The sequence below is a fragment of the Siphateles boraxobius genome, unplaced genomic scaffold (genome assembly GCF_051911475.1).
Source record: "Siphateles boraxobius isolate OS27281-9 unplaced genomic scaffold, OSU_SipBor_1 86, whole genome shotgun sequence".
Lineage (NCBI taxonomy): Eukaryota > Metazoa > Chordata > Actinopteri > Cypriniformes > Leuciscidae > Siphateles > Siphateles boraxobius.
The window spans coordinates 10,463,758-10,535,846 of NW_027509215.1; the positions used below are offsets into that span (position 1 = coordinate 10,463,758).

At 37.9% G+C, this 72,089-nt stretch overlaps 2 protein-coding genes across 5 annotated transcripts; both read right to left on the reverse strand.

The window, feature by feature from the left end:
• Nucleotides 1-3,287: 3,287 nt before the first annotated feature.
• On the reverse strand, nt 3,288-25,303 carry map2k2b (mitogen-activated protein kinase kinase 2b). 4 transcript variants are annotated; one of them, XM_077222177.1, is made up of 12 exons: nt 25,171-25,303; nt 24,531-24,740; nt 24,170-24,380; nt 21,014-21,160; nt 20,722-20,799; nt 16,207-16,258; nt 15,998-16,122; nt 13,451-13,664; nt 9,754-9,800; nt 9,401-9,462; nt 9,221-9,266; nt 3,288-5,254 (listed from the first exon to the last, which is right to left on the reverse strand). In XM_077222177.1, exons 2-12 carry the CDS (start codon nt 24,617-24,619, stop codon nt 5,144-5,146), a joined length of 1,182 nt encoding a protein of 393 aa, XP_077078292.1. In that variant the 5' UTR covers nt 24,620-24,740; nt 25,171-25,303; the 3' UTR covers nt 3,288-5,143. The 4 variants fall into 4 exon arrangements, with proteins under 4 accessions (XP_077078292.1, XP_077078291.1, XP_077078289.1 ...); XM_077222176.1 differs by having other exon boundaries at nt 25,135-25,300; XM_077222174.1 differs by having other exon boundaries at nt 24,890-25,300.
• Nucleotides 25,304-25,801: 498 nt separating this feature from the next.
• Nucleotides 25,802-39,621, reverse strand: pias4b (protein inhibitor of activated STAT, 4b). Its single transcript, XM_077222162.1, has 11 exons — nt 39,300-39,621; nt 37,279-37,600; nt 35,820-35,904; nt 33,897-33,938; nt 33,715-33,805; nt 32,524-32,649; nt 30,021-30,126; nt 29,342-29,415; nt 29,009-29,169; nt 27,882-28,009; nt 25,802-26,210 (listed from the first exon to the last, which is right to left on the reverse strand). The coding sequence occupies exons 1-11, from the start codon at nt 39,324-39,326 to the stop codon at nt 26,026-26,028; spliced, it is 1,347 nt and encodes a 448-aa protein (XP_077078277.1). The 5' UTR covers nt 39,327-39,621; the 3' UTR covers nt 25,802-26,025.
• Nucleotides 39,622-72,089: the final 32,468 nt, after the last annotated feature.

The window sequence follows — 72,089 nt, forward strand, 5'->3', positions numbered from 1 at the left end:
AATAAAAACAATTATTAGACTTAGTCTGTGCATCAGTATTTATGAAGCTTCTTTGTGCCATAGAATAAAACATTTTAAAAGATAATTGCAACTTTTCATCTCACAATTACGAGTTTACATTAGAATTGCGAGATATAAAGTCAGAATTGCGAGATATAAAGTCAGATTTGCGAGATATAAAGTCAGAATTGCGAGATATAAAGCCAGAATTGCGAGATATAAAGTCAGAATTGCAAGTTATCAAGTCAGAATTGCAAGTTATCAAGTCAGAATTGCGTGATTTAAAGTCAGAATTGCGAGATATAAAGTCAGAATTGCGTGATATAAAGTCAGAATTGCGAGATATGAAGTCAGAATTGCGAGATATAAAGTCAGAATTGCGTGATATAAAGTCAGAATTGCGTGATATAAAGTCAGAATTGCGAGATATAAAGTCAGAATTGCGAGATATAAAGTCAGAATTGCGTGATATAAAGTCAGAATTGCGATATATAAAGTCAGAATTGCGAGATATAAAGTCAAAATTGCGAGATATAAAGTCAGAATTGTGAGATATAAAGTCAGAATTGCGAGATATAAAGTCAGAATTGCGTGATATAAAGTCAGAATTGCGAGATAAAGTCAGAATTGTGAGATAAAGTCAGAATTGCGTGATATAAAGTCAGAATTGCGAGATATGAAGTCAGAATTGCGAGATATAAAGTCAGAATTGCGTGATATAAAGTCAGAATTGCGAGATATGAAGTCAGAATTGCGAGATATAAAGTCAGAATTGCGTGATATAAAGTCAGAATTGCGAGATATAAAGTCAGAATTGCGTGATATAAAGTCAGAATTGCGAGATATAAAGTCAGAATTGCGAGATATAAAGTCAGAATTGCATGATATAAAGTCAGAATTGCGTTATATAAAGTCAGAATTGCGAGATATAAAGTCCGAATTGCATGATATAAAGTCAGAATTGCGAGATATAAAGTCAGAATTGCGTGATATGAAGTCAGAATTGCGAGATATAAAGTCAGAATTGCGTGATATAAAGTCAGAATTGCGTGATATAAAGTCAGAATTGCGAGATATGAAGTCAGAATTGCGAGATATAAAGTCAGAATTGCGTGATATAAAGTCAGAATTGCGAGATATAAAGTCAGAATTGCGTGATATAAAGTCAGAATTGCGTTATATAAAGTCAGAATTGCGAGATATAAAGTCAGAATTGCGAGATATAAAGTCAGAATTGCGAGATATAAAGTCAGAATTGCATGATATGAAGTCAGAATTGCGAGATATAAAGTCAGAATTGCGTGATATAAAGTCAGAATTGCGAGATATAAAGTCAGAATTGCGAGATATAAAGTCAGAATTGCGAGATATAAAGTCAGAATTGCGTGATATAAAGTCAGAATTGCGAGATATGAAGTCAGAATTGCGAGATATAAAGTCAGAATTGCGTGATATAAAGTCAGAATTGCGTGATATAAAGTCAGAATTGCGAGATATAAAGTCAGAATTGCGTGATATAAAGTCAGAATTGCGAGATATAAAGTCAGAATTGCGTGATATAAAGTCAGAATTGCGAGATATGAAGTCAGAATTGCGAGATATAAAGTCAGAATTGCGAGATATAAAGTCAGAATTGCGTGATATAAAGTCAGAATTGCGAGATATAAAGTCAGAATTGCGTTATATAAAGTCAGAATTGCGAGATATAAAGTCAGAATTGCGTGATATAAAGTCAGAATTGCGAGATATAAAGTCAGAATTGCGTGATATTTTTTTTTTTATTTTTTTATTTTTTATTTATTTGATATGGACATAACAACAGCATTGGACGAACCAGATACCTTGTTTTCAGTGTTATAGCAAAATTGCTAATTTGCAACACTTGTCCATAGGAGACAACACATGTCACCAATCACAACACAAAAAAGTAAAGTAAAAATAAATACAGTAGTAACAAAGATTAGCAATACAAAACATCACTATACATGTTATACAGCATTAGCATGTGTGCAGCTTTGACTTGACTTTAGCCACTGTTTTAGACCTCTATCGAAGCTGGGCATGTCTGTCTGCAATTTTAAGTCAGTGGGCAGAGAGTTCCATAGTCTTGTACCGTTATAAGAGAAACTTGACTGACCGATAGATTTCATACATTTTGGAAGAACACAGTCCCCACTGACTGAGGCTCTGGTGGATGGTCTAAGTGAACCTTGACGCCTACGAATGAGAGCAGAAAACAGTGGCGACACATTGCTGTTCAGACATTTAAAAACCAATTTCAAAATACTAAAATTTATAAAATTTTCAAAAGTAAAAAAATTATGTCTATGAATTATGTCACAATGATGCGATGTCACAGGTTTTCTATCAAAAACCTTTACCGCCTGCTTGGTGAAGTCAGAATTGCGAGATATAAAGTCAGAATTGCGTGATATAAAGTCAGAATTGCGAGATATAAAGTCAGAATTGCGAGATATAAAGTCAGAATTGCGAGATATAAAGTCAGAATTGCGTGATATAAAGTCAGAATTGCGAGATATGAAGTCAGAATTGCGAGATATAAAGTCAGAATTGCGTGATATAAAGTCAGAATTGCGTGATATAAAGTCAGAATTGTGAGATATAAAGTCAGAATTGCGTGATATAAAGTCAGAATTGCGAGATATAAAGTCAGAATTGCGAGATATAAAGTCAGAACTGTGAGATATGAAGTCAGAATTGCGAGATATAAAGTCAGAACTGTGAGATATGAAGTCAGAACTGTGAGATATGAAGTCAGAATTGCGAGATATGAAGTCAGAATTGTGAGATATGAAGTCAGAATTGCGAGATATAAAGTCAGAATTGCGAGATATAAAGTCAGAATTGTGAGATATGAAGTCAGAATTGCGAGATATAAAGTCAGAACTGTGAGATATGAAGTCAGAATTGTGAGATATGAAGTCAGAATTGCGAGATATAAACTCACAATTGCAAGTTATAAAATCCAATTCTAAGGAAAAAAAAGACAGCCTTTTTCCGGTCTCATTTTGTCCCCGCATTTCTGACTTTATAACTACCGAATCTGAGATAAAAAGTCGCAATTACTTTAAGTTTTTTATTCTGTGGCAGAAACATGCTTCCATAGTATTACAATTGCACTTATCAGATAAAACAATGAAAAATCCCAGACTTGCACTGAAGCAGAAGTTTGTAAAGAGCAGAGAATAAGTCTTAACTGCTTTACACTTTTTAATTTCAATCCAATAAAACAATGTACAAACAGAAATGAACACAGAGCCAGTTGATCCCCTCTACAATCACTTTATTGAGTCTTAAAGCAACAACTGTCTGTAGTTGTGAAGTTTGTGGCAAACGTTTGAATGAACATACAGAAGTGATGAGCTGTTACACATGACGAGATCACATGAGGACACACGTGTGCCTCCATGTGACGAACCTCACAGACACATTCTCAGGTCGCATTTCACTACAAAATCAGAAGAAAAATATATCAAGTTATATGTTGCTTAAAGAAATGAAGCTTATTCTTAGGACCGTTTAAATTTTTATTGCATGAAAATTAAGCATAAAAGGTAATTTTCATTGGTGAATTAAATATTCCTGTATTTTAATATTACAATGGAAACTTACTGTATTTCAGTATTAGTATTGAAATAGTAGTTTGCATGAGAAAAAGTTTGTTTTTCATCAGATGAAACCATGTTCATCTGTGTTTAGTGTGTATTCATTAAAAAAAGCTCCAGTTCTTCTCTATATCAGTGTCAGTGTTTCTGAACTCCTGAAACGCCTCCATTGTAGTCTTGAGTTTTTTCCCGGGAACGAACACGTCACAATATTCCTCATTATAATAATTCATACGCAGAATAAAGGGGCGGGGCCTGGTTGAGTTAGTTAGTAATGTGTTAAACTGGCGGTTATGGTAAGGGGCGGGACATTTCCCAAACACACTCGAAGCTCTCGACCAATCACAACACACTGCTCCAACCGACCAATCAGAGCACAGTGTGCTTTTCAGGAGGAGGGGCTTCATAGAGACAGGAAGTAAACCGGAGTGTTTACGGTACAGCGGTGTAACTCGCTGCTTCACTACTATAGTATGATGCATCGTTGAAGAAATCAACTATAGTCACGACTGTTTTCCGAAACCACTTTATCGCAAATTAGTCGTTCAACCGCGTTGGTTAATGATGTCACAGGTTATGGAGTAATAACTACTTTTAATGAATCTGTTTGAGATCGAATTAATGCGAGATGTTTCGCTATAAATTACGAACATGGCATCGGAGGACTAATTCTCATTTTTCTCAGTTATTTTGATTTATTTCCAGATTCAATCATAGACTCGTTCTTACGCACTAGAGCTCGTTCACACACGCGCACTCTTCAAAAACTACACTTTAAATCTCGACGAACTAAAAGATGTAAATGACTATGTATTTTAAATAAAAAATATAGATTGTACAGAATGTCAGCTTGATTATTTTGCTCAAGATCAGGATTTATTCATATTTAGTCCACATGTCATGAAAACTAAACTCTGCTTTTAACCACAGGAGATCTGTCGTTACAAACACACAACTCTGCGATGCCGTTTGCGAATGTTCGTTGTAACGATGCTTTCGGGAAACACGACTCTTTGAACTGCTGATAACGACAGAACTCGTGACTGTAGTTGGCTAACGACGTTTTCGGGAAACACGTTCCAGAGTGTTACTGACAGACTGGGAAGAGAGGAGCCGCAACAATGGAGAATATGAGGAGAATAATCAACATTCAAGCAGGAAAACCTGTTCTAGTAGAGCCTGAAAACAACATCAAGGCTTTATAAAAGAATATAACAGATCTTTTAAAGGCAGTTTAACAAATACTACAATATACAGGACTTAGTTTTGCAATTTAATATTATGTTATGTTTACAGTGATGGGAAGTTTGTGGGCAAATGGACTTAATTGGTGACAAAAATCACAAAAGAATCCTAAAAACAGGCTTCATTTTCTTTCAGCAAAATCTCTTATTTCTTGGTTTTGACCGTGACGTTTCATAAGATTCGCATTGTATATGAAAGTGTAAAAGCAGCAGCTTTGCAGGTGTTCCATCAGATGTGCTGTAAACGTTTGTGTGTGTGTGTGTGTGTGTGTGTCATTCGGCAGATTGTGTGGGTGTGCTGGGTTGATTGAGCCCGATAGTTTTACACAACCATCCAGCGAAGTCGACCACCTCCACCTCTGAGCGCTTGATGAACGTGTGATTCTGTACAAGAGATACAAGTTTTACATGATGCAGAAAATAAAACATTGATGCAGTTTATGGAATAAGACCATTTATGATTCGGCTACCATAGTCATAGTGAATAATGTCAGTTGAACAGTTGATCGAATCATATGTAATTGGATTGTGAATTCCTTTTTTTCCATTTAAAGTTTTCTGGATAATTTTTTTTCTTTCGGTTACATTTTTTTTGGACTTCACTTTAATGGTTAAATTAATTTTTAGTAATTCAAAAATCTAATTAGTTCAAATCATGAAACTTGAATACAATTTAACAACAATTTATTAAAAGCTAAACAAAAAATACATGTTTAGGGTCCTATGAAATAACTGTTTTTTTTTTTTTTTATCAAATTCTATGTTTTATTTCTATTTTAATGGTTTAATTAAATTTTAATAATCAAAAACCATGTCTAATTAATTGATTTCATAAAATCAATGTTTGTTTTCCCCCCCAAAAAGTCTGTGATGTGTATTTTACTTTTTTTGTTAATCAAATGAAGGCATAAAACATTTATTTAATTTAACTTTTAATCATATGAAATTTAAACTTAAACTTTTGTCAAACAAAGTGCTGTACAGCAGAGCTTTACTGTTAAAATTAAAACATTAAATAAAAATTCATAATTTCTTCAAAAAATAAATTTAATTATTTTTTACTGTACATAGTTATATTCTACTGTACAACTAATATATTTCTGTCACAATTTCTAAAGTTAAACCAAATTTTGCCAAATCAAAAAAACTTTTATTTTTACGGGTTGCCATGATGACCTTTGAGTTTGTGTTTATATGACAATAGTAGGGATGAGTCGTGATCATCGAATAGTCGAACTGCGTTCGAAATTGGATCATAAAATTACTTTTTCGAATATCGTTATATTTTCGCGCATTTCCAATGTGTCATAATTAACGGCGCGCCACCTGTCACAGATCGCGCAGCCAGGGTATTTTCCTTTCGTGGGACACAAGGTGTGACTAACGTGAATAAAAACCCCTACTGCGCGCTAGGATACCAGTGTTTTATATAGTGTAAACAAACAACAGAAGAAGAGCACCTGTGAACGTTAAAGGGTTAGTTCACCCAAAAATGAAAATGATGTCATTAATGACTCACCCTCATGTCGCTCCAAGCCCGTAAGACCTCCGTTCATCTTCAGAACACAGTTTAAGATATTTTAGATTTAGTCCGAGAGTTTTCTGTCCCTCCATTGAAAATGTATGTACGGTATACTGTCCTTGTCCAGAAAGGCAATAAAGACATCATCAAAGTAGTCCACGTGACATCAGTGGGTTAGTTAGAATTTTTTGAAGCATCGAAAATACATTTTGTTCCAAAAATAACAAAAACGATGACTTTATTCAGCATTGTATTCTCTTCCGGTTCGGTTGTCAATCCGCGTTCACAAGGCCAGTGACGCTGCTGACGTAAGACGCCGCTGACGTGTTATCTGGTGCGTCCGTGTATTCGGGTTCAAATAAATATCTCTGGTTAAAAAAAATGCAAGTCTTCCCCTGTGTCGAAATCCTTAGACATGTTTGCAAAGATTGTTTCATGCTCCCTCAGACTGTAAAGGAAGCTCGGGCGCACCAGACAGACGTCACCTCGTCTTACGTCAGCGGACTCATGAACGCGGATTGACAACAGAACCGGAAGAGAATAAAATGCTGAATAAAGTCGTAGTTTTTGGAACAAAATGTATTTTCGATGCTTCAAAAAATTCTAACTAACCCACTGAGGTCACGTGGACTACTTTGATGATGTCTTTATTTCCTTTCTGGACAAGGACAGTATACCGTACATACATATTCAATGGAGGGACAGAAAACTCTCGGACTAAATCTAAAATATCTTAAACTGTGTTCTGAAGATGAACGGAGGTCTTACGGGCTTGGAACGACATGAGGGTGAGTCATTAATGACATCATTTTCATTTTTGGGTGAACTAACCCTTTAACTCTGCGCCCAACAGAGGTGGGTAGTAACCTTTTACTGTCTATGGTAGTAACCGTCTACAAAGTAGGCTACATTTACTTCCTTACTTTGGGGCGACGTTCCTCTCGTTACTTTATTTTAATGCAATACATGCAGTTAAATGCATAGTTTATTCCAAGCGCGCTGCATCTTTTTTATGGGCATGAGCGATGCTCAATTCACAAATGAATCACTCTTTTGAGTCGATTCTGTTCAAAGACTTCATCAAACAAGTTGGCAGATCTGTCTAAATCGGTTCGCGAATCAGTTTGAATGGTCTGTTCAGTTCCTCACGCACTGAATCGTCTGATGCGCTTTCAATCAAGCGTGCCGCACAAGCCCTGAAAAGTGAAGCCGAAACGTCTCGATCGCCCCCCCGGTGGCCGGTCCTAGTATAGCTCATAAACCCCGCCTCCCCATGGTATTCAATGGGACGTGAGACCAACTAAACAATTAATTTACACTTCACATATCATTTTTTCCAAAGATAGTTTCTGTCATTTACTGTAGTTTTCTTCACGCTGATGTAAGTTCAAGTGTTTGTTTTTAAAATAAGTTTGTTTTTAGTTAGTTATCTGATGCTATAAAAACTGAGAGCTGTGGCGTACATGATTGACAGCTGTGATTGACAGGTTCTCTGAGCAAAGTTGTCACTGAAGCAACAACGGACTTTTTTTCGGGATATTTGGAGGACTGAGGAGATTGGAGCTTTAAATGTAATATCTAAATTTCTATAATTAATTATAGATTATATGCTTACGATTGATTCAGCGAGAGTGAGGGCGGGACCAGAGCGGGACGTTGATTTCGCGGCTTTACTTCCTGCTCACTACTGCGCATGTCTGGTCCCAAAATCGCAACTGCGCAGACTCAAGACCCAAGATGTCAGCGACATATCGGGACAATGGCGGCTTCACTTCTCACCAATGGAAGAGAACGAAGGGGCGTCGTCCATCTTTTTTTACAGCCTATGCTTTCAATTCACAAATGAATCACTCTTTTGAGTCGATTCTGTTCAAAGACTTCATCGAACGGATCTGTCTAAATCGGTTCGCGAATCAGTTTGAATGGTCTGTTCAGTTTCCTGCACGCACTGAATCGTCTGAAGCGCTTTCAATTCACACTCGGAGTCGTAACGGGAAGATTTAAGAACATCAAGAGCGTTGGATGAAGTGGCCGTGGATCTACAGTTTAGTCTAGTGAAAGCAAATCTGCAAATGCATCATATTTTTGCCAGCGATGAAGATCTAGTTGAACATCTTCGTATGATTTCTGTGAATGAATGATTCCACAGGACGATACATTCGAGTTCATTTCATTCAGGTAATACATTTTAAAACCAAACAGATTATTACGCGATGATAGCACTACTACAAGTATGATGACATAATCCGTTTTTTGAACATGTTAATTTATAGGCTACATTAAATAAGCTACCATTGTCCACAGTTTATGAAATGAACACCCGCCATCCCGCGGTAATGTGTGTGTATTGCGCAGTGGCATCACACGAATAGTTTTGATTGAAACTAATTTGTTTAAAAAGTAGGCTATTGCAGTAACAAGGCAGGTCCGCATAAAATCATTATGACATATGACATTATTTTTTTATCTAACGAGCATCTGGTTTGGCGATGCAAAAACGGACTGTCGTGCTTATTGTTTTTTTCTTCTATGTTAACTATGTTAAAAATCGACGAAAACATGTTACTTGTTCAATTAATAAACAGTTTGTTTGATGACAAATCGCTAAAGATGAAACTGGCCTCCCTTTCTGTCATTGTGAGTGTGCGGTTTTCTTTTCTTTTCGATTTTCGAACGATAATCGACTTTTGCTCCTCGATTTTCGAATGCCATTTTTGGCAGAAATTCACATCCCTAGACAATAGTTTTTCTCGATTAATATTCCCAGACACTAGTCTAATCTTGATTTTGTATGGCCTTGCATGAAAACATAAGGATTGTGTTCTCACCATCAGCATCTTCAGGTCCGCTCTGTCTGCAGGGTTTTTAATGAGACTAGAAATAAAACGCAAAGTAAACCGGCTTCAACGATCATTTAGGCACTGAAGTGTTACATTAAACTCAATCTGCACACACAAGATCTCAATTACATCTGAAATCACACCAATGATTGTGTGAACAGAACTCACCATTTGGTCACAAAGTCCTGGAAATCAGGCGTGAAGACGCCGTGGGGCAGTTTAGGGGGCGGCTGACGGAAAACACACAGAAAAACACGGTTATACACTCGTATATCATTAATAACAGCATCAGATCTCATATTCAGTGTGTTAAAGGAATCAGTGCGCTACACACTCATTATGTATTACTGAATAAACCATCAAAAAGTGTAATTTGTGGCACTTTTTCATGCATTAAAAACCAGTCAACTTAATCGTCTGTTAGTTCAGACACATAAAACATTGACATAAGCATCTATACAGTATTTTGTTTATTATATTTTACCCAGGCTGAAGTGTGATTGAAAACAGAAGACTCTCACCTCATTGACTATATAATCCAGCAGCTCAAATATAGCCATTACAGGACCTGAAAGAGAACAGTCACATCAGTTCACTGGCAACAGGGTGAACATCCAGCTTTTAATGTTGTTTATATGTGTATGTGGTGTTTTTAATGTGCTTTGAGTTGTGAATTGCGAACTGTGAATTTTCACTGGAATCTAACATTTCGGTGTCATAACTTCCTGTTTTAGCAAAAATGGCCAGTAAAAAATATTTATGGCCTGTAAATTGGCATGTGTGGCAAAAATTGAGAGCTGAAGAGACCATTTCAAAAACATCAACAACAAAAAAAAGACAAACTTTTTTGACCAGTAATTCCATTTGGTGATGCTAGTAGTGCAGAAAACACACACTACAGTAACACATGTATTGCTTATGGTAACACATTAACTAATGAACCTTATTGTAAAGTGTTATCAATATTTCACAATTTTTTCTGTATTTTTGATCAAATAAAAGCAGCCTTGGTGAGCAGAAGAGACTTTCATTTAAAACATTTAAAGGGTAACTAAACCCCTGGTCAGAGCCTGACTCCACCCACTGGCAATATTTGAAAAATGCTGTGAAAGTGGGCGGAGCCCAGCGCAGGGGGGCGTGCACCTGAGACGCATCTGTCTGTATGTAACCTACCTACCTCACCAACAACCCCTTACCTCACAAACCACCCCAAACATCCAATAGGAAAATTCAACTGCAGTAGCCACCGTTCAACCTGAAGAGGGCAGCACTCAGACGTTTTTACACCATATATTGTAGAATTAAAACACTTTATACACAAATGTCAAAAAAGTTACTCGAATCAATGAACAGTACTAATAAAGTCCCATTCTTACAGATCATTAACTAAAAAAAGTTGGTTTAGGGTTTAGTTACCCTTTAAAAACAAACTTAATTATTCAAACTTTTCTTAGTAGTAGTTAGTAGCAAGGTTATTATAGTTTTGCTTTTTTAAATTAGTTTTTATTTTAATATCGTTTTCAAATTTGCTTTAAATTTCAGTTTAGTTTTAGTTCGTTTTATTAATGGTTTTGTTAGTTTTAGTTTATTTTTTATTTTTTTGCAAACACATTTCTATTTAGTTATTATTTTATTTAGTTTCAGTTTTAGTTTTCGTAATTATAGTTTAGCAGAGCAAACAGAACACTTCCAGTGTAGACCAAAGCGAGACGCTTAATTTCAGCAAAGTTGAATGTTTGCCCAGATTACAGTTAACTCTTGTGCATAAAATAATGGTTTGAGATTGAACAAAGCACCAAATAAATGGAACTTGAAAGTATACAAGAAAAAAATATGAAAAATTCAGACAAACTAATTCATATTAAAGATGAAATCTTGTTAAACGTGCCTAGTTTACTTTTTTTCAGCTGTAAATGTGGCAGAGTGACCACTGGTACATAAAAAATTTTAAAAAACCCAGCTCAATTCATCTGACTACAGCCAACAAAACCAGCTGTGAAGCCAGTGTGATTAAATAATGAAGTATCTATGCAGTGTGTGAGTGTGTATATGTTTTTCTATCCTGGTGCAGACTTAAACCTGAATAGGGGAGCGCGGGGCACAACCTAACGCGGGGTTAAATGTAACGCGGACCTTTTACATAGTTAGTCAGGATCAAGCAGATTGTGTTTCCGCTCTTTTTCTCCTGCTGCCAGAAGACGCTCTCCCGCGAATTTGTGGAAAGTTTTGATAAGATTTCGTGAAGATACTGGACAAAGAGTGTTTTGACACCATGCAAGTAAATTTTTTCATCATAGGTTTTTTTCAGTTTCTGAGTGTGGTGTGTACGTCACCAAATCTAACTTTATCTGATATTAATCACTGTCTTGTTGGCTAAAACATAGCACCGTTTTGAAACATGTCAGCAACTCCTAGCAACTGTTAGCTAAGCTTAAAATATGTTTTACACAGCGGGGTTAGTTGTAGCACAGTGTTACAACTAAGCCGCCAAGTGTACAATGATAATCAAATGAAAACGGGAGCCACACAACGTTTCAGGTTTGAGTATTTATTTATATATTTAACTTTGTTTTACTTTCACAAACAATGTTGGAATTTTTTTTTTTTTAGTTTACTATGCATTGATCACTTGTTTAGCCTGTTTTTAATGCAATAAACCATTTAAAATTTTATTTTAAGCTCATTTTTATATTTGTACTGTTATTATTAATAATAATAATTTTACATGCAGCTGCCACACAAAAATGTAATTCAATTGCAATTACAATATTTGATGATTTTATTGATTTATTTATTTATTGCAAAACTGTGCAGCCCTTTCCTATATCTCTATCCATGATATTGATCCATAACAGAATGATGATTGGATTAGGGATGGATGTATGGATATCTATCTATACAGATGCACAAACAATATCAAACTATACAAATACAATAGTACTGAATGATGTGTTTCACACAAGTGTTACAACTAACCCCTCTGTCTGTTACAACTAACCCAGCATATGGGGTAAGTTGTAACATTTGCACTTCTGTCACTTTCAGTGCAACTGTATGAAAATGGTAGGTCCTATAAAAAAACGTTTGTTTTCTAGGACCTAGTGTTCATTTGTAGCAGAGATGTGTATGTTGCTTGTGTAAAAAGAAAGATGAATCTAACTTAATTATTTTTTTAATAATTGAGCCAAAACCAAAATGTGTTAGGTTGTGCCCCGCTCTCCCCTACACACAGACTCATGGGGACTCGTGTCACTGTGGAGACCCACATTGAGGACCACAAGGCTATAAATCATACAAAATTAGTTTTTTTGTCTATGTAAAAATGCAGAATGTTGTGTGATGGGTAGGTTTAGGGGTCAGGTTAGTGTAAGAAGACAGAATAGTTTGTGCAGTATAAAAACCATTACGTCTATGAAGAGTCCCCACAAAGATAGTGCACCAGTGTGTGTGTGTGTGTGTGTGTGTGTGTGTGTGTGTGTGTGTGTGTGTGTCCTGGTATTCCATACATTGCGGGGAAATGTCTCCACGTGGATATTAATAGCAGTAAATGTTTTATAAAAACAAAGACAATAACAGCACTTTTCAGCCTGTCAACCTCCATGCAAACATGACATCTCAAACATAGTAGCCTAGAACATTAAAGGTTTTAGGTTGACGGACTTGTTTTGCTGTCGCACCCGCGTCTCGCAAATGAAACTGCATTCTAAAAATGCTGCGCTCAAGTTAAAAGAAGTCCAACTTGCGTCTTATTACCTTGTGTTATTTCCCATTCCACTGCGACAGATGCATCCTTTATGAACAGCGCTTAGCACTAGCCATGTGTTCTACGTTACGGTCCTTCATTGCAGGACAGCGGTTAATCGCCTCAGAAACTTCTTCACGCGTATGAAGCGCAATATCAGCCACAGGTCACATTTTCCGCCAAAGTAAAGAGCTTAATAACGAAAACTATTTATTTTTGCTAATTATTATTTTATTTCAGTTAGTTTTTCAGTAACGGTTGTTAGTTTCGTTTTAGTTTTTCATTTATTGTGAATTTTTTATTTTATTTCAGTTTACGAAAATGTTTTTTGACCAATAATTTTAGTCTTAGTTTCAGTTTTCGTTTACGAAAATAACCTTGTTTAGTAGTGCAGGAAATACACACTACACTTTAAATCGTAAACATGTCCACAGAACCCAGAAATGTTGTGCTGGCAGCCGTGAACCCTTGCTCACCGCTGACGGGTCTGCCCGGGGGTCTGGGTCGAGGAGAGGACCCGTGAGTCTCTGAATCCCCCACATCCATCATGGCTCTGCCGAAGACGCCCTCCAGCTCCCGGGCTTCGGGTGGAGGGATGGGATAGCGGCCGATGGCCAGCTCCACCAGAGAGAGACCCATACTCCACACATCCGACTGCACCGAGTAATGAGTGCCCTGCAACCTCTCCGGCTGAACACACACACACACACACACACATCATCATCATCAACTCATTCAAACATGCACAATCACACTCCATCTAGATTACATCAATTTAAAGGAGTAGTTCACTATAAAATGAAAATTAGCCCACGATTTACTCACCCTTTAAGCCATCCTAGATGTATATGACTTCCTTCTTTCAGACGAATACAATCAGAGTTATTAATAAATATCCTGGCATGGCCACTGCAGTGTAGTGCATCTATGATGGATAGATACACTTTTATGATGGATAGATACACTTTTATGGTGGATAGATGCACTTTTATGATGGATAGATGCACTTTTATGATGGATAGATGCACTTTTATGATGGATAGATGCACTTTTTAATGGATAGATACACTTTTATGATGGATAGATGCACTTTTATGATGGATAGATGCACTTTTATGATGGATAGATGCACTTTTATGATGGATAGATACACTTTTATGATGGATAGATGCACTTTTATGATGGATAGATGCACTTTTATGATGATGGATGCACTTTTATGATGGATGGATGCACTTTTATGATGAATAGATGCACTTTTATGATGGATAGATGCACTTTTATGATGGACAGATGCACTTTTATGATGATGGATGCACTTTTATGATGGATGGATGCACTTTTATGATGGATAGATGCACTTTTATGATGGATAGATGCACTTTTATGATGGATGGATGCACTTTTATGATGAATAGATGCACTTTTATGATGGATAGATGCACTTTTATGATGGACAGATGCACTTTTATCATGAATAGATGCACTTTTATGATGGATAGATGCACTTTTATGATGGATAGATGCACTTTTTGCCCTTTTATGATGGATTGATGCACTTTTATGATGGATGGATGCACTTTTATTATGGATAGATGCACTTTTTGCACTTTTATGATGGATAGATGCACTTTTATGATGATATTGGCACTTTTATGATGGATGGATGCACTTTTATGATGAATAGATGCACTTTTATGATGGACAGATGCACTTTTATGATGAATAGATGCACTTTTATGATGGATAGATGCACTTTTATGATGGATAGATGCACTTTTTGCACTTTTATGATGGATTGATGCACTTTTATGATGGACAGATGCACTTTTATGATGAATAGATGCACTTTTATGATGGATAGATGCACTTTTATGATGGATAGATGCACTTTTATGATGAATAGATGCACTTTTATGATGGATAGATGCACTTTTATGATGAATAGATGCACTTTTATGATGGATAGATGCACCTTTTGCACTTTTATGATGAATAGATGCACTTTTATGATGGATAGATGCACTTTTATGATGGACAGATGCACTTTTATGATGAATAGATGCACTTTTATGATGGATAGATGCACTTTTATGATGGATAGATGCACTTTTATGATGGATAGATGCACTTTTATGATGGACAGATGCACTTTTATGATGATAGATGCACGTTTTTGAGCTTCAATCTGTTGGTTGCACTGCCATTATAAAACTTGGAAGTGCCAGGATATTTGTTTTTATATAACTCTGATTGTATTCGTCTGAAAGAAGAAAGTCATATATACCTAGGATGGTTTGACGGTGAGTAAATCATGGGCTAATTTTCATTTGAAAGTGAACTACTCCTTTAACAACAGTATTTCCCGCCTCTGCTTCAGATGTAGTACAGGAGGAGGAGCATTTTTGCACTTCGCCTGGTTGTGTCTAAAGTTAAGGTATTTTGGGTGCAAGTATGTGATAGTATAATCACAGATTTATGGAATTGGTTATACAGTGGATACAGTGGTGTATATATTAGATAATTTTACCAACTCTAACCTCGGAAACAATCAAGCTATTAAACTTACTGAAATGTTGTTAATAATAGCTAAAAAATTTATTGCTTTGAAATAGAAATGTGCCAATTGGATTGTGGTTGTTGTAGATTTGCAGCTGTGAACCCTTAGAGAAGATCACATATTCAATGAGAGGAAGGGGTGAATTATTTTAAAAATCTGAAAACCCTTTTTGAATTATATAAATATAGTGCCACATGACTTAATTTGATGAAGTTGATTTTCTCCCCTTTCCTTTTTTTGTTGCTGTTGTCTCCTTTGTCTTGTGTTTTTTTATTGTTTAGCATTTAAAAAAAACACCTAAAAACCATACAAAATCACTTCAAACCCAAACATCACTCCTAAAGGCCTACATATACTCATGGCAAATGTCTGTTCTTGGCTTAGGGCTATTAAGAAGTTCAAAATTCGAAGTTCAAGCGTTATACTCACAACCTAAAATTGTGAGTATGTGAATGAAACATACCGACATGTACGAGCGTGTTCCTACAAAAGAGTTGGCCATGGAGTCGATGAGCTGCCCGCTCACACCGAAGTCACACAGCTTGATCTCCCCGCGAGAATTTACCAGAATATTTGAAGGTTTCACATCTGTGAAAAACAGGAACATGTTTCTTATTAGTGCACTCATTTTACACACATACGTTTTGACAGATTACATTTTGTTTTCTTTACCTCTGTGAATAATCTGGTGTTTTTCTCGAAGGTAAGCGAGACCTCTTAAAACCTGTTTGAAGGAAAAAAGAAAAAAGAATTTTTCAGATAAAAAAAAAATAGTGGTTGCAAACCTAAACAAGCCTTTTTCCCCCCAGAAATTAAGCAGAAAGTCTAGAATTGATCTTCTTACATAAAACAAGAGCAAGACTTTCTTTTTGTTCAAGTAAAATCTCCAATCACCTTCATTGTTTGGTAAAAGAGCAGCGTGAACATTGTGTAAAGGAGCTCCTTTTGTCTTTCACAGAAGAAAGTCATGCAAATTTGGGAGGAACTTGTAAAGTTTTCGTATATTGTGGAGTTAGCGTTTACTTTAGTCTCTATCATGCCTAATTACAGCCATTAAAGCTCCAGTAGGTAGCTTTTGTAAACAAATATTTGTTAAAACTGTCATTATGTCCTGAAAGTAGAATATGAGACAGATAATCTGTGGAAAAAATCAAGCTCCTCTGGCTCCTCCCTGTGGTCCTACTGCCATTTGCAGAAATACACCGCTCCCGGTCAGAAACAACCAATCAGAGCCAGGAGGAATGTCTTAGCAGTGTCAATCACGCTCATGTACGCGCTGATCACCCCTCTCTTGCACAGCGCGAGCGCGTACCGTCGTTCGTGACTCTCCTGTTCAAACTCGTTCATCCAAAAGAACGAATCTTTTTTCGAGTCATTTCGTTCAATCAACGAATGAAATGACTCGAAAAAAGATTCGTTCATTTTGATGAACGAGTTCGAACAGGATTACGAACGTGCATCACAGAACAGAGCAAGGCGAGCATTTGTGCTTATAAAACTTAAAGTTTTTTATTTATTTTTGAAATGACCGATCGTTTCGCTAGATAAGACACTTATTCATCGTCTGGTATCGTTTAAAGCCCTTTTTTTTATAGCTGCACTGAAACTGTCATTTGGTCCTCGAAACGTTTGTGTCTTATTGAAGTCCATTATATGGAGAAAAAGCCTGGAATGTTTTCATCAAAAACCTTAATTTCTTTTCGACTGAAGAAAGAAAGACATGGACATCTTGGATGACATGGGGGTGAGTAAATTATCAGCAAAAGTTTTTTTTAAAGGTGAACTAATCCTTTAACGTTATCTAGTATAGTAGCTTTTTATAACTTATAGAAAGAGTGCAACCTTATAAAGTTACATGTATTGCAAAATACATAATGATTTGAGGACCAAGTTTGTAGACAAAGTATGGGCAGGCCATAGTCAATGTAAAGCATATTGTTGATGTTTCGTCCCTATTAGTGAATGTTCCATAACTGTTTATAATCCGCCGTCATCGGTGGTCCTGCCTACTAGCCTGCGCGTTCACGGCAGGCTCCGCTGGGTAGGAGGAGCTGTGGGGGAGGAGCTGTGGAGGGAGGAGCTGTGGGGGAGGAGCTGTGGGGGGAGGAGCTGTGGAGGGAGGAGCTGTGGGGGGAGGAGCTGTGGGGGGAGGAGCTGTGGAGGGAGGAGCTGTGGGGGAGGAGCTGTGGAGGGAGGAGCTGTGGGGGAGGGGCTGTGGAGGGAAGAGCTGTGGAGGGAGGAGCTGTGGAGGGAGGAGCTGTGGAGGGAGGAGCTGTGGGGGAGGAGCTGTGGGGGAGGAGCTGTGGGGGAGGAGCTGTGGAGGGAGGAGCTGTGGGGGAGGAGCTGTGGAGGGAGGAGCTGTGGAGGGAGGAGCTGTGGGGGAGGAGCTGTGGAGGGAGGAGCTGTGGCGGGAGGAGCTGTGGGGGGAGGAGCTGTGGGGGAGGAGCTGTGGAGGGAGGAGCTGTGGGGGAGGAGCTGTGGGGGAGGAGCTGTGGGGGAGGAGCTGTGGAGGGAGGAGCTGTGGAGGGAGGAGCTGTGGGGGGAGGAGCTGTGGAGGGAGGAGCTGTGGGGGAGGAGCTGTGGGGGAGGAGCTGTGGAGGGAGGAGCTGTGGAGGGAGGAGCTGTGGGGGAGGAGCTGTGGGGGGAGGAGCTGTGGAGGGAGGAGCTGTGGAGGGAGGAGCTGTGGAGGGAGGAGCTGTGGAGGGAGGAGCTGTGGAGGGAGGAGCTGTGGGGGAGGAGCTGTGGAGGGAGGAGCTGTGGAGGGAGGAGCTGTGGAGGGAGGAGCTGTGAGGGAGGAGCTGTGGAGGGAGGAGCTGTGGGGGAGGAGCTGTGGAGGGAGGAGCTGTGGAGGGAGGAGCTGTGAGGGAGGAGCTGTGGGGGAGGAGCTGTGGGGGAGGAGCTGTGGAGGGAGGGCTGTAGCGCAGCAGAGAGTAAGGGGGTTGGACCTGTAAGTTGTGCTTCTTCAAATTTTCAGGCTAAGTCAACATTTTCTCAAAACTCCCTACTGCAGCTTTAACATTAGACTGTTCATTATATTAATCTGTCACATATTTAGTGCTGCTCCAGTGCAACGGTACTATAATCACATGAGGTTTTCCTGTAATGATCAAGGGAACCACTTGTTATACATAAATCATTAAACAGTTAATGTTTTTACTTGCATGTACGATTTAGGCTACGTCTACATTTGAAAATGGCGTTTGTTTCAGTGTGGACGAGAAACTTATGAAAAACGGTAAATTCACCTTATAATGCATCATAAAACCTCACTGAGATGATGCAGACTGAAAAATAAATGATGAAGTTATCACGCAATTCTTCCGACAGATTCATTTTCTTTAACGAAATATCTCAGCATTCACTGAAGCGTTCAGGTCGCTCTCACTCAGTTATATGTTTTGTGTAAAACGCTAAAACTTTGTTGTTTGGCCGCAGGACAGCAAATGTGAGTCAATTTTCTATCATCTTTGCAGGACTGTGATATGAAGAGTGTGCAAAATAACATTTTAGCGTAGCTGGTTCAAATTGAAGTATAAAATGTAATGAACTTTTGTGTTCTGGTACAATGTACATTATTAATTCTATTGGGAACCATTCATGCAGAATGTTTTATAAGGGACACATATTGGTGACGCACATGATAACTGCGATGTGCTAACAGCGCCATCTTTAGGAGCACATCTGCCATTGACGGGTTCAGATGTGCTTTCTCTCGCTCACGAAGGAGAGAGATGTGTGTATCCCAAATAATTCACTGTGCTCTGTGCACTTCTGCAGCGAATAAAGCATCCGGAGACCTCTTCCATTGACATTATCTTTATTGACAAGAAAAACAAACACAACCAGAGTAAAACTGTTACATTAGCAATTGTGTGAAAGTGAATCACACATAACAGGCGCAATACCGGTATGAACATTAAGATCTATTGGTACAATATGCGTCACATGACTAAATTTACGCCATCGGTTTCAAATACCTCCGGTTTCAAAGTCCCCACTACAATGCGAAAACAGCGTTTTCAAATTTATCAACTTTGGAAAGCATTTTCAAAAAGTTACGTTTTCATTAATAAAAACGCTGTCTCGGTGTGGACGGAAGGCCGAAACGGAGAGAAAAAGATGCGTTTTCAAATGAAAGCGTATAAGTGTGGACAAGGCCTAAGTATTGGTGCATCCCTCGAACACATCGCTCAGAAACATTTAGAAGTTGCAGTTTCGTAATCGAACTCTTTTCACATATTCATTAATTTAATATTCAACAATATTACTGATCTGCCTGCATTGACACCATTATAAAAAATAACTAAATTAATAACTTTTTGACAACAAAAATGAAACATCACTGAACTTACTTAAACTGGCCTTAAAGGAACACGCCACCGTTTTTTTAAATAGGGGTTATTCAGCGTCTCCCCTACATTAAGATACGTGGGCAAAAGCATTTTGTCTCAGAGCACGCATTGTCTTAGTTTGGCAGCGCCGACGCTAGCTTAGCATAATGAATGGAATACTATGTTGTCAGGTAGAATGTCGAGAGTAAAAGTGATAAAAAAAAAACAAAAAACTAATTACTCCTCGTGGCCTGCGTATTAACAAAGAGTACAAATAGCAATGCAGATTAAGACTAGGCGATTTCCTAGGCAGAGATTGACTTGGGACTATATTAGGGCGAATCACAGGCGAAGCACTGCTACTTGGGCGCAGAGATATCATGCATCACCTGATGCGTTTATACTTCTGCGTCGGACCTACGCCGGAGCCTCTACACTTTAGACTACGCGTTGGTTTTCATTTATACTTCTTTGGAGAGCAAAGAAGTATAAATGAACAAGTATTTCGTTGTCCGCGTTGATGCGCAATTACACATGCAGAGGGAGCATGTGAAACCCGAGGGAGGGGTTCTAGCAGACCAATCACAGCGCTTGCGTCCGCGTAGAATTGACGCGTTGTTACATTTTTGGAGAGGTCCACATCAGGGTACGCGCGCTACACACAGCCTATGACGTAGCTACGCCGTGAGTTCGACGCAGAAGTATAAATTGGGCTTTAGCACTGTGATGCTATTTTCTTCAGGAGACAAACTTTATTGCATTATTTTCCTGTTATCTCTGTAAAGCTTATTTTTTATTGTAAAAGCGATATATAAATAAATGTGACTTGACATATTATTAGACTAAGCACACTTACGGCTATGCTGACTTTTCCCAAGATCTCCTCAGGAATTCTGCGAGCATCTTTCAAAACCTGATCCAAAGATCCTCCGTCCTGTGGACAAGCAGAAACAAAGACACACACACACACACACACACACACACACACACACACACACACACACACACACACACACACACACACACACACACAAGTTACCAAACACACTCAGAGGGAACTGAGAAAATTAACATACTTTCAAAATGAAATCAACAACTGGGAACCTAGTGTACTCAAAACTGATGAGGTTATAAGCCTCTGAGCGTACCATGTTCTCCATGCAGATGCTAATCTCCCCGTCGTTGTAAAAGGCGCCGTAGAAACCCACGATGTAGGGAGAGTTACACTCATGCAGGACCTGAAGCTCCCTGATGATCTGATGTCGGATGGCAGGCTTGATCTCCAGATGAATTAACTACAGAAAGAGTGTAATAAACACATGCAGCAGTGAGTAAAGGTTAACGCTCTGGGATATTTGCATCATGTCTTTGGACAGCATGAAGACCGGCCATCGGTTATCACAAACAATTATTTTTACTTGTTCCTCAGCTTGTAAAAACAACAGGAAACATTTATGGTGCTGCAGGAATAGGGATGGGAATTGATAAAGATTTGATCAATGTCAATGCCACTGACGATTCTGCTTATCGATCCGATTCTTTAACGATTCTCTTATCGATTCCTGATAGCACTGTGTGGAAAAAGTTAGTCTCATGCTTTTTCAGCAAGAAAACAAGTGGTTTTTACTGGTGGGGGAAAAAACGATTCTGTTCAGTATCGTGATATTTTGTCCACGCAATTATATCGATACAGTAGCGCAAAGTATTGCAATATTTAATTATAAAATTATCTGTTTTACTTTTGGGTTTTCTCCATTGGTTTTCTCAGAGTTTACTCTGATCATATTACATCCACAAGGTGGCGCTTGTTGCGATGCTTTGTTGTCGTGCATTCAACAGCAAATTCAAAATTAAACGGCTTCACTATTACAACCGGTTGGACACGACACTCCGTCTTCTTTCAAATCGAAAGGGTGTGTAAATTTCGGTTTTATGATTATTCTCAGGTTTATGTTACTCTATTGTATTTAAATAATTTTAAGTTATGTGCTGGGAGCTCACCATTCATGTGAGAGGTCTCCTATTCAGAGAATAATTACGTCCTTTCCTGTAATAAGGTCCTGTGTCCTGAATGTTCAAGAACAAGTTTTTGCACTTCAGTTAATGTGTAGAAGATCATGTTCACAGAATTAAATGTGACATTTGAAGTGAGTTGAGTCTTAATTTCCTCATTTTTTGTAATGCCCTTGAATAATATGGGGGACATGAATCGCAATATATCGCAGAATCGAAATACTTGCTGTATCGCAATATAAAATAAAGAAACGCAATGATATTGAATCGTGGCCCAAATATCGCAATACTATCGAATCGTCACATTTTTACCAACTCCCACCCCTAGTGGTTTTATTTGTTTTAAAGCTTACACTTGAATAACAAATAATCTTCTGTAAACACAAGCATACAGGTCAGAAATTCTTCCTCCTAATACAGAAATAAAACTATTCTCTATATAAACAGGGATTGAATAGTTATACATAATACAGTGTTTTCGTAGAATATGCCTGTTATTTGTAAGACGCCAGTGATTTTTAACATTACATTACCCTGTTGCTAGCTTGGGCAGTTGTACACAGCGGATCAAAAACACGGCATTCCTGCAGTTTAGTACCATGGGTAGATATATGTTTAAGCATGTTGCTTGTATTTGCAGCCTTACACGAAATAACAGCCTTGCAGTGATTGCAAACGGCATCATTTTTGTCTCATTTAATAAAATAAAGCCAAGCTTTAGATCGTCTCTTCCTCTCCATGATTCCCTCCTTTGCTTAAAACGCTTTGACGTCATGATGCACAGATGCGTGGGTGCTACGGTGCCCGATAAAGGACAAAAGAGACGGTTGTGAGTTCACGGTCTGTATATTATGGCTGGGACTCGGAGCAGAGCATCGATAAGAGCACTAGTTAACGTCGAGGGAATACAATATCGGTGGCTCATAAAACTTAGAACCGGTTCTCGAGTGGAACCGGTTTTCAGTTCCCATCCCTATGCAGGAATGATGTATTTTTGGAGGCCAAAACCCAGAGACGAGTTATATTTTAGCACAAGTCAATGTGTTTTTGGTAGGGCTGTGCGATTAATCGTAATTGATTTTCGACGATTATGAAAAGATAATCGATTATTGTGCAACTGCCCAAGTCCATCCATTCGTTCCTCCCTAAAAGCCCAAACTTCACATCCAAGTCAGTCGAATAAGTGAGTGTGTATCAGTATATTGGATCCATGCATTCACTCTTAAAGTGACAGTAGCCTAATAAACCTGTCTGTCATTAATGATAATCACACATGACAAAGGAAAATCACTCACTGAATAACTTAAGTAGCTTTAACAAGGATTAATTTTTGATTTAATGTGTACTGTAAGACTATTCAGTGTTACTTTACATTTGATTGTTTATTTGTATTTTCGTTCTATTGTATTTATTTGTCGGATTTGTTTTAAATAAGTTTCTTTGTGCTTATTGTATTGCTGACTCTTTAGAATGTATAAGGCCTGGTTTCACGAACAGGGCTCAGATTAAGTCAGGATTAGGCATTAGTTAAAAAAAAACTGATATTTTAGTAGTTTTTATAAATGTGCCTTAGAAAAAAAACATTACTGGTGTGCATCTTGAGACAAAACAATGACAGTGACATATTTTAAGATATATCTGTGCAAGTTGTTTTCAGTTAAGAAATCGCAAACATGCATTCTAGTCTGAGACTATCTTAAACCTGGTCTGTGAAACGGGCCAGTAAAGTTCTTCTGACAAGTAAATCAGTCAAAAATGCCTTTTTTTTGTTTTTTGTTGCATGGATGTCTGCTAATAACCAATCAAAATGTTTATATGCATGTTTGAATATGATACAGTTTGTATTAAATATCACATTTCCAATTAATTCCCTTTCATTTCAGTTAAGTTTCCAACATGGAATATTTCCAAAATTCCCAATCTTAACTACGATGGAAAGTTTCTGGAAATTTACCAAAAATTGTCCGCCCCTTTGCAACCCTAGTAAGAATCATGCATTTTAATCAGTCACAGTCAAAGCTTATTTACTGCAACATCTCATAAGCCAATGGAAAACTCCTATTGGGTTTCTGTCGAGGGAATCACTGCAGTGATTTATACACTTGTAATGCAAGTCTAGAAGGACAATCACAGTTTAAAAGCTGTAATGGGATACTTGTATTTCAAGCCCTTGAATATTTGGGTAGTTCTTTGAAATGAAGACATCTCTCCTGTTCAATCCGACAAACAAGTCAAAATGATTCTCTGTGAAATAAAGATGACAAACCAAATGTTTGCGAGTCGCGACTCACCTTGCGGGCCATTACGAGACCAGAGGGTTTGTGGCACACTTTATTGACCACACCTCCATTTCCAGCTCCCAGTTCACAGATATGCTGGAAATCATCATCTTTCAGTTCGCCCAGATTGGCTTTCTGCGTGAGAAAAGCTTCCAGACGCTTCTTCTGTTGATCGTCTAAATCCAGCTCTTCCAACTTCTTCTGCAGGGCCTCAAGATTCGCTCTGAGGTTTTAGAAAAATAAGTCATTTAGCACGTTCAATCTGAAACCTTTCATCAAAGTTATACATGAATTTTGAACTTCGATTAACTTTTTTAATCCACTTCAAATGTTGACTACTGTATATCAGACTATATACAGCTTTATTACTTACTCTGACACTGCATCTATGGATGTAGAGGTTGTCTGTCCTTCTCCGGATCCAGTTATAACTATGGGATCTGGTCTCTTTTTAGGAGCCATGACTGACGTGTGAAAAAACCTTCAATCTCTGGGACAGTAAAAGGCGAGCTCAGACTGAGCTTTACTCAATAATGACTCTAATTTACAGCTTGTCATCGAGCTCATCAAGTTCCCAGATTACCTGGTCAGAAGAAAAAAAACCTGTTTCCTATCCAGATCTGATCATTATTATGAAAAATCACATTTATAACACTAGGTGCATGAATGTGCACAACTCACACATTCACTTATATTATGCTAATATTATGACACTGACTCTAATATACTTACTTCTAACTTAAGTAAAATCACCTGTAAACGTATAATCAGCATGAGCTACTGCCCATTAAACACACATGACATTATTTTAAACTGAGCAAAAAGCACATTAACTTCGTGAAACGAGTATAAATTATCTAGAAGTAATAAAAAAAAAAACATTGTTTTGATTTTTCAGACCGCGCGAGAGGATGCTGTTAGCTTGCTAGCATCAGTCTGTGTGTTTGCTGAGGTTTAAAGCGTCTGTCAGCGCTCACTGTCTCTCTCATATGACGGGAAAAGAGTTCCCGAACCCCGTGGTGAGTTTGGAGCCGGTCCCGGTGAATGGAATGTCCCGGTAAAGGACGATGAAGATCCAGAGGGTGCGGTGAGTTTCGGCCCCTTACGGGAAACATCAGAGACTGCAGATCCCGCGCGGTAACTATCGCGAGACGAGACTGACTTGTTAAAGAGCTTTTGTGCTTTGAAATCGAAATTACTTAATAATAAACAATAAAATACATTTCTTTTACCAATGTATTTTTACTACGCCATACTATAGTTTTTAAAATATAATTTTTCCCCGTAATATAATTTTATTTCGTTGATCGTTTTATTTGATTATTTTTTATGTACTCTATTTGCATTAATGGCATTTTATTTAACTTATCTTGCTCTTGTCAATATATGTAGTTTTTGTCATTACAAGGAAGCTCACTGAATTTAAATTGCTAAACTAAAACAGGAGAATAAAACATTTATTTTATGCTGTTTTAATAGGTTTACTGAATTTATTGTATATACTAATGTTTTATTCTCTTTATTTGCACACATTGCAGGTCAGCTGCAAATGCTTTGTTAATTCAAATGTACAATTTTGATCCAAACAATATAAAATGTGAGGTTACAATGATTTTACAAGTGCTTTGAGTCTCATTTCATAAATTCATCACATAATGAAACTTTATTGCCACCACAAATAAGATTTACAACAAAGAAAAACACACCCAACGAAATTAAATGACAAATGGTTCACGTCAGTTATCAGTTTGTCTTTCAGCCTTATATATGCTAAAAACATTTGGCAAAGTAATGAATAAATATGGAAATTTGTAAAAAAATTAAATAAAAAAAAACATGCTTCATAAAAAAAAAGTACTGTTACTCAGTTAATAGTTTTTGACCTTGGTTTTTCGTTTGGGTCCAGAAGTTTTAACTATGCCAGATTTTCTAAAATGTACACTTTTGTCTTCTAGATGTGTAGAAACGGTCTCCTCTTTCTGGAATTCTTCATCGTCAGAGGAAAACTGAGTCAGATCCACGATGACGCTTTCCACTGGCTTAGAACTTCCTTCTATCATGGAAAAATCACACATCAGACCTTTCCTCTCGATCACAAGCTCACAAAATACAGAAAGTAGACACTGAGAAACCGGACCAGAGAGTTTGAAGTAGTTTTAAAAGCTTTGAAGGGTGTGTGATTACTAGGAGGTTTGTTAGAGTGTAGCTATGCAGTTGCTAGGGTACTCGGGATGGTTACTAGGGTGTTATGCAGTTGCTAGGGTACTTGCTACGGTGTTTTGGATGTTGATGGATTGAAGGATGGACGGAAGGATGGATGGATGGAAGAAATTATGGATGGACGGATGGAAGGAAGGAAGGATAGATGGATGGATGGACGGAAGGAAGAATGGATGGACAGTAGGGTGGAAGGATGGACAGAATGATAGATGGAAGGAATTATGGATGGACGGACGGAAGGAAGGATGGAAGGAAGGATGGACGATAGGATGGAAGGAAGGACGGAAGGATGGATGGAAGGAAGGATGAATGGACAGAATGATGGATGGAAGGAATTATGGATGGACGGATGGAAGGAAGGAAGGATAGATGGATGGATGGACGGAAGGATGAATGGATGGACAGTAGGATGGAAGGATGGACAGAATGATAGATGGAAGGAATTATGGATGGACGGACGGAAGGAAGGATGGAAGGAAGGATGGAAAGAAGGATGGACGGTAGGATGGAAGGAAGGACGGAAGGATGGATGGATGGAAGGAAGGATGAATGGACAGAATGATGGATGGAAGGAATTATGGACGGACGGACGGAAGGATGTAAGGATGGATGGAAGGACGGAAGGATGGACAGAATGATGGATGGAAGGAATTATGGATGGACGGACGGAAGGATGGAAGGAAGGATGGATGGACGGTAGGATGGACAGAATGATGGATGGAAGGAATTATGGACGGACGGACGGACGGAAGGATGGAAGGATGGATGGAAGGACGGAAGGATGGATGGATGGTAGGATGGACAGAATGATGGATGGAAGGAATTATGGATGGATGGAAGGAATTATGGATGGATGGAAGGAAGGATGGAAGGACGGTAGGATGGAAGGAAGAACGGAAGGAAGGAAGGTTGGAAGGATGGATGGAAGGAAGGACGGATGGATGGATGGATGGAAGGAAGGATAGATGGAAGGATGGATGGAAGGACGGAAGGAATTATGGATGGACGGATGGAAGGAAGGACGGAAGGATGGATGGAATTATGGATGGATGGATGGATGGAAGGAAGGATGGATTGATGGAAGGATGATTGAATGATGGATGGATGAAAGGAAGGAAGGATGGACGGATGGATAGATGGAAGGAAGGACGGACGGATGGAAGGAAGGACGGACGGATGGAAGGACGGACGGAAGGAAGGATGGAAGGAATTATGGACAGAATGACAGATGGATGGATATAGTCCATCTATCTATCTGTTTGTCATCTATCCATCCATCCATCAACATCCAAAATTACCTAGCAACCACATAACAACACCCTAGCAACCATCCTGAGTACCATAGATAGATAGATAGATAGATAGATAGATAGATAGATAGATAGATAGCATCTATAAAATATAGTTTCATAATAATAATATTGATATCCTATTGCATGTTTCTCTATTAGTAGATCAGAATGTCTTTCTCAAGTCGATATAATGAATCTCTATATGATCTCACTGTGTTTGAGAGGAAGTGGATCAGACTCGTTGTGTTTGTCATGTCTCACGGCTCTCCAGGTGCTGTCAGACAGAAACTCGATCTCCTCCACGTCCTCGCCACAACTCTCAAGAACTTCACACAGCACACTACAGACAAGAGCAAAGATAAAAACACTACATAAAAGCCCTGTGTCCACCAAAGCGTTTTGTCACGCGGCTGCCGTATTTTTCCAATTCTTTTACCGGTCGCCGACAGTTAAAAAATGTTCAACCTTGGCGCTCATTTCTTTGGCAGGAAAGAAAGACATGGATATCTTGGATGGCATTGGGATGAGTAAATTATTAGGACATTTTCATTTTTGAGGCGAACAACTAATCCTTTAAATACATTATTTCGCCTCTAGATGGCAGCAAACATGCAAGAAAATCAGTAGCAGCCAAGAGTGTAATCCATCAGCCGGAAACTGAAGCCTCGCGGGAGCCGCCATTGTAGCAGAACTTCACCTGCTGTTAGCATTCCATTCACTCCCATTCATTTTGGCGTCACTTTGACAGCGAATAACTTTACATCTGAGGCGTCCAAAGACTTCATTTGTCCATTATTTATTTCTAAATAAACACGACAATGTATAAAAGGCTCCATTACTTTGTATCTTACGTTATGGCCCAGTAGAAGCCATTTTTGTTAAAAACAGGCTAACGATTGCGTCATAACCACGCGACTATTATGTCGCACAGTAGAGACATTACCGTATAGACAGGAGGAGAAGCTCGCAGGCAATCGGGGGGGACGTCCCGTCAAGGGAGAAGCCCATAGATAATGAGTCCATAAAAGCAACGGGACAAAATATTTCAACAACGTTTTTGGGGAATTGGAAATAATTCGTTATGTGGCAAGTATATACATATGAAGTGATTAACGTTGGCAATTTTCACGCACAGCTACCAGAAGATTTACGTCTGTCAGACAGGCTGCTCACGTCATCAAGCTTAGTTTGAGTCTGTTTGAGTCTGCGCGTCAGGAACGGAAGTGCTCAAAAATCGCTAAAAAATGGGCTTCAACTGAGTTCCAATGAGATGCTCTGTCCACTTCTTATACTGTCTATGGTAGCAGCGCAGGGAATGTGTGGTTGCACGGATGATTACCTGTCGATTCGCAGCGCATCATACGGGGCGTGTCTGTGGCACACGGGGCAGATCCAGCGGGGCTTCCTCTCGTTCATTTGAAGATAGAAAGAAGCGTCGAAGCACTGCAGGTGAGAACATCCTCGGGCCCGACAGGGAACGCTCATGCGCATCTTTACTAGCTTAGAAACACATGCAGATTCCTGTTCATCATGTGAAGCTGCTCAAGTGCTACATTAAAGGTCACCTCACTTGACTTATATATGCAGGTCTTTACTATCAAACATACATCATGTCATTCATAAGTAGTGGAAATAACATTTTGCTTCTGAAATATTTATTATTCCTACTTACTGGACAAATCAGTGATATTTGTAGACGTGTTGTAGTGATCTCACTTTCTGGATCGGAGCACAATTTTTCAGAAACTATCAACGAAAAATAAATTAATCAATTGGAAGAAGTCACTCACACACACTCACACAGACACACTCACACAGACACACTCACACAGACACACTCACACATAGACACACACACACACACACACACACACACACACACACACACACACACACACACACACACACACACACACACACACACACACACACACACTCCTCAGCGTCTGCAGAGCTCCTGCTCTCACACACACACACTTTTTCACCTCGGCATCTGCAGAGCTCCTGCGCTCTCTCTCTCTCTCTCTCTCTCTCTCTCGCACACACACACACTTTCCCCTTTCCGTCTGCAGAGCTCCTGCTCTCTCTCTCTCTCACACACACACACCTCTCCGTCTGCAGAGCTCCTGCTCTCTCACACACACACACACACACACACACACACACACACACACACACACACACACACACACACACCTCTCTATCTGCAGAGCTCCTGCTCTCTCTCACACTCACACACACACACACCTCTCCGTCTGCAGAGCTCCTGCTCTCTCTCACACACACACACACACACACACACACACCTCTCCGTCTGCAGAGCTCCTGCTCTCTCTCACACACACACACACCTCTCCGTCTGCAGAGCTCCTGCTGCTCCACCGAGGTCCTGCGCAGATCATCCAGCAACTCCTGAGACGACACCAGCCTCACCAGATACACAGCCACACAGTAATTCTACACACACACACACACACACACACACAAACACTCTAATTCTACACAGACACAAACACAATAATTCTACACACACACAAACACAGACACCAGTAAATAAGTAAATAACCTGACAAATGTCTTGAAATATATCGTCTGAACAATGTTTTGAGGTGTGACTGTAGTATAAGCGTAATAATTGAATTATTCAACGCCGCGGTTGCATTACCAGCTCAGCTGTGCATAAATATACCAGGATAACCCAGCTTCTCGAGACTCCCCTGCTTCAGAGAACAGGTAAAGTGCTGTATGTAACTTTTTCACTCTACTAAAGCATAAAAATACTATATGTTTTCAGATATTTAGGACACATGCTAAGTTCACATACTCGCTTCTCTGAAAAACACTTTAAAATGTGTATTCCAGGTGGGAATGTGTGTTTTTGTTTTGGTCTGTGTGACTCCGCCCACTGTCGGTTCCCGGGATGCCAGTTGGCGGGAAACACAGCGTATTACAGCCAGCAAACAAACTGGGTCAGAGATTGCAGATTCCACTCAACCTAAAAAGCCTCGGTATCCATCTAAAAATCTCTATGAACGAAAGCATATTAAAATGCGGATAAATCAACTCATCAGTTTAAAGTGTGTGAGTCTCCTCTTTAAAGTGTGTAAACCCCTGTTGCGAGGCCTCAATCTGGCAACCCACGACGATCTCTGATATTTAGAATTTGGACTGCAATACCTATTTCGACCACTAGCTGTCATTCTTACAGACTGCACATTTAAAGCAACACCAAGTGACTTTTCCTCTGCGGTCGCCCTACAGGTTGGAAGCGGAATTGTCCATTACCGCTGTCGTAAATAATTTATCCTACCACAGCCGACTGTCGCACGCGCACGCACACGCTCTCTGTTTATCAGCACCGGCTTTCGAATCAACAATGGCCACAGACAAGGTAGAGTATGATGCATGATTTTATGAAAGTATGATGTATTGCGACATCACAAACGAGCAATTGTAGCAATTGTAACGCTTGCCGTAAAGCAAGTCAAATTTGTAGTTTTCTTATGTCTCATTAGAACTACAGAAACGCGACCCGATCTGGCAATCTTACATAGCGTGGATATATCAGATAAAGGACCGCAAAGCTGTGGCATAAGTGCATTTCACCAGGTCACGACTTGATGAACCACTGAAACCATTTTGGAAACATTATTTTAAGGTAAAAAAATCTCTGTGCTGCTTTAATGATATGCTGAAGCCTGCCCACACGTTGATCTGATTGGTTACAACTTACAAGCAGAGGTGTGGTGGTAAAATAAGAGGTGGGTAAACTATAAATTCTGGTGGACCACGATGTGGTCACCCTGTAAGGTGGGCCACTGCCTACCGGTGTATGTGTATCCTGTTGACATCGCTATAGGCTATCATGTGATGGTACCACTAAGGGTATCACTGGTTGTTCCCTCATCATAGGTCACACAATCACTATTCAATTCATACATTAATCTAAGGTCTTGTTAAAGAGACTCAAGAAGGAATAATATATGGTTGAAATCTATAAAGTTTACTAAATGACAAAACAGAGAGGACAAAAATATTTAAGAGAGATGTGTTACCCATATGTGTCTGTCATTAATTTGGTTGTCAAAACAACAAAACATAGCTTTCATTTTAAGGAATCAGGATTAATAGCCTGTGTATTTAATTTAGTCAGGACTAAAATACTACCCAGTGTTATTTTACATTTGATTACTTTATTCAGTCTCTGTAGTATTTCTGAATACTAGTGTTAGACCTAAGCAGAACTTTTCTCTTTATTGGTATCTTTATTCTATTGTATTTATTTGAGCTACTTTTTCAATTTAATTCAAAGATTGAAACCAAGCTTCCTTGTGTTGTGTAAATTCTTAAGAACAAAATTACCCCATTGTAAAAATGCAATGAGTGAGCATACATTTAGGCGAAATAAGTGTAATTAAAAAAAAAAAGTCTGAAACTCCCTCTTCAAATTAAAAATTCGGTAAACGCTATTTCCGAATTTTGGGAGGTGCGCCTACGGCGTTTAGGTGCGTTTAGCCTCCACTACATCCCTGGTTACAAGATAGTTTGTGACGTCAGAAACACCAGCGATTTCAAAGCGTGTTTTTGAGACTGTCTTTGGTTCACTGCAGTTTTAAGGAGAAAATACTCAGCAATGCTGTCGACTTATGAATTTACACATGGATTGTCTTAAAGCATATTAAAAACACCACATAGACATATAAACAACATTAAAAGCTGGATTTTCACCACAGGGGGACTTTGAGTGCGTCGATTTTTAAACATGTTTCCCAAACACTCCCCATCACTCAAATGAATAGACACGCCTCCTCATGAATATTATAATGTGGGATTCATTCTGTAAGACAGACGTACCTTGCCGAAGTTTCCCCACATCACTGAGAAACGGTTTGTGAATGAAACGTACAGCTCGGGTGTGATGTCGATCGGACAACACGGACGAGAAGGTTCAGTCCCCATTTTATCGGATGAATAGGAACACTGCAAACAACATAAAAATTTGACTAAATTAAACTACACTGTAAAAAATCCTACAGTAAAAGAGTGTAAAAATGCTTACCTTACTACACAGTGAAAAACTGGACAGGACATTTAAAATAGCCTACAGTTAAATTTACAGTGTTTGGAAGTTAAAAAGCACCATAATAATAATAACTAGAATGTACATTTCCTGAAGAAAATGTGACTGGTGCTTGAAGGGGCAACTCGCCACTCGGTTGCTAGGGTGTGGTACACGATTTGCATACGAGCCAACAAACATGTCTGTACGATGTTCTGGTGCTGAGATATAACTTATTCATGTTGTTCATGTGGTGGCTAGGGCATTGCTAGGGTGTTCTGGGTGGTTGCTAGGTGATTTCTAGGGTGTTCTGGGTGGTTGCAAGGGTGTTGCTAAGGCGTTGCTGGGTGTTCAGGGTGGTTGCTATGGTCTTGCTAGGGTGGTTGCTATGGTGTTGCTAGGGTGTTCGCTATGGTGTTGCTAGGGTGTTGCTAGGGTGTTCTGGGTGATTGGAAGGAGGTTGCTAAGGTATTCTGGCTGGTTGCTAGGGTATTCTGGGTGGTTGCTAGGGTATTCTGGGTTGTTTTCTTATCAATTATGCACAGTAGTGTTTTTATGTTACATCTAATGTTGTTTTCTTGCATAATTTTATGTTATCATGATGGTGTGTTGTATTTATTTTTATGAAACTGAATGCACTTTATACATTTACGGAAAAGCTACTCAAGATGAACTTTGAACTGAGCTTTCTCTTTATCACCTGTGTTAAAAACATTTTAAACAGTATAAATGAATGAGGACATTAAATGAATGAGGACATTAAATTAATGTCTTGGCAACTGTGATAACTAACAAGTGAGGAAAACTACTAAAAACCAACAATGGTTCAAAACTTCAATGCCTTTTAACACTGTCCAGACAACTGGAATCACAGGATATGATTATTTATATGTAAACTTGGCCTGGCAACATGTGATGCAGAAGATTTGAAGTTAACAGCACCTTTTTGTTGTCAAGCATCTAATACTTTATCTGCCATACGTCACCTGTACAGGACAGTTCACGTGATTAACTAAAACACTGATGTTCGGTGGATACTGATCTTCTTCAACACCGACACTCTCGCTGTAACAAATCCTGAAAGACACATTTAACAACATTTTCAGAATAAATGCGGTTGAACAGCAATACATGTCATTTATTTTATTCTTCTGCAGTAAAGATTCACCTGAGCACCACCCGAACAGACTTCGAGCCAGACTGAGACGTCCTAAAGGAAAGAAGAAAAAAGCTTTAAAATATCTCAAGAACACAAGTTATAATAAAACAATTATACTGAGGACACTGTGATCAAATACAATACGAGGCGCAGAAGCTGTAAACATGGTCAGACTAAGAGGAGAATCAATCACGAGAGTCATCTGAATCAACGTGAATCAATCACGAGAGTCATCTGAATCAACGTGAATCAATCACGAGAGTCATCTGAATCAACGTGAATCAATCACGAGAGTCATCTGAATCAACGTGAATCAATCCCGAGAGTCACCTGAATCAATGTGAATCAATCACGAGTCATCCGAATAAATGTGAATCAATCTCGAGTCATCTAAATCAACGTGAATCAATCACGAGAGTCATCTAAATCAACGTGAATCAATCACGAGAGTCATTTGAATCAAACACGAGTCATCCGAATCAACATGAATCAAACACGAAAGTCATCCGAATCAATGTGAATCAATCACCAGAGTCATCTGAATCAACATAATCAAACACGAGTCATCCGAATCTATGTGAATCAAACACGAGAGACATCTGAATCAACATGAATCAAACACGAAAGTCATCTGAATTAATGTGAATCAATCACGAATCATCTAAATCAACGTGAATCAATCACAAGAGTCATCTGAATCAAACACGAGAGTCATCCAAATCAACATGAATCAAACACGAGTCATCCGAATCAATGTGAAACAAACACGAGAGACATCTGAATCAACATGAATCAAACACGAAAGTCATCCAAATCAACGTGAATCAATCACGAGAGTCATCTGAATCAACATAATCAAACACGAGTCATCCGAATCTATGTGAATCAATCACGAGAGACATCTGAATTAACATAATCAAACACGAGTCATCCGAATCTATGTGAATCAAACACGAAAGTCATCCGAATCAATGCTAATCAATTACGAGTCATCCGAATCAACATAATCAAACACGAGTCATCCGAATCTATGTGAATCAAACACGAAAGTCATCCGATCGATGGGAATCAACCATGAGAGTCATCTGAATCAAACATAAGAGAAATCCGAATCTATGTGACAAGAGTCATCAGTCTGAATCATGGACTCAATTGGTCATTCAACTCACTTCCTCGCGAATCGACTCACTCTGGTTTATCTTTTCAGAACCATTAACCATTTTTAAAATGCACATTTGGTTCAGTTTTCTTTTCATTTGAATTCTGCATTGCATGCATCACTCTTTTAGGAAAATAATAAACAGATGTGCCCAAAAGTGATCTTTTGTAAAGTTACTGAAATTTGAAAATGCATTTAAATTTTATAACCCCAAATACTGCAAAAATGATGTTCGTCCTCAGTATTTTTGTCTAGTTTTCAGGACAAATATCTGAACGCTCTTAAATCAAAATACATTTGTTTGAGAAGTAAAATAACTTAAACTTTCTGAAAAATGTATAAAAAAAATTGCATAAAACAAGAAACAATATCTGTCAGTGGGGTCAGAAAAATCGATTTATTTTAGAGAGAAAAACAGATTATTTTCTGACCCCATGTTTTTTTGCATAAAAGCATAAACACTTTATTTGGATACATTTTTCAGGAAACAATTAATATCTTACTTTATTTTGCTTCTCCAGTAAATGTTTCTTGATTTAAGAATGTTTATATATTTGTAATGAAAACCAAGAGACAAATACTAAGAGAGAAAACCAATTTTGCAGTCAAGATATGCTGCAAAAAATGTTAAAAAAGAACAAAAAACTTGCAGATCTATTTCTGCAATGAACGTATACAGTTTATCACACAATATCGACATCCCTCACTACAAACATCAGCACAACACTGTCCATTAATGTTCAGATGAATGAATGAAGACGAGAGAAACTCACCGGCTCTTCTTGATCTGAGTCTGTTGATTCGCATTGAGATGAATCAAGAAATCTGAGATTTGCATGATTCCTCCACACGTGGGCACTGAAAACATGAGAAAATACACACTAATGTATGTTTTCAACATCAAGAATTTAGGTTAAAATTTATCTGAATTAAGGAATAGGTTTGATTACTTAATTTATAGTAAATCTGCAAATCAATGTGAATGTCAATGTGAATCAAACACGAGAGTCATCCGAATCAATGTGAATCAAACACGAGAGTCATCCGAATCAATGTGAATCAAACACAAGAGTTATCCGAATCAACGTGAATCAAACATGAGTCATCCGAGTCAATTATGAATCAAATACGAGAGTCATCCGAGTCAATTATGAATCAAACACGAGAGTCATCCTAGTCAATTATGAATCAAACACGAGAGTCATTTGAATCAATGTGAATCAAACACAAGAGTCATCCGAATCAATGTGAATCAAACACAAGAGTCATCCGAATCAATATGAATCAAACACGAGAGTCATCCGAATCAATATGAATCAAACAGAAGAGTCATCCGAATCAATGTGAATTTAACACAAGAATCATCTGAATCAATGTGAATCAAACACGAGAGTCATTCGAATCAATGTGAATCAAACACGAGTCATCCGAATCAACGTGAATCAAACACGAGAGTCATTCGAATCAATGTGAATCAAACATGAGATTCATCCGAATCAATGTGAATCAAACATGAGAGTCGTCCGAATCAACGTGAATCAAACACGAGTCATTCGAATCAATGTGAATCAAACACGAGAGTCATTCGAATCAATGTGAATCAAACATGAGAGTCATCTGAAAATTATTGCGATACTACAAGACATATGATAAAAGGTTAACAAAAAATGAACTGTTGATTAAAATGCTAAATTTGATATTACATTATGGCTGTAAATGAATAGTCTTGGACTCGGTGCTGGAAACCCAATGCAGGACAATAGAGACACCAGAATAACAATATTCATGATCAGAAGCTGAAAATACACAATTATTTTAGACGAATACGCTTGCACTCTTTCACTGACTAGATATATTAACAATAATGAAAACCACTTATTACTGGTAACATCAGACATTTGGCATTAACAGGACACACAAATATTCCTCCATTGCATTGTTATATATTAAATATAGTAGTTTAATGTAGTACTGACACTAAAACTCACAGTAACGCCCAGTAATTTTAATTTTGGGTGAACTATCCACATTGTGGCATTTTTGTATTGCGATATATTGTTACACCCCTAATAAGTTTAAGTTTATTTGAATAGGGACAAGTATGTTACATAAACTCATGTTCCATACTACAACAAGGGTTAATCCTTATTAATATGAGATCCTAAAAACTGAATGCATGATTAAAACCATTACGCATCATCATCATCATCATCATCATCATCATCATCATACCCAGAGGCGTCGGGGTGAGGACGGTGTCCAGCGTGTGATAGAAGGGCAGTTTGATCATCTGTGTTTCCTCACACACAGATACGGGCGACACACACTCCGGCATGGAGATGATGTGGACAGGACTGGGCTTGGTCCTCGAGTCTCGGGAGCGCTGTCGGAGTGTGTGAAGCTCTCGGATGAAGGACAGAAGCTCAGGAGTGCACTCGTTCAGCAGGAGATCGGACACTCGCTTCAGCAGCTCCTTCTTCAGCCCGACTCGACTCTTGCCCATCTTAGAGAGGACAACACGGAGATCTGTGACCCGAAACACCTCCAGCATCACCTGTGGGACACGGAGAGACCGAGGAATTTACACTGGGATTTTGTGCGTCCTTGTGGACATTTTTGGTTTTTTCAGTTTTTTTTTTAAATCACTTTGCCTGTGTTAATGCTAACTGCATAAAATTTGGCACAGGTGTGTATTTTTATTGTAATTTTACTATTTCACCGCCATTTCCTTTAAAAAATCTATTTTGCACTAACTACACAAAATACTCCCACTCAGCGCCTTCGCGACTAAAATGGCCCCATTGAAACCCATTAAAACTGCAATTTTTAATCCCAGGGCCATTTAACTATAAAATGATGCAATCTTTGTTAAGAGGCTTTCATTCTGTTGGCAAGGCTTCAAATTGTAAATTTTTAAATTTTTTATCAAATGGTGCAATTTTTCCAGGTTTGGCCTATAAAGCAAATACTCACTTTATTCCTGTTTTCTGCTTCGGTATATTATAGAGCCAATTGGATAAATTATGCAACGATATTTGTGTGGGGGTGTTGGTATGGATGTCTGAGTGTGGTTTGTATGTGTACTAAAAAAAAAATGTGTGTGTGTTTGTGTTAATATTTGAGAGAGGAAAAACTCAACTGCAAATCTAAAATCCAGTCACTGTGTGACCAGTGGAGTTTTGCTGGAAACCAGTGGGGAAAATCTGTTACTGCGCCCCAAAAAAAATCTTATATAAATGTTGGAGTTCAACATGTTTCATAAAATATATATTTTATATAAAATAATGTTCATAAATAATTTTCATGAATTTAAACCTATATAACTTTTTTTTGGATTTATGTATTAATTGTGTTTTACTTCAGCTATAATCTGCTACGGCTCTTCTTTAAAACGATAACAAACTTAAGTCTGTGCTCCCAAGATTCAGTTTTTTGACATGTTTATGTATGCGTAACTTTATTTAATTGATGCACAAGGGAGAAGATGAATTTCAATTATTATTCTCAGTGAGGGTTTATTGTTTCCCCATTTAATTTTCTGTGTAAGATCTTGATGGTATGTAAAACATATCTGTATTAAAACTATATTATAGGCTGTTTAATGTCCTGACAGTGTAATCGCAGATAAAAACTGGGAGCTGTGAAAAATACGCCGGTGTTTTGCCTGATGAGAAGTTTATCTATGTATCATCCTTTTACTCTTTTAATTCATTTTATCATATATCTATTTTAATTCTTTTTATAAAAGTTTTAATTTTCCTTGCTTTTATTTTGTGATTATTTTAATTCCTTTCTGTGTAAAGGACTTTGAGTTGCCATAGTGTATGAAATGTGTTGTATAAATAAACTCGCCTTGCCAGCAGAATTTCAGCAGTAAAACGATTATAAAACATAACACGCATGAAACAGAAAAAATGGGAATGGCAAGACATCTCAAAGCTTTGCTTTGGCTAACGAAATTGTAATTAATAAACTGTATAAAATTAAAATACAATATGAAAACTAGACTTGTATGAAAATACAAGAACACTATGAATCTACCTTCATAATATAATGGCTTTCGTCTTACAGTGTGGTTTGTCAGTTTTACAGTGTGTATATATTAGTTTTAATGTTTCATTTGTTACCCAACAGTGCAACAATGCAAGTAGAGGGCTAAAAACAATTTTTTACACACAAAATGAACGAGCTAACACAATCAAGGCCCGCGTTTCATTTTAATTAATGAAAAAATGTAAAATGAATCTACTTACTGTAGCTTCCAAAACATCCGTGGACATATTCACGCAGAACTGGGAAATATTAAAAAGGAAAATGTTTACCGTGAAGCGAAAAAAGTTAACTGTTATTCAGGATCAAAGCGGATGCTTCATCATTCAAAGTCTGAGTCACGTGACGTGTAGTGCATGCTTGTAAATTATTTACAATGCGTGTAAAACGAATAATTAAATTTATTATAAAGTAAACACTTTGATCTGCTTTAAAAATTAATCACACTTTTCTGTTTAATTGAAAAACAAGATGAGTTGGTCTGGCTCACTCGCCTCTTGCAGAGATTAGGATCGTTCGACTGGAACAGGTTCAACTGGGGACGCGCGCGCGTGCACGCGCACAGATAGTTTTACCTGGTTTTCCAGCAGATGTCGACAGATTCATGCAGATTTCATGGATCACAGATTAAAAACGAATATTTCACCAGTTTTATACAGTGGTATGCATAATAAACCGCTTTGATTTTGAAGTGTAGCCTATTCCCGTGTTTTTAACGCAATTTCAAAGAATTTTAACATACTTTAGTGTCAAGCATAAATTCTGATCACAAATAACAACAGATGTAGATTATGTTAAAGTAGCAGTTGCCTACCTAAAGGAAACATGAATTGCAGAGTCATTTACATTTTTTCAACAAGTTTTTTATTTATTGATCTGCATATATAATTTTATAATTGATCTGTTTTACATTGTATAAAAACAGTTATCTTCTTATTTTACTCTGTTGATTTTATTATCTTAGATCTCTTGCTTTTACAACGAGCTCTGACGCCTCATCATTTTCCCTTGACATAAAGCAGATATGTTTATAAGCTCATGAACTTGTAACATTTTAAACAGATTTAGAAAATAAAAATAAAATAGAAAACTAATTTTGACTCTGGTGAGATAATTCTTCTTCTATCCTCTTGATTTTATTCCAGTTGAATGAAGCTAAGAGATCTTGATCAAATTCAATCTTGAAGAAGGAATAAATCTTGTTCTTTTAAAATTGTGATCGCAGGGCTTGTTTGGAATTATACAAGGTGTGTGACTATACTAATGAACTCCATAAAGGTTTATTCTGGTTGAGAAGTTTCATCCTGGATTTCTGACTGATCTGAAATCAACATTTTGTATTGGCTGAATTGTTTCAAATAATGTTTTTATTTATTTTTTACAAATGATTATAGCAAAAGAGAACAACTCTGTTTGTAAGTGCATCTTCTTAGAATCATATAAATTAAATTTAGTGAATTTTTAATAAAGTATTATTATTTTTATATAGCTTATATTGTAATATTGTCTTTGTATTGCACATTATGCTGAGTTAGGAGCATGAACTTGAATGTCGGGAATCTGATGCCTTGCATTGGACATGTAGAAAACACTTTGTCTTCGGTGATTAAAGTCCATAAAGATTTAAGTGGCAACCACAAACTTTATTACTGAAATAAGCAGAACATGATATAGTGACTATGAATTATTACAAATATGGCTGATATTCACAATCAACTAACATGAATACCACGCGCCTCTCCAAAACAACAATTAGAATAGCAAATGCTTTATTGTTTATTTTTTGCTGACTTCTTTAACTCAAAAATATGACACAGGAGTCTATCAGCTTAATAAATAAAATGTAATGGGTATGGGCCTCTTTTAATGTAATATAAATTTGAATTATGCCAGCTCTCTTCATTTGACTGGTAGCATGAACCTCATTAACATATCTTTCCCTCTTCATCATGTGCTTTCATTGTTGACTGCTTACAATTAGGAAACAGATGAAACGTCTATAAATTAATATAAATGAAGTGTCATTATTGTTACTGGTGTCATTGTTGTTACAGTGCGACAGCAAATGGATGCAACTAAAGTTAGACAAATTAGCAGGATAACCAACATCCTGATATTATAGAGAAGATGTGAAAATTTCACAAAGAAGGGTTATTGTGTGTTAAATTGGTCTCACCATAAAAGGGTGACATTTATTTACTAATATAACATGATTACATTAGATGGAGAGCAGCACAGGCATGAAGGCCAAACTGGCCAATGGTTAAGAACAATTTATACATATACATGTTCTTCATTAACATGTAACTTATTCAATCTTCCTTCCTTAGATTGAATGTTCAGAAAGTGGAAGCTGGGAGTGTGTGTGCAGACCTTCCACTGTTGGCAAATACAGCTATTCTGCATGCATGTATGTTATTGATGCTTTCTCATAGTATTCATTATCTCTGTCACTCCATTACCTGTAATGAATACGGTTGTTAAACATTCCCCTAAATAAATGCTGTGGGTCATTCACTGGATCATACCTGTATGTCACTAATTCTAAAGTTATATTTGCATAGGCATAGCTATGGTTTATCAGTTTTCACCACTCTTTAGGAACATTTATGGAGTGTCCTGCATGCTTATCAACAAATTCCTCAGCAAAATTAAAATAAATGCTTGGCATGTCCGTTTAACCACAGCAGTATTGCTGCTCATTTAATTAGCCACAAATTGGCATCATAAACATAATCTGCGAATACACACGCAATGCAAAGACACAATATACATAGCATACTTTATTTTATGTACTAACAATTGTCATCAGAACAAAATAATGTGGGCGTGGTCTGTGTCGCGAAATTAAAACACATTAAAACTTCCCTTAAAGGTGCATTGTGTAATATTTCTGAGGATCTATTGACAGAAATGCAATATAAGCTACAAAATTATGTTTTCAGTCGTGTATAAAGACCTTACTTAATGAACCGTTATATTTGTATTACCTTAGAATAAGCCGTTTCTGTCTACACACACCGTGGGTTCCCTTACATTGAAATGCGCCGACATGTTTCTACGGTGGCCCTAAACGGACAAACGCGTTTCGTTACTATGTTGCTCTTCGTGCAAGGAAGCAAGTTTAGTTCAGCGAATAAAACACTGACACAATGATGAACAAGTAACAATAATATTCACAATAACATAGTTTTACTGAATAATTAAGTAAACATCATTTCTTAACTTATCTTTGTAAAGAAACCTCATTGCTGAACTGGCTACTCTCTGCTGTCTCAGACGATGACATCACTTCCTGTCGGCCACCGTAACTTTTGTTGGTTGCAATCCGTAACCTCACCACTAGATGCTGTTAAAAATCACACACTGCACCTTTAAAGGCGTCTGAATCATACAGAGGAGCAGCGACAGAGGAGACAACAGAGCCCTAATATGATACAAACATTTACCAATAATGTGGAAAGCTTTTAAATCTGCTCAGTGAAAAATTCGCTGTGATGAATGTTTTGCCGTCTAACATCTGCTGGAAATCCAGGTAACATTATCTGCGTATACGCGCGCATCCCCAGTTAAACCGTAAAAAAGCGCCTTTCAAACAGGACGCGGAATCTGCGGTGCTGGCCGCTGGGTATGGCAAGCCAAGAGGGTCAGAATTACGCTATAGATTAATCGCGAGTATACATCCAAACACCGTCAAATACATTTGCGCTGCAAAATACGCCATTGTAATTACAAACGGCGGTAAAAAAATGTGCGAAATACGTCAATTACGCCGTATTCGACAGCGTTTTAATGTGCATAAAAAGCGCCTTTCATCTCGCCATATTCTCCTGGGACCCAGGAATAGACTTACAAATTTTTAACAGTAGATGTGAGGACAGGTAATGGTGCATATATCGTTGCACAGGAGTTGAGAAAGAGAGCTGAAAATATAAGTTTCATTGTGTGAGTCCAAGAAGAATTCCACAGGTTTTAGCCAGATTGTAAGCCACATACGGCTTGCAGGCCCTCCAAAACAATGCTGATCCTTCTTGCAGACAAACATGTTCAGTATAGGCTAGGCCTATAGTATGTGCTGCAGGAGATATTGCTGCTCTCACACTGTAAAACAAACATTTAACACGTATTTTATAAGTCTTTCCAGCATTAGCTATAAAGTTGATTTGTGTAAGGTTTTAACAAAACAAGCTCAGCCATCTTGAAGGACATCTCAATTCTCTAATTGCACCGTGAGGAGTCGAGGATCGAGGAGTGAGGAGTCATGAGCGAGGATACACGAGTGTATCAACGCTCTATCGACTAAAAGTGACACACGTATCAATTCTCCTCCCCCTTCACATCCGTCACAATAATTTTAATTTATACTTTCCCACTAGACATTGGACGTCAGATAGACGTGCAGATCATGTCTATATTGTGTCTGTCGGTCCATGACCAATTCGGGACATCTCTTCGACGTCCAAACTAGGTCCACTATTTGGACGTCCAACCACAACCCAACTTGGACGTCATGTTGACGTTCAACATTTGACCGTTGAACTGGGTCATTTTTTTGGACCTCATTTGGACGTCTATTACAGGTGCAGGAAATTTACATGATTAATGTGCAATATTTTTTTATTTACAAATATCAACATTATTGTTATCAACATGATTAATACATATGAATACAGATTATTTATAATTGTTTAAGATCATTTTCCAAAAACTCCTTTTGATTGTCTCAGCAGCAGGTGATAACTGGAGACACATACAGGTGTAATGCTGTAGCTCGAACAGTAGAGCGTTGGCACTTGCAACGCCAAGATCATGGGTTCGATTCCCAGGGAAAGCAATGGAACAGGAATGTAAATGTGCAATGCAATGTAAGTCACTGTGGATAAAAGCGTCTGCCAAATGCATAAATGTAAATACATGGTACAGAAAACATGTCCTCCACCCTTTTGAAACATGGGACTACATTTATAGAAGTTTTAAAATTAGATGTTGAAAAGACGTCCACAAACGACCACATTTGGTCCCACCGACGTCAACATTAGACGTCGAATAAAGACGTCGCCTGGCGTTACAAAACAACCCCTTCAGTGGACCGATATTGGACGTCCAAAAATTACATAGAAAAGACGTCACTCTGACGTCACATTGCGCAGTGGGTTACTTTTGCAGTTTTAATAAACCACACATCTCACATATTTCAACAGGGTATCTTGCTTTATTATTATTTATTATGAATTTCTTAACCAAACTTCAACAACATAAGTGCAGATCTTTTGAGCGCTGCCGATGACGCTGTGAAGTGACGCTTGAGTGATCGAGTATTCCAATGTATAAAAAAAGGCTTTCATTTGATTCCTTCATCCTCCTTTTCTTTCCTGGCGTCCTTCCCTCGTATCCTACAGGGCTGAGCTGAGACACGAGGAAAGGTAACGAGGATGCACAAATAAGAAATGAGAAGCACCCATGGTGAGTAGATTGATCCCATCATTTCGAGGTGTGTGTTCTAAAGTCTGAAAATCTGCATGCAACTTTAACGAACGTCACTACCAAAGACATTTTTTCTGCGATTAAGAAAACTTTTTTGGATGTTATTCCATAAAATTTAGTTTTTATATGTGTACAACTTTCCTGACCTGTGATTGCTAACCATGTGCTGATTAGCATCTTCGAGCTAGGCTCAAAAGTATCTAAAATTGTCACTACTAAAACAATCACGACCGAAACATGTAGTAAAGTTTTGTTTGTAACATAATTGTGTTGGTAGTGTCAGAATGTACGTGTATTCCTTTATTTGGAGGAATAAAAGAAATTTTAGTACATACGCAAATCATTCGTATTGTAGTATGTTTTAGTGTTTTAGTATATGAGTTAAAATTCTGTAATGTGATGATGTCACACCTACTTAAAGGTGCAGTCCTAGCGAAGGGTTGTTAGGTTGTTGTCAGTAATGTTCATTTCTATGATTACCTTGACAGGGAGACTGACATAAAACACCAATGCCTAAAAAAAATAGAAAAACTACAGCAGAGAGAATACAAACAAATGTTGAGGGAAGACCCAGTGAAGTACCAATACTTAAGGAAAGAAAGAGAAAGAAATAAGGGTGCTTTCACATCTGTATTTCGGTTCATTTGGTCCGGACCAAGGGCAAAAAATTATACTTTGTATCATTTTCAGCCGTTTTGGTTCCTTTTCACACCACACTGATTGCTCTGGGCCGAATCAGATGATGAGTTGAAGAAACGAACCAAAATGCAGTCACATGACAACATCCACATCACTCGTTGGCCAGAAGTGTCTTGAAAGTATTTCCATAACTGCACTTTAATTGGTCAGAATTAAAATGCGGGAAAATAACCCTGCACTGTTCCACAGATCTCTGAAACCCCCTTTCCCTGAGCTGTTTGCTAAACATAGCAAATATTTCACTGTTCTTGTGAGTTTTTGAAAGTTGGGACCTAATATCTCCTAACAACTCCAAGTTTGTCCACGAGCTGCCATTCCAAAAGTGCAAACTGTCAACAAACATTAGTCCTCATCCCATAATGACTGACTACGGCAGCCGGTTTAAGGCCATTGCACACTGAGTCCGAAATTAGCGACCGAAATTTTCGCACGTTAAAAAAAAAATTCGACCTCACGTTATGTCAATCACGCTTGCACACTGTCTACGAAACTTTCGTCCGTGATAAAAAAATTTGGATCGGGTTCGATTTTCTGCGCTTTCCGCATCCACAGCCAGCATTTTGAGAGTTTTTTTGACAATTCAGAGCCACCGTACAAGCGAACAACAAAATCCAGAATTGCGTCTGACAAGTATTTATCATTTGGTTACAAAATGTAACCTGTATACAGCTGTTCTGTCTGCCCAGCGCTTCCGCCGTGTGTGTGTGTGGCCATATCCATACCTTAGACATACTGCCAGTCTCTGTTCACGGAAATTGGTGGTCTTCTTTTTAATATGTGGCTCTAGTATCACTAGCAAAGCATCAAACTGTTCCACTGATATTCTGAGGTAAATTTTGAATCGCTCGGTATAATTTCGCAACTCCTTGATAAGGAGCTGAAACTCTCCTTCCTCTCGGCGCAATCTCAGGGTTGGATGGACCCAATATTTCCACTTTCTTTTTCTCTTTTTAAGAAGAGAAAGGGCAACAAAATCATCCTCACTGCTTTCCGAATCCATTTAGTATTTTTTGCGTTTTTTTTCCGAAAAGGTTTAATAAATACGCATCTGACTCAGTGTGCAAGGTTTCTGTGCGTGACGAATTTTTAGGCTGACGAACACGAAAAAACGCATAGGTGCAATGGCCTTTAGTCCAAAAATGCGCAGTTTTTGGTAGTTGGGTCTGTTCGAGGTCGGATCACGTTCTCACCACAAACATACCGCTCCAGAGTTCATGTGAAAGCGTTCATGTGAAAGCTCCTCTTCGAGGAGGTCTCAGTACGCTAGTTTGGTGCGCACCCGAGAGCGATTTCTGCTTTCACACCTGCCCAAATGAACCGCACCACGGGGGAAAACGAACTCTATTGTGATTCAACCGAACTAAATGAGGCAAGTGTGAAAGCAGGTCTCGGTACGCTTTCAAGCGAACTCTGGAGCGGTTCGTTTGTGGTGAGAACGTGATCCGACCTCGAACAGACCCAACTGCCAAAGAACTGCGCATTTTTGGACTAAACCAGCTGCCGTAGTAGAACAAAATTATTATTTAGATTGTCAATAGCGCTCCCTTTAAGCCATGACTGACTTACCGCGTTCTGCTCTCTCACTAAAATCTCATCATAAACACTGAAGTTGTCCGCACTGCACAGTGAATTTCTAATTTATATCGCGTCTAGACTTTGTTGTTTATGGGGGGATTTGCCATTTCAATGTCAAATGTCAATGCCATTCAATGTCAGAATGGGAAAGAAAGGTGATTTAAGCAATTTTGAGCGTGGCATGGTTGTTGGTGCCAGACGGACCGGTCTGAGTATTTCACAATCTGCTCAGTTACTGGGATTTTCACGCACAACCATTTCTAGGGTTTACAAAGAATGGTGTGAAAAGGGAAAAACATCCAGTATGCGGAAGTCCTGTGGGCGAAAATGCCTTGTTGATGCTAGAGGTCAGAGGAGAATGGGCCGATGGGCTACAACAGCAGAAGACCCCACCAGGTACCACCATGAGTCTCGATTTCTGTTGAGACGATTTCTGTTTCTTTTTAGATGGTAGAGTAAACGGAATGAGAACATGGATCCATCATGCCTTGTTACCACTGTGCAGGCAGGTGGTGGTGGTGTAATGGTGTGGGGGATGTTTTCTTGGCACACTTTAGGCCCCTTAGTGACAATTGGGCACTGTTTAAATGCCACGGCCTACCTGAGCATTGTTTCTGACCATGTCCATCCCTTTATGGCCACCATGTACCCATCCTCTGATGGCTACTTCCAGCAGGATAATGCACCATGTCACAAAGCTCGAATCATTTCAAATTGGTTTCTTGAACATGACAATGAGTTCACTGTACTAAAATGGCCCCCACAGTCACCAGATCTCAACCCAATAGAGCATCTTTGGGATGTGGTGGAACGGGAGCTTCGTGCCCTGGATGTGCATCCCACAAATCTCCATCAACTGCAAGATGCTATCCTATCAATATGGGCCAATATTTCTAAAGAATGCTTTCAGCACCTTGTTGAATCAATGCCACGTAGAATTAAGGCAGTTCTGAAGGCGAAAGGGGGTCAAACACAGTATCAGTATGGTGTTCCTAATAATCCTTTAGGTGAGTGTATAAAGCCAATAAACAACGTATTATTTTCTTCAGCTGAGCACTGTTCACTGTGATGCTATTGAACTTCTTGTAATATGACTGAAATCACCTAAAAAACGCAAGAAAATACAGTAAATTGCAACATGTGCAGCTCAAGTCTGTCATATCGGCTGCATAAAATTATCATCAGAACAAAATTCATATCGGAGCCTCCCTAATGGTTTTGAAAACCATTAACCATTTTTAAAATGTACATTTGGGTCAGTTTTCTTTTCATTTGAATTTTGCATTGCATGTTGTAACAATGTTCAGGGAAAAGGAGGCGGGAACCGGCGAACAATCAAAATAATCTTTATTTAAAATAAAGAAACTAAAATACCGCCAGCAGCCCCTCGCGGACGACTGCTGGCTTACCCAAAATAAACATAACGGCCAGCAGCCCCTCGCGGACGACTGCTGGCTAAAATAAAACACAAATACAAAAACCAAAACTCAACTAAAATACAGGCCTGTTCCTCTCTCGATCATCAACGTCGTCGCTCCTCCTTTATGCTTGCGCTCCTCCGTGAGAGATGCAAGACCGGTGTGCTTCACAGGTGTTGCTCATTAGCAATCGCACCACCGGCCTAGCGCCGTTCTCTCACGTCCCTCGGCCGTCCTGTTCGCCACATACCCCCATCGCTCCTCACAGGCCGGGGGGTACCCACGAGCCTGTGCCTACTCCCCCCCCGGCGGCGGCGATCCCTGAGGGGTATGGACCGACAAGCCGAGGGAAACGGAGACGGAAGCATGAGGAGCGACAGATCGAGAGAGGGGAGAGAGAAAAAAAAAATTGGGTCGGTTCCCACAACGCGCTGCCATCTGGTCCTCCACCAGCTGGGCGATCTTCTCCGCGGTGCCTGGCGGTGACGCTGGGTAGCCCTCGGTGGACGGCTCGACGCTCCTCTGCCGCTCGCTGGACGGCGACGGCTCTTCGGGTGCCTTGGGCAGACGATAGGAGTCCCCCGCTCCCTGCTCCTCCCCTCCATTGGTGGACGGCAGCAGGCTCCGGCCCACGGCGAGCGGCGGCGACTCCTCCTCTCCCTCCCGGATGGCAGCCGCCCCTCCAATACCCAGGCGGCCGGCAGCGAGCTCGACCGTCCCACCGGCAACTCACTCCAGCGCACCGCCTCGAGCGTCTATGGCCTTAAGTCCCCCGCTCCCTGCTCCTTCCCTCGTTCGGCGGATGGCAGCAGGCTCCGGCCTACGGCGAGCGGCAGCGACTCGCGCACCATGCTCGATGGCACCGCGGATTCCCCACAGCGGCGAGGACTCTCTGACAGCGCGTTCCTCCCTCTTCCCGGGTTTCGGCAGCAGTGTAACAATGTTCAGGGAAGAAGGAGGCGGGAACCGGCGAACATTCAAATAAACTTTATTAAAATAAAACAAACCAAACTAAAATACCGCCAGCAGCCCCTCGCGGACGACTGCTGGCTTACCTAAAATAAACATAACGGCTAGCAGCCCCTCGCGGACGACTGCTGGCTAAAATAAAACACAAATACAAAAAACAAAACTCAACTAAAATACAGGCCTGTTCCTCTCTCGATCATCAACGTCGTCGATCCTCCTTTATGCTTCCGCTCCTCCGTGAGAGATGCGAGACCGGTGTGCTTCACAGGTGTTGCTCATTAGCAATCGCACCACCGGCCTCGCGCCGTTCTCTCACGTCCCTTGGCCGTCCTGTTCGCCACACATGTGTCACTCTTTTAGGAAAATAATAAATAGATTACTAAAGTGAACCTTTGTAAGTTTACCGAAATTTGAAAATGCATTTAAATTTTCAAAACCCCAAACACTGCAAAAAATGAAGTTCTTCCTCAGTGTTTCTGTCTTGTTTTCCAGGATAAATATCTAAACATTCTTAAATCAAAATACATGTACTGGAGAGAAAACCAATTTTGCAGTCAAGATAAGCTGCAAAAAATGTTAAAACATCACAAAAAACTACAGATGTGTTTCTGCAATGAACTTATACAGTTTATCACACAATATCTACATCCCGCGTACTGACGCATGTAAAAACAAAAGTTTGAAGCGAAATTTACGCGCGTAACGCACGTCAGAGGCGAAAGTTTCAAAAGTTTTGAACCCCGTTGGCGGCCATCTTTTTACAAGATGTCTGTTGTTGATGGGTCATTTATCGAGAGAGTCACCGCTCTGTATTTGCTCTGCAGAGCAGAACAGCGGCGTAGGGAACATCATCGCCGTATTTGGGTCCACCAGACCCTTCGGAGGCGAACCCAGTTCGGTGAGTTTTACCATTTGCTCCAGGAGCTGCGCCTGGATGACGGCCGCTTTCAGCGGTACTTCCGCCTGTCCCGCGCCCAGTTCAATGACCTGCTGTCCCGCATCGGAGCAAGGATCACCCTCGCCCTCACCCACCTAATCTGTAATTTATTTTTGCTTTGATGATAAATGGAGCCAACCTAGGCCACTACGAATGTGATTAAACTGTCCTGTGTTTTTTTTCCCCTCACACAACACAGACACGAACTATGTTCTTGCACTAAAGTATGTTGGTTCTCTTTACATTAGAATAATAATGTTTCATATAATCTAGATTAGATATCAAATAAATTGCATACAAAATGAATGTCTCATATTAAAATCAAGTTTTGATGTGGTAAAATATTTACTTCACCACGTGACAGCAGCAAGCTGGCTCTTGATTGATTAATGCGGCGCGAATTTGACGCAGAAGTTCAGATTTTTCAATTCGCATCAAACTCGTGAATGCACAAAAAGCACTAAATAAATCATTCGCACGGAACACACCAGACGCTCAATTCGCGCCATTCGCGAGAACTTGACGCGCGAAATGAGTGTCTGCCACGCCGCACTCTACGCCTCATTCGCGCCGGAGGAATTTTTTATGCGCGTAACGCGTCTTTGCATTGACTTAACATTGAAATCACTCGCGCTAGACGCACTATTCGCGTCCGGTGTGAACGCACCGTAACAATACTACACTAACAACTAGAGATCCGCGGATGGGCTATTATTTCATCCGCAACCGCATGACAAAACTCCTCATCCGTCCGCCATCCATTCGCACCAATGTTTTTGACCAATTTACAAAACCGCATCCGCTGATACAATGACAATACTGATGACAGCCGCGAGACTAGAAACCGCCCGCCCGAATTTAATTAAAATATTTTTTTCCGTCGCGTCATCCGCCCGATCCGCGGTTTATCCGCGGAGTCCGCGGCTATAACCGCCAACCACGCATCTCTACTAACAACTATGTTAATTAACTACCTAGGCTACAAAAAATAAATCTAAATAACTATTTAAATGCTATGCTAAATAGATGCTAACATACTCTATCCTGAACGTTTTCAATACTCGCAATAGGGAATGTGAAGATGAAGTCACGCCGTGTTGCATTGTGGGTCCGCCGCCATATTTACAGGATCGCGCCCTATACTGCTGTATTTGAATGCGTGTGTTGGAGGCTGTGTTTGGATTTTATGTCGAGATTTTAATAAACGTCAATATGGTTGTTCAGTTCAACTGCCATAGCAGGTCACACGATCGTTCAGGGAGGAAACTGAATAACGGAATACGTTTTTTCAGCTTCCTTTCTTGGAAAAAACAACCAGGGAAGCAGGTCGAGGAGCTGACGAGAAGAGGCCGGATCACGTAGGTTGCCACAATCAGAAGGAAAAACTTTACTTAGTTACTGTCCTCCACTGCATACTACGTTTGTTAAAAGTTGTACAAAGCAAGAGGTTGTGTATTGTATATTCCTCGATGACTAACAGTTAGGAGAATAGTTGATGAATGATGTTGAATTTGTGGTTCATGTTAGCAGTTTGAATAACGCCAGGCAGGCACGTACACAGGTAGGGCTCAACCTGTGCAGTGCACATGCCCTTTTTGCCGAAGTGCCCTTTCTTTGGTGGTGGTGTTTTTTTTCTTCTTCAATAAATCAATGCTATTGGTCACCCTTTACGTCCGTCTGTCTGTTTATACAAATATTTAGCCAATGAAAGTTCTTAAAAAGAGCTTGTGTAAATCTTGTTTGATCTTCAAAATGTCAGTAAACCTGATAACTCCGCCCCCTCTATCGTGACTGAATGAACTGAAGCTCCGCAGCAGCCGCACAGAAGACAGCAGCTGAACGAAGTTTTGCAAGGGTAAATAAAGATCTTGTTGTTTGAATAAATACTAAACACTATGTCTATATAGGTTCATATTTTATTTATTTGATGTCTGACTGAGACATGTTGGACCTGAGAGAGAGGTGTAGCATTTGCCATCTAGTCATAGTCAATACTATAGCATAAACTTACCCTGTTCATAGCTTCATCTTTTATAAAATGCGATTTTGGTCAAATGTTTTTTACAACAGGAAAAACTGAGCGCCCATATAGCTACAACAAACTAGTTTGTAACATGTTGATGAAAATGTAATGTGATGCCGCCGGCGCCGTTTTAATGACGGACAAAATGTGCATTTGCACCTATAATTTGGACACATTCGCTGGTCAAAAACCCTGTAACTGCATTTGAGTTTGACTTTTGTAAAATGTTAACAATATATTGGTAAGTATAACATATAATTTGTTTTTACCATCGGAAAATCATAACGCCCCCGTGGTGTTTCGTACTGGAACTTACACAATGCGACTGAGTGATCCTCGTCATCTAGGTAACATATATGTCTAAGAAATTTCTTCTTTGATTTATGATTGCTGATACACTTAATTTATTAACATTTAATCATGTTATGGTAATAATATTAAATTATGGTTAATTCAAGGCTGTTAATATGCACGTATTCACTATCTAGCTAATTTTTTAATCTATAGGCTATTCTACTCTCCGCTCGTCTTCACATGTATGCAGTAAAACATGTTTTTTTTAGGGCTAAAGAAATCCTGAAACCCTGCATATCTATATTATTATTATGGTTGTTACTAATAATGAATAAATCTAAAGCTTTTGAGACTAGTATTTTGTGTTATTGAATTTGTCATGAAGACGTGACCATGTCTTCCTTTTATGTAGGCTTAATAATCTTAATATAAAAAAGGGAGGGGGCTGCCCTTTTTCAGTTTCAACACATGCCCCTCAAAAGGTCTGTGCACGGTCCTGACGCCAGGCCACATTGCATGAATCAAAGTATATTTATTTTGTTTTCAATTAACAATTTGCTTTGATATTCTCTACATCTTTTTACATGCCTTTTTAAAATGTTTGTGAATCAAGTTTTTATATAACTGATTAATAAATACATTAAGTGACTTATCGGTTTCTGTACAGATTGCATCCACAAAGACCCTATAAGTACACATAAACTGGGACGGGCAAAGATACACCAAACTATTTTAAAATAAACTACCAAATACCCTAATTTTTACACGTGTCAACATTAAATGATGACGATAAAGCACAGTTGTATTTAACAAGTCACCCCATCTTGTGGCATTATAAAGTAATGTACAACTATTTTTTTCTTCCACAACCTATGAAAACTTTACATATGCTGAAAATAGCAAGCTAACATTAAAGGGATAGTTCACCCAAAAATGTAAATTCTGTCAGTATTTACTCTCCCTCATGTTGTTCAACCCCGTAAGACCTTCGTTCATCTTTGGGACACAAATTAAGATATTTGTGATTAAATCTGAGAGCTGGATCACTCCTCCATAGGCTTCTAAGGGATTGAAGCTTGCCGGCCCCGAAAAGTTATGTGACTACAGTGGCTCAATCTTAAGTTTATCAAGCGACGAGAATACTTTTTGTGCGCAAAAACAAACAAAAATAACGACTTTATTTCAACTATTCATTTCCTTTTGTGGGCTCGAGTGAGTTAACTAGTGTAACAACGCAGCGGTTCTGTGTTGTACGTCACACGCATCATCACACACATGACCAGCGACGGCCAATAGTGAGCCTACGTCTGACGTAGCACTACGCAATCACACTACGCTAACTGACTCGAGGCCCACAGAGAAGGAAATGAATAGTTGAAATAAAGTTGTTATTTTTGGGGGTTTTTGCACACAAGAAGTATTCCCGTCGCTTGATAAACTTAAGATTGAGCCACTGTAGTCATTTGGACTATTTTAACGATGTCTTTGATAACTTTTCGGGGCTGGCAAGTGTCAATCCCTTAGAAGCCTATGGAGGAGTGATCCAGCTCAGATTTAATCAAAAACATCTTAATACGTGTTCCGAATATGAACGAAGGTCTTACGGGGTTGAACAACATGAGGGAGAGTAATTACTGACAGAATTTACATTTTTGGGTGAACTATCCCTTTAATGCAAACATCCCATAATGCAACACAGCGTGACTTGCCTTCACATTCCCTATTCCAACTCCTGACTGCTACAGTGGTTTTGACGAAACAAGATGGTTACTGCCAAGGTCGTGGTAGCTGCCAACGCTTACGTCACGAACCACCGCAAACATCCAATAGGAAAATTCAACTGCAGTAGCCAACGTTCAACCTGAAGAGGGCAGCACTCAGACGTTTTTACACCATATATTGTAGAATTAAAACACTTTATACCCAAATGCCAAAAAAGTTGGTCAAATCAATGAACAGCACGAATAAGCCCCATTCTTACAGATCATTAACTAAAAAAAGTTGGTTTAGGGTTTAGTTACCCTTTAAAGTCCCCATATTTGTCAAGTCAAACCCTAAAGGTAATTAATAGTTCTATAGATAGGAAATGTCTTATCGTAAACCAAGCCTAGTGAATGAAAGAAAGGATATAAATCCTCTCCTTTATGATTTGTTGTCCTCCTTTCTCTGTAGCAGATTTGGTTGGCTCGCCATCAAACGTGAAGTTTCACCGGTTATCCCAGGAGTATCACAATCTGTAGAACCAAAGGAAAAAAATAGAACACAAGGAAGAAAAAAAACCTAGCCTCTAACAATCGTTTTTTTTCTCTCACACAGGCGCATGTGACCAACAATGGCGTCGGTGATATTAATCGTTTTTTTCTTTTACACAGGCGTGCATGGCTAACAATGGCGTCGGTGAACGGAAACGTTATATGAAATGAATCAGTTTAACGCTTCTCTACTTTTCAGAAGGTTTCCTTTTAACCATATTAGCCTACTTTAAATTAGATCGCAAAGATCAGCTCACGTTTTTTCTCCTCTATCATGCTCAGCTTTCTCTCCTCGTTACGCAGGCGCGCGTGCGCGTGCGCGTGATGACGGAGCGCTCTCATTGGTCAATCACTAATCAACTAAATAACTTAAAACTTCAACTTTTTTTCTTAAATCACTTTTACACTTCACTTTTCAACTTTTATTTAGGAAAATAAGGTGTTAATACATTGTGAATACATTAACTTAATTCATTTTTAATTTGACCGGGGTTACAATTTAATTTATAGTTAATTATTATTATTATTAATTTATTTACTGATCAAATAAATTAAAAAAATTATATATTTTTTTTATTTACTGTTTATTTGACAGGTACAGCGCACAATGTAAACAATTGCACCAGAGTTAGCTAACAGCTAATTTGCATCTGTTGTCCCTGGGCAGACAAAACTAAAACAGAAGACACAAAGCAAGCACTAAACAACAAATACACTACATACATTTACAAAATACATATTATCCATCAATTCAAAATTGATTTTAAAAAAGCAGCGCACTTAAAGTCTAATTTAATATAATATTATTCATAAAATAAAAAATCATATAATATAATATATTAATATAATATAATTGATACAATTAATAAAATTACAATATAATATATATCATGTTTACTGAGCATAATAAAATAAAATAAAGTGTTATATAATGTTACATCACTAGAGGGCCATAATTCACCATGAATGTAAAAAGCTCGGAAAGATCATGTGACCAAAACTCTCAAGACAAAGAAACACATTCGCTTGAATTGGAGAGGAAAGACAAATCCAAGATTTGTAAAATCCATGTTTTTAACTGGTAATTTTTCTTGTCTCAAATGATAAGGAAATGACATTAGAAAAGAATAAAACAAAACTGTGTAGATCAGTATTATAAATGTGAAGAATAACGAACAGTTATATACAGATGTTATGATGAACATTATATTGCAGCTTTTAAATCCAGCAGATGGAGTTGAAGGTCTTTCCCGGGAAACTCGTCGCCATGACTCCCACAGTCTCCGGAGACCTGTATCCATGGAAACGACCCTGTCCAGTGCAAGTGGCCAGAGATAGTTGACCTTTGACCCGAGGGTCACTCCGGGGGTCAGGGGTCAGCGCTGGCCGGAGGGCTGGGACGTACTCACACTGATTGGCTGTCGTTTTAACCGGCTCAACCTTCATCAAGATGATTAGAATATTGAACAATTTACCGGGTATGTAAATCGCAGTGAACTCGGCACACATGATGACGTTTCTCAACATGCATAAAACATGACATAAAACAGCATGCAATGCTTTAAAATATTCCTTTTGTTCAGGAATATTGGAGAATCTGGAAAGGTTGACTGACAGAATCACCAAATTGTGGTTTAAAGTCAAGATCATTATATTTCACCTCGAAATCCAAAAGCAAAATTGCATTTGACTATTTTAATGACAATTGTAAAAAATAAAAATTGCTGCTTTTAAATTTTTGAGTACAATCAACTTGGATGTTTAAGCCATTTCAACTTAAATGACATTAAACTGGCTCAAAAAATGAGCTGAATCTTGTTGAGATTGCTTAACTTATTTTGATGAGTTTAAGCAATGTAAAAGCATAAGTTGTCATTGATTATTTAATTTTTTACAGTACATTTTCTCCCCATTTTGTGGACATTTTACGCATGTCATTCTTAATGATAATTTTGTTAAGGTTGCACTTTACATTCATTAACAATTCTGAAGCTTTTATGAATCTTAGTTGATGTTAATTTCTACATTTACTAATACATTATTAAAATCAAAAGTTGTATGTTATTATCATTTTGTGGAGTTAAAGTAACAATTACCAGTTGTTTTTTTGTTTACTAAGGTTAACAAAGATGGATAAATATTGTATTGCTTATTTTTAGTCCATGTTATCTACATGGATAATGCATATCTTAACATCGCTAACATGCATAATTAATGTTAACTAATATACTGTTTAAAAATATATATTATTGATTTAGCTTTAAAAAGTAAGTTCCCTGGTTGCCTTAAAATTTTGAGTTCATTAAAATTAAATTTAGAAACTCAAAATATTGTTATCTGAACCTCAATTATCTGAGCTGATTTGACAAAAAATAAAAAGTTTTGATAACAAATCATAATTTTTGTTTTGTAAAGTTTGTAAATTTGTAAAGTTTTACCATTATTTTTATGGTAGCTACATAGAGTCACATAGAGTATCTTTGCATTAAATGCAATATTCTGTTATTTAAATCAGCATAAATTAAAGCCAGTATAACAAATACTACAATGATGTAAAAATGACGAACAATTTAAATAATATGCTATTTTTCACATTACAATAATAGAATGAGATTTGTATGTATACTTTTAGGCATATTTTTGATTTGAGTTGATTTGACAAAAAAATAATAAAAGTTGTGACAGAAAATCTTTTTTTTACCTTATTGTAAAGTGTTACTAATCGCATACACATAAATATTTTCATTAAATGGAATTTTTTCTTTAATTTAAATCAACATATTAAAGCCAGTATAACAAATACACCAATGATGTAAAAATTCCTAACAATTTAAATAATATGCTATTTTTTCACATTACAATAATAAGAATGAGATTTTTCTGCATATTTTTCAGGAGATTTATTTATGCATGTATGCATGAACTGATCAATGTAAGCAATGCAAGTCGCTTTGCATAAAAGCATCTGACAAATGCATGAATGTAAATGCAGATTGTTAAACGTTCTTCTGGATGAATGCATTTGCAAAAGGCTCTGCGGGAGTCCATCCCAGAGGGGTGTGTGTGTGTGTGTGTGTGTGTGTCATCATGGATGGGAAAAGGCACGTGATCAAAGCCTTCTTCCTCCCAATAATTTATGCCCTGCAGCAGATGGCTTGTCAATATCAATATATTAATTTAAAAGCAGTAGCACGATGTGTGTTAGAGTCCTGGAGTGTGTGTGATGAGCACAAGGGCAAAGGAAGGAGACACACTTCCAGAGATTACAGCGAACGCAGAAATAAAAAATCTCCTGCAGTTCAAATTCAAATAAAAAAAGGCATCAGCGGAAGATTATGATTAAACTGAGATCCTGACAAGAGTAAAGCATTTATAGACAATAATGAAAAAACATCAGGTTACCATCCAATTCGCTTTATTCTTTAGATTTTTAACAATAATATATAAAGCCAATCAGACCAAGAGCCTCAAAACTGTTAAATGATTAAAACTCTTAATTATTCTAAAAATAGATTACAGGTATACAATATATATATATATGTGCAATTATATTTTACATAAATGCTCAAAGGTTTGGAATAATTAAGCTTTTTTAAATGTTTAAACAATTCTCTTCTGATCAGAAATACAGTAAAAAATGTGAAATATTATTGTAATTTAAATCAGCTGTTTTCTATGTGAATATATAGTAAAGTGTAATTTATTCCTTTGATCAAAGCTGAATTTTCAGCATCATTACTCCAGTCTTCAGTGTCACATGATCCTTCAGAAATCACTATAATATGATGATTTGATGCTCAAGAAACATTTATGATTATTATCAATGTTTAAAACAGTTCATATTTTTGTGGAAATGCATTTTAGTTTTCGTGAATTCCATGAATTCAAGAATTACCGAAAATCCAGATTGTCTAAATCAATTAAATCAAGTGTTTTCTCGGATTGTCCAAATCATGATGCTTTTAATTACTAATGCGCTCTGTTCTCAAATGGCCAATTTTCTAGTCTGAGTTTCTCTGTTTCCCGTTGCATCAGTTTGCCACTGAAAACCTTTCCGCTTATAGACACACTGGTTTTGCTGTGTAATTCTAGGACTAGATTTATTGGAAAAATACTCAGTTATTCAAAAAGGGGGTAAACAGCACCTGAACTCTCTTGACCTTTTCTTCCGTGCTAATAAAACATTTCCAGTGTGTGACACATCATAAACGCCACGAGCGGCTCGACGGCGACGTGTTACGTAACGTCCCTCCTGGAGAATTAAACACAAACAGTTGACCTCTGACCTCTGACCTTTGAGTTACTGAACCCCTGAACCGTTCTGAGAGAGCCGGACAGAGAACAGGTTCACCCCATTGATTTACTGAAGATTTTTATTGAGTAAAACATCTCTTTTAATGCTCTAATGTCTGTTTATGGAAGATGGAGCAACAGTTATACTTTATTCCCTCATTCGCACTGAATACGGGAAACATCAGAAAAGATCCTGTTTAAAAGCTTTTAAATTCTCGCCACAATTAAAGCTCAACTGATGCTAAATCATTTGCAAACATATATTATAGTTTTGCATCTCAGTAAATGTTTCTGGTCACTTACGAGGCTTTATAGATCTGATTATGGTGATCAGAGAAATGGCACATGAGAGGTCACCCCTTCTGACCTTTGACCTCTGACATATGGCACTAAAAATGTCCTTAGTAAAATTTCAAGTGACCTACTTGCAGGAACACCTGCAAAAAACACAAACAAACACACATTTTATATGCATATATTGTTTGAAACATGTTTTGAACTTCAACTGACACCAAAATAAAATATTCATCAACTAAAATAAAATAAAATATTTATAAACTTTTAGTTTAACTTGATGTACTAAAATAGCTAAAACTGAAAAAAAGAAAAAAGAAACGTATAAAAAAAAATAAAACAATAACTAAATTACTAACAATTTAACTAAAATTAAATTTAAAAAAAGAATATAAAAACATATATTAATAAAATATTAATAAAAACTATAATACCTCAATTTACTAAAATAACTAGAAAAACTGACATAAAATAGCTTTTTAAAATAACAAAAAAGACAAAAACAACAAAATTAGCTAAAATTTTACTTTAATCAAACTAAAAACAGAAAATATAAAAAATACAAACTATAATAGTACCTCAATTTACTAAAATAACAAACTGAATTACAAAACTAAACAGGCATATGTAAAAAAAAATGAATAAAAATTACAAAAACACAACAAAAATACTAAAACTTTAAATACAATTAAAATGAAAAATATTAAAATAAAACTAATTCAATATTTACTAATTTTAGTTGAGAGAGAAGAATCACAATATGCAATTTCCATTAGACCAGAGGTCCATAATAAAGGGTCCCTATTATGGATTTTTGAAAATGACCTTTCATGTAGTGTGTAACATATTTCTAAGTGTAACATATCTCTAAGTGTGTAACATAGCTCTAGGTGTAACATAGCTCTAAGTGAGTAACATAGCTCTAAGTGTAACATAGCTCTAAGTGTAACATATTTCTAAGTGTAACATATCTCTAAGTGTAACATAGCTCTAAGTGTGTAACATAGCTCTAAGTGTGTAACATAGCTCTAGGTGTAACATAGCTCTAAGTGAGTAACATAGCTCTAAGTGTAACATAGCTCTAAGTGTAACATATTTCTAAGTGTAACATAGCTCTAGGTGTAACATATCTCTAAGTGAGTAACATAGCTCTAAGTGTAACATATTTCTAAGTGTAACATAGCTCTAGGTGTAACATATCTCTAAGTGTGTAACATAGCTCTAGGTGTAACATAGCTCTAAGTGAGTAACATAGCTCTAAGTGTAACATAGCTTTTAGTGTGTAACATATCTTTTAGTGTGTAACATATCTCTAAGTGTGTAACATAGCTCTAAGTGTAACATATCTCTAAGTGTGTAACATAGCTCTAAGTGTGTAACATAGCTTTTAGTGTGTAACATATCTCTAAGTGTGTAACATATATCTAAGTGTAACATATCTCTAAGTGTAACATAGCTCTAAGTGTAACATATCTCTAAGTGTGTAACATAGCTCTAAGTGTAACATATCTCTAAGTGTGTAACATATATCTAAGTGTAACATATCTCTAAGTGTAACATAGCTCTAAGTGTAACATATCTCTAAGTGTGTAAAATATCTCTAAGTGTGTAACATAGCTCTAAGTGTAACATATCTCTAAGTGTGTAACATAGCTCTAAGTGTAACATAGCTTTTAGTGTGTAACATATCTTTTAGTGTGTAACATATCTCTAAGTGTGTAACATAGCTCTAAGTGTAACATATCTCTAAGTGTGTAACATAGCTCTAAGTGTGTAACATAGCTTTTAGTGTGTAACATATCTCTAAGTGTGTAACATATATCTAAGTGTAACATATCTCTAAGTGTAACATAGCTCTAAGTGTAACATAGCTTTTAGTGTGTAACATATCTCTAAGTGTTTAACATAGCTCTAAGTGTAACATATCTCTAAGTGTGTAACATAGCTCTAAGTGTGTAACATAGCTTTTAGTGTGTAACATATCTCTAAGTGTGTAACATATATCTAAGTGTAACATATCTCTAAGTGTAACATATCTCTAAGTGTAACATATCTCTAAGTGTAACATATCTCTAAGTGTGTAACATAGCTCTAAGTGTAACATAGCTTTTAGTGTGTAACATATCTCTAAGTGTGTAACATAGCTCTAAGTGTAACATATCTCTAAGTGTGTAACATAGCTCTAAGTGTGTAACAGCTTTTAGTGTGTAACATATCTCTAAGTGTGTAACATATATCTAAGTGTAACATATCTCTAAGTGTAACATAGCTTTTAGTGTGTAACATAGTTCTAAGTGTGTAACATATCTCTAAGTGTAACATATCTCTAAGTGTGTAACATAGCTCTAAGTGTGTAACATAGCTTTTAGTGTGTAACATATCTCTAAGTGTGTAACATATATCTAAGTGTAACATATCTCTAAGTGTAACATATATCTAAGTGTAACATATCTCTAAGTGTAACATATCTCTAAGTGTGTAACATAGCTCTAAGTGTAACATAGCTTTTAGTGTGTAACATATCTCTAAGTGTGTAACATAGCTCTAAGTGTAACATATCTCTAAGTGTGTAACATAGCTCTAAGTGTGTAACAGCTTTTAGTGTGTAACATATCTCTAAGTCTGTAACATATATCTAAGTGTAACATATCTCTAAGTGTAACATAGCTCTAAGTGTAACATAGCTTTTAGTGTGTAACATATCTCTAAGTGTGTAACATAGCTCTAAGTGTAACATATCTCTAAGTGTGTAACATAGCTCTAAGTGTGTAACATAGCTTTTAGTGTGTAACATATATCTAAGTGTAACATATCTCTAAGTGTAACATATCTCTAAGTGTAACATATATCTAAGTGTAACATATCTCTAAGTGTAACATATCTCTAAGTGTAACATAGCTCTAAGTGTGTAAAATATATCTAAGTGTAACATATCTCTAAGTGTAACATATCTCTAAGTGTAACATAGCTCTAAGTGTAACATATCTCTAAGTGTGTAACATAGCTCTAAGTGTAACATAGCTCTAAGTGTGTAACATAAAGTGTGTAACATAGCTCTAAGTGTGTAACATAGCTCTAAGTGTGTAACATAGCTCTAAGTGTATAACATATCTCTAAGTGTAACATATCTCTAAGTGTAACATATATCTAAGTGTGTAACATAGCTTTTAGTGTGTAACATATCTCTAAGTTTTTAACATATCTCTAAGTGTGTAACATATCTCTAAGTGTGTAACATATCTCTAAGTGTGTAACATAGCTTTTAGTGTAACATAGCTCTAAGTGTGTACCATATCTCTAAGTGTAACATATCTCTAAGTGTAACAGCTCTAAGTGTGTAACATAGCTCTAAGTGTAACATAGCTCTAAGTGTGTAACATATCTCTAAGTGTAACATATCTCTAAGTGTGTAACATAGCTCTAAGTGTAACATAGCTCTAAGTGTAACATAGCTCTAAGTGTGTAACATATCTCTAAGTGTAACATATCTCTAAGTGTAACATAGCTCTAAGTGTAACATAGCTCTAAGTGTGTAACATAGCTTTTAGTGTGTAACATATCTCTAAGTGTAACATAGCTCTAAGTGTAACATATCTCTAAGTGTAACATACCTCTAAGTGTGTAACATAGCTCTAAGTGTGTAACATAGCTTTAAGTGTGTAACATAGCTCTAAGTGTAACATATCTCTAAGTGAATGAAAACATCCTATAGTTTTAAATCTGAAAGTGCACCGTATATAAAGTTATTGTCTTTCAAAAGTAAGAGTCGACTCTGAGTCAATGACATGAATCGTTTTTCAAACGAGTCATAAGCCGTTTCGTTGTGACGTCAAGACGAAACATTAGCATATTGCCCGCTCAATAATTGCATGTGCGCAGACACCAGGGAAAACTTGAACCTCAAACACTGCCGCTGATTCCTGTGGATACTGGATAGCATCATGTCAAGAAGACGCTCTGCTCTACAATGTGAAGGTAAAGCCAGTGTTTTTCACTGCCCAAGGACGAGCATGTGAAGAACCAGTGGTTAAAGTTCATCTTTACCAATATTACAGCAGTATAACCTAAACTTTAGCTGTGTTCCCTTTAATTTACTGATGACTGCTTCTCAAATCTTCAATGCAGGATTCACAAACCGCTTGCTCTTGAAAAATGGTGTTTAAAATACTTTGTTTTGAGTTTTATATTGTGTAGGTCTCCTGCTAACTAGCTAACTCACGTTATTACTGTCTTACTGAAATACTTCAGTTGTGGACCACTATTACCTAAAACTGTGTCTATTAATGCAGATTGTCAGTCGTTCTCACAACTTTGAGGAAAGATTAAGCATGAAGTAAGATTTGTTTTTACCACCGTTTATCTTACATCAGTTATTCATGCTAGAACTCGGCTAATGTATGCACTGTTATTGATACAGTTTTCACACTTTCACTGCAATAAATTAGAAAAATACTCTGTAAATAAATTAGTACAAGTAAAATAATCGGTTTGTTGATGGACATGCACTTGATAATGCTGATGGTGAGGAATTACAGTTGCAACATCTCATAATGTTCCTCAAACTAAGAAACACTAGCTACGTTTACATGGACACCTTTTGGTTCAATCAGAATGAAATCAATCCGATTTATGAATCCGAACACGGTGTTTACATGAACGATAAATAAAGTAATCGGGTTGATGTGCGTATTATATGTCACAAGCTTCAAATCGGAATTGATTTTTTGACATGCGCACACTGCACGAATATACCGCCGCTGTTCACGCATAACTATTCTCCTCTATTGGTTCTTTATTTGTTTTAAACATCAGACTTAATATTTATGCGTCTCTGGTCATGATTTGGAGACAATGAGCATATGAACCGTTGTGCCGCTGTTTATATTTATCACGCAGTAAAACCCTAAACCAGTCACGCGCCCAAAACCAGTCGTGTGTGAATGAGAGCTCGCGCTCGTATTGATATGGTAAAATCGACGTCATTGTTCGTTACTGTGTTTAGTTAGGGTGTAGGAAGCCTCGTATGGAAGGCCAAAAGGGTCAAAACGTGTGGAACTGTCATGTTAACATGTAATTACGCGTTAACACTCAATTTACGCGTTAATGCGTAAATTGCGTGTTAACGCGTAAAATATTGTATATTAGCACCACCTACTGGTAATTACATGCTGACACATTGGAAACCATGGAGTGGTTTTTCCTTGCACAAGCACAATGAACAAACAAATCCTGTAAATTGCACGATTTAATCTAAAATAAAATTGGAACAACGTCGTTAAAAATGGCCATAAATAAGTAGCATACATAATTATTTTATTCTTTTTGTTACATTTTGAGAATCACTCTGTATATAAATACAATTCATACATCATAAAGGAATTATGCTTAGGGCACCAAAATGGCTAGCAGCGGCACTGGTTACACCCAGTGCAGCACTTTTTTCCATTCCTTGTGTGAAATTACATGTTTATCATAAAGTTTTTCAATTAAGGTTTTGTCATATAAGTTTTACCCCTCTACCCCAAAGAATTACAAGGAGCTGATGTTGTTATGGCAATGGGCGTTTTTGTTTGACGCGTGCGCTGTACACGGTAAACCAATCACAACAGACTTAGCCGTCTGGCCAATCAGAGAGTAGCTCGCGGAAAGGCGGGATTTAGAGAGAGTGATTCATCTCACGAGTCCTTTGTGAATCTGTGACTACGTTTACATGCAGCCAATTTTCGGGTTATGGTCGGGTTAAGGTCACTATTCGGGTTTCTGAAACATTAGGAATAACCCGTTTACATGCGTGAGCAGAGACAGTTACTCCTGTATACATGGAATTGCAATATCCCGATGTAAACGACGACGCACAGTTAGCGTCTAGACGTACGGACAACCTTAAGACGCAATATGTGTCATTTCCGATTCTTCTTCCAGTATACAAAGACAACAACAGCAGCAGCAGCGCACGGATAATGAATAGATCGGGGCAGATAGCGATCGCCTTTGTTTGCGCTTTGGTGCTGGTACTGACCTCGCTCCAAAAGTATGCTGTGCTGCGTCACGCCATGCTTACTTCCGGTATACTGACGCTGGTTTTTGTATGCGCCGAGAAGTTCCTCAACTCAAAAGACCAAGATTCCTTGTGGATAGAACATGCGCAGAACACAAATCATTATGGTGATACGCCGATACGCGTTTACATGACCAAAAATTCGGGTTAGAAAAAGGGTACCCCAGGGATCATAACCCGGTTTTTAAAATGTGAAATGTGTTTTAAAATATGAGCATATTCGGGTTTTGCCGGTGTTTACATGGCCGTGCGTGACCGGGTTATTGCTAATATCCCGGTTTTGAACTGATTATTGGCTGCATGTAAACGTAGTCAGTGAAAATGTGGTGATGTGCAAATGTATATTCTGATGAAATAAAACCGTTTTTGACCTTTGATGCATGTCAACCTGTTTTAGAAGACTCCAAAACAACATTAGGAAACTTTAAAATAGCATAATAGGGGCACTTTAAGGTAAGCTGACCTTTAAAGGTCTTCAGTGTGTATTTGTGAAAGATTTAGAGAGCTTTCACACATCTCATCCTGGAAAGGACATCTCTCAAATACTGAAAACAAAGCACACAGGCCTAATAATAGAGCACATTTTTTACCACCTAAGTCAAGGATATGGATCAATACTAATAACAATGCCTTTTGCAGCGTTCAGGGGCCACACAAACACACACACGCACGACTCACTTCTGTAAGGGCTCTCCAATCAGTTCCTCAACTCTCACACAAAATGTATTTTCATAGAGTCTGATTGCACACGCGCCACAGGCCGAGACGAATAAATCTAATGCACTTCAGTGCAAAGTGTCTGCAATCGTTTATGAGGAAAAAGGCATGTGTAGCATTCAAAAGAATATGAGTTGAATAGTGTTTTGGAGTTTTCTTTAACCCTTTCATGAATATAAGTCACTATGTACAGCTATTAAAAAGCCATTTTCTTGCACTTGGGTTTTAATGGCATAGTTGCACATCAACCACTACAGTAGTGACAGACAGAAATGCCAAAATATCCATCCATTCCTTTTATCCTAGGAGACTCTTGCAGGTAAAAGAAAATTTTTTGTAACATCTAATGAGTCATATCATTAAATTTTCCATTTTTAGATTGGGAGGAAAATCTGATTAATCATTAGTCTATTACTAAATCAGACATCATGCATCACTAGTATTTCAGCTACAAATCATACTATTTCTGTGACTGTTGTTCTTGAAAATACTTTATCTGCAGTAACTTTCTGGCTGTAAATAAATGTATTTGTGCTATTAGAATGTAATTTGTTACATCAAAAAAGTAATGAGAATACATAATGTAAATTACTTGTAATGCATTACTTACTTGTTGCACCAAAAAGTAATCTGATCATGTTTTGCATGTTACTTGTAATGCTTGTTACATCAAAAAGTAACCTAATAAAAATGCATGTTACTCGTTATATCAAACGTAATCTGATCGGGTAATGCATGCTATTTGTAATGCGTTCCACGTTACATTTAAAAATAATCTGATTACGTAATGCATGTTACTTGTATTGTGTTACACGTAGCATCAAAAAGTATTCAGATGCATGTCACTTTTAATGCATTACTAGATACACCAAAAAGTATTCTGACCACGTAATACGTGCTAGTTGTAATGCGTTACTTTACTCATTACATCAAAAAGTAATCTGATAACAATGCAATGTTACTTGTAATGCATTACACGCTACATCAAAAAGTAATCTGATCATGTAATGTACGTTACTTGTTATACTTTACTCATTACATCAGAAAAGTAATCTGATTATGTAACGCACATTGCTTGTAACGCATTGCTTTACTTGTTACCTGATATGTGTAAGAAAAAAAGTTAAAATCTTGTTTTTCATGCCTTGAGAGCAATAAAAAAGCACAAAGTAAAACCCTGAATGTGGTTATCATAATTCATGCATGAAAGGGTTACTGTACAGGAATACTGTTTGATGGTCGCTGAAAACCTGCCCTAGCAACCACATAGCAACATCCTAGAAACCACTCAGAATGCCCTGGTAACCATTTAAGTCTCCATAAAACACCTAAACGCGTGACAACCAGCTTCTGTGTATCTATATTGTTGGATTCAGCTGGAAATATGAGCGTTTTCATGTTCCTCCCAGTTCCACGGATTATTTGTCATCTCCAGAGTAAAGGATTTTTAAAAGTCAACCTTCTCTCTCTCCCTCTCTCTCTCTCTCTCTCTCTCTATCCCCCTGACGCTCCGCGGCTCGGATCGATACAGTATTGATCAACTCTCTCTATCGCTGGCCAACCAGACTAATCACCCAAACACAAGCTCAACACTCTCACTCTCACATACTGTAAAACTGAACAACACACACACAGTTCTTCATGCATTTAGCTGTATTTGATGTTTTCCCTCTGCTTTACATATCCGTGTTCAGTGTGCGATCCGAGGTCTCATGATATTTTCATGCTCATTTAATATTAAATGTCACACTTAAGTTGTGATATAGATGTGGCCGCTGTCCTGTTTTCAAAGAAAAATATCTTGATTTGCTTATTGTGGAGCAGAATCTTCATTCTCAGAATAAATGACATGCTTTCCTCACACTATATCTCCAGCGTTTTCCATCCTCCTTTGTTCCCTCGCAAAATCAATATGCCTGTGGAAAGGAAAAAATGAGGCTGCCATATTTCTCCTCTGGTTATGATTGGAGGTTTGAAAAGATGCAGACGAGAACTGGGACACCTGCGAATCCAAGCATTGCTTCTATAGTGGGTTTAATTTAATATGCTGAATTTACTGCTTTCAAAATATGAGGATTCATCCCATCATCGCTGGTATTTGTGCTGCTGATTTCCCTTTAATGAATGATGTCACTTCCTGTAGGACGATTAAAGAAATTAATTCTGTTGTTTACAGGAATTGCACAAAGGACTATTTGGATGGACACGAATTAATTGATTAACAACCATGATAATATTCCCAATAAAACATGTGTGATTTGATCAAGGAGAAAGTCTTAAAGTTAGACTGCAGCACAAACATATTTGCACTTAAACCAAAGAAGAAAGAAAAGAAAATATTACCATTTTTTATATATTTGATCTAATATATGATCAATAACAAGAACGAACCATATAGTTCTTATACATATATTGCATGTGCGATATTACTTGCACTATATCCACACACACACACACACACACACACACATATATATATATATATATAAAACATACATAGGCATACATATACACAGACACACACTATCACACACACACACACACACACACGAATCCAGTTTAATCCAATTGATTAATTTTGGGTCACGCTTGAAAAGGAAAGTCGAGTTGAGAGCATTGCATTGTGGGATATGGTACCCAGTCTAGCTCTGATAGATATATAGCCTAAAGCAAACTTTGCACTAAATTTGTTCCCAGAACACAGAAAATGTACATAGGCTCCTGCAGAAATATTAGTATGCCAGTGTGTTTACTGTAGTCATTTATAGATTCGTCCTTCTATAGAGACACGCAGACCTGCATCTGAGCATCTGAAAAGTAATGATGAAGATACAGAATTCCTGAACTAATGTCACTCTCCTCTGCTCTCTGCTCTGATTGGCCAGCTGCTCTCCAGCAGTGTTTGATCAAAGCCTCTCATTGGTCGCATGAGCTCCACATGCAGGTTCATCAGCTGATATTAGCTGATCAATTAATCTCCACAGTAAACGCCACTGATTATGTTTCTGTCAGCCCGAGATAAGAGAAACGGATCATCCCTCACAGAGACCGGATCAAACCAGCCGTGACCCCGGCGTGACCCCGACAAGAGTCTAACATGGGAATGAGAAGAAGAGCCTTTAAGGGTTTTATAGGCGTAGAGAGAGAATGACCCAGCTAACAGAGAACGTTCTCAGAACGTTCTCCTAAAGTTATGAACAAACATCCCACAAATAACATTATTAAAGGATTATTTCACTTCAGAATTAAAATTTCCTGATAATTTTACTCTCGCCTAAGTCATCATGTCTTCCTTTCTTCGGTCGGAAAAGAAATGAAGGTTTTTGAGGAAAACATTCCAGGATTTTTCTCCATATAGTGACTTCAATGGAGTCTAAATGTGAGTTTCAGTGCAGCTTCAAAGTCTCGACACGATCCCAGTCGAGGAATAAGAGTCTGATCTAGACAAAACAGCGCACATTTATAACAAAATAAACGTTTATATACTTTTAACCACTAATGCTCATCTTGCACTAGCTGTGATGCGCCACACATCATGTAATCAGGTTAGAAGGTCAAGCTTGACGTAGGCGTAAGAACAGACCCAGTGTTTATAAAGCGAACGTGCGAAGACTAAGTCAAACGCCATTTACAAATATAAATAAATAAAAGGTAAAGCAATGATGTTGGATGATTTTGTCACGTTACCGCCTGACCTTTCCACCAATCTGATTATATAATGCATCACATAAAGTCAATATCCACCTTATTCTGCTCTAAACAATGCGCGCTGCCATGACGACGACTCCGATTGCCTACTTCCGATTCTACTGTATTAGCACTGAGAGAATGAGATCAGGCTCTACATGTGCTGTTGCTGGTTATTTTAACAATTCAAAGAAGATTAAAAAAACTTTTTAGAAACTGGGTGCTTTGAGCATAAGATAAAAAGGAGAGAATGCCTATGTCCGGTTCGTATCAGCTACATTCAATACCAGAGAGTACACGTTTTTGGTTAGCTGCGCTAAAACTGAAGCATCCAACGAAAAGGGTGTAATACGTTACAAGTCGGGATGGGCATTTCAAGCAAAAATAATAATCGAAGTTTGCTGGGTATTATTCAATTATTATTCGAAAATCGCAGCCCTCCATCACATCACGCACACATGCATGTAAAGGCTATCGGCTACACACCAGAGCACATGAGCAAAGCGGAGCAGTGTGACGCTTAAATATAAGTAAAACAAACAAAAAACTAAACATACGTTTAATATTTAAAGTTTCAAAATATAATGTTTTTATTTATTTATTTCATCTATGTTGATTATATGTAAAGGGAACGCATAAGATGAGTCAGATATGATCATAAGATGCCCAATATATCGCAAAACATTTGGAATGGCTCATGATTTTGACCACTTATCAAGTTTTTTTTTGTAGAAAGCCTTTCTTTAAAGTGAATTTCGTTAAGTATAAATTGTATCTTCATTTTCAATCAATGTTTTTTAAACAAATTGCCTGGAATAATAAATAAGAAGCAAATATAGAAGCCGATATAATCAGGACGGATGCGCGGGCGCGTGAACTGGAGCGCGTCTTATTAATCAACGAAACTCAGCGTATAAGTTACTTGCCTCACATACATGAGAAGTATATCTATAGAAAGCTTGAAATGTGTACTTTTAAACAAAATAATTAAAAACGAGCAGAAATGGGCTGCTCTCTGCTTATGTATAGGTTAATTCGTATGAAGTGTGCATTTCTCTCTATAGGCGCGTTCACTGCGAACATGGCGAGTCAGTATCATCAAATTTATCTTTGCAGTCGACACTTACAGAAAACACTAGTTATTAATAAACAATTCAAATGTTTAATGCCTAATCATTACTTTTGCCGGGTTTTTTTTGTGGCAAGCTTATGCGTGCGTTGAGATGCAGAATAGGCAATATATTACGAAAACGCTCATTATGGTTTAGCATTCTCTCCCATATAGTATACATAACTTCCAACCCAACTTCAGTCGTGCACGGGCAGGGGCAGCCCTACTTATTTCACATATTTTCTAACCAGCACATCACTGTGGCGTTCTGAGCAAGCGGCGCTTAATCTTCATAAAGCTTCGAACCGGAAAAGGACAACTGGCAACCGGTTCAAACCCGCTATGAATCATGGGTAAATTCGCTAACCAGGAAAAAGGTGGATATGGAGAAAAATCCTGGAGTGTTTTCCTCAAAAACCTTCATTTCTTTTTCGACTGTAGAAAGAAAGATATGAACATCTTGGATGACGTGGGGAGAGTAAATTATCAGGAAATTTTAATTCTGAAGTGAAATAATCCTTTAAGTAAAACCTACTCAACTTTCTGCATATATGTTGTCTACACAATATCTACTTTATGATTTTCTAAGAAAAAAAAAGCATGGCTTGATTCAGTGTTATATTCTATGAGTAAAATGCACTTTTAAACAGTATTGCAAAATAAACTTCTTGCAAGTAGAACTTTGAAACAGACTTTTAAACTCAACAGACTTTAACTGGCTAAAGTTACTTTTTTCCTTGTATCTATTTTACTGAACTTAGTTAAGTAGATTTTATTTAATTCCATAAGTGAGATGTACTTATAAAAAATATGTGTGCTAAAGAAAAATAAGCAATTTTTTAGTTTTTTTTCTTCAGTCTGAAACATTTTAGTTTAACATTTTTGTAACTTGATTCGGAATGTCCAGAACATTCAAAAGTAACAATCCCATAATGTTTAAATAATGATGAAATGGAATGTTTCTTTAATGTCCACTTAAGAAAATTGGGTTTTTTTACATTTAAAAATCTGACGTTTTGAACAGAAATAACGTTTTCATAATTAAATGGAAACGTCAGCAAAACAATAGAATGTGTTTTAGTTAGCCGGATTCCTGTTATAGAAAAAGCTCAAGTTATAACATTGTGCCGGTCTATTAATGAAATAATGAGAAGGAGCTGTTAAAGTGACACTGGAAATGGA

What these genes read in the sequence shown, in the direction of transcription:
- pias4b (XM_077222162.1), bottom strand. Translation starts at nt 39,326, where the DNA reads ATGTCCACGGATGTTTTGGAAGCTACA. An exon ending in GGAGCTCTGCAGACGGAGAG is followed by an intron (nt 29,416 to 30,020) that starts GTGTGTGTGTGT and finishes TTTCGTTGATAG; the next exon opens with TTTCTGAAAAATTGTGCTCC. An exon ending in TCCACTTCCTCTCAAACACA is followed by an intron (nt 26,211 to 27,881) that starts GTGAGATCATAT and finishes TTTCCATGATAG; the next exon opens with AAGGAAGTTCTAAGCCAGTG.
- map2k2b (XM_077222177.1), bottom strand. Translation starts at nt 24,619, where the DNA reads ATGGCTCCTAAAAAGAGACCAGATCCCATAGTTATAACTGGATCCGGA. An exon ending in GCATCTGCATGGAGAACATG is followed by an intron (nt 20,800 to 21,013) that starts GTACGCTCAGAG and finishes GCTTGTCCACAG; the next exon opens with GACGGAGGATCTTTGGATCA. An exon ending in TGGATTATATAGTCAATGAG is followed by an intron (nt 9,463 to 9,753) that starts GTGAGAGTCTTC and finishes GTTTTCCGTCAG; the next exon opens with CCGCCCCCTAAACTGCCCCA.